The 60,948-nt window shown below is 43.5% G+C and overlaps 1 protein-coding gene across 1 annotated transcript; it reads left to right on the forward strand.

Moving 5' to 3' along the window:
• Positions 1 to 10,201: 10,201 nt before the first annotated feature.
• On the forward strand, positions 10,202 to 60,672 carry LOC309561334 (mitogen-activated protein kinase 12-like). Its single transcript, XM_082265199.1, has 12 exons — positions 10,202 to 10,482; positions 19,199 to 19,328; positions 21,122 to 21,180; positions 23,406 to 23,517; positions 39,545 to 39,574; positions 41,211 to 41,258; positions 44,770 to 44,884; positions 46,927 to 46,998; positions 48,850 to 48,929; positions 50,938 to 51,016; positions 55,462 to 55,635; positions 60,325 to 60,672. The coding sequence occupies exons 1-12, from the start codon at positions 10,364 to 10,366 to the stop codon at positions 60,384 to 60,386; spliced, it is 1,080 nt and encodes a 359-aa protein (XP_082121325.1). The 5' UTR covers positions 10,202 to 10,363; the 3' UTR covers positions 60,387 to 60,672.
• The last annotated feature ends 276 nt before the right edge of the window (positions 60,673 to 60,948 follow it).

Raw genomic sequence — 60,948 nt, forward strand, 5'->3', positions numbered from 1 at the left:
AACCTGCAGATATTCGTTACCGACCTTTGGTTTGCTCCTTGTCTATGCTTCCACTCAATCCCAACCTGCAGCCATTCATTATTAACCTTTGGCTTGTTCCTCTCCTATGCTTCTGCTTGATCCCAACCTCCAACCATTGGTTACTGACCTTTGACTTGTTACTCGACTTTGCTTCTGCTTGATCACTACCTGCAACTGGACGATCCTGAGGATGGCAACCTGGTACAAACATGCAGCAAAACTCATCTCCGCCATCAGGAGCTCTGGTGAACACTGGTTAGTGCCTAAACTCAGCACCTCGGATGAGCCCCCATCATCTGCCAGGGTGACCTGCTTGTATACTTATCCAGCTGGTCAGTGTGTACAGAGTACAGGCTATATAAGTACAGTGCACAGGCTATACAAGTACAGTACATGGGCTTTATAAGTGCAGTGCACAGACTATATTAGCACAGAGTACAGGCTATATGAATACAGTACACAGGCTATATGAGTACAGTACACAGGTTATACAAGTACAGTGCATAGGCTCCAAAAGTACAGTGCACAGATTATACGAGTACAGAACATGGGCTATATGAGTACAGTGCACAGACTATACGAGTACAGAACATGGGCTATAAAAGTACAGTGCAGAGACTTCATGAGTACAGTACATGGGCTATATAAGTACAGTGCACAGACTATACGAGTACAGTACATGGGCTTTATAAGTGCAGTGCACAGACTATATGAGCACAGAGTACAGGCTATATGAATACAGTACACAGGCTATATGAGTACAGTACACGGGTTATACAAGTACAGTGCATAGGCTCTATAAGTACAGTGCACAGATTATACGAGTACAGAACATGGGCTATATGAGTACAGTGCACAGACTATACGAGTACAGTACATGGGCTATATAAGTACAGAGCACAGACTATACGAGTACAGAACATGGGTTATATAAATACATTGCACAGATTATATGAGTACAGTACATGGGCTATATGAGTACAGTGCACAGACTATACGAGTACAGAACATGGGCTATATAAGTACAGTGCAGAGACTTCATGAGTACAGTACATGGGCTATATAAGTACAGTGCACAGAATATATGAGTACAGAACATGGGCTATATAAGTACAGTGCACAGACTATACGAGTACAGTACATGGGCTATATAAGTACAGTGCACAGACTATACGAGTACAGTACATGGGCTATATGAGTACAGTGCACAGATTATATGAGTACAGTACATGGGCTATATGAGTACAGTGCACAGACTATACGAGTACAGAACATGGGCTATATAAATACATTGCACAGATTATATGAGTACAGTACATGGGTTATATGAGTACAGTGCACAGATTATATGAGTACAGAACATGGGTTATATGAGTACAGTGCACAGATTATACGAGTACAGAACATGGGCTATATAAATACATTGCACAGATTATACGAGTACAGTACATGGGCTATATGATTACAGTGCACAGATTATATGAGTACAGAACATGGGCTTTATAAGTACAGTGCACAGACTATACGAGTACAGTACATGGGCTATATGAGTACAGTGCACAGATTATATGAGTACAGAACATGGGTTATATGAGTACAGTGCACAGATTATATGAGTACAGTACATGGGTTATATGAGTACAGTGCACAGATTATATGAGTACAGTACATGGGTTATATGAGTACAGTGCACAGATTATATGAGTACAGTACATGGGTTATATGAGTACAGTGCACAGACTATACGAGTACAGTACATGGGTTATATGAGTACAGTGCACAGATTATATGAGTACAGAACATGGGCTTTATAAGTACAGTGCACATATTATACGAGTACAGAACATGGGCTTTATAAGTACAGTGCACATATTATACGAGTACAGTACATGGGCTAATTACACCTCAAACACAGGGCACAGACGCAGTGCGTTTGCCTGCACTGGATTGCATGGTACAGTAGTATCATGCGATCTGGTTGCTGTGCATTTTGTAAAGTAAAAGTAATGCATGTACTTTTGGTGCAGTCCAGGACCATTGCAGATTCAGGCAGATTCAAATGAATTGGCTGAAATCACACTGTACCCAGATCTCTTGCTAATCACACAGAACACACAGCGTATTCCTGTGCAATTCATGCTGTGAACTGGCCCTCAGTGCAGCTTAATCCCAAGACATATAAATGTTGTTAGGGCTCATTCATATAGACGACCAGGGGTGATAGAAGCAGGTGGCTGAGCCATGGTTTTACCGCTTCCCATCAACCACCTACCTAAACAAGGACATGCAGCCATTCAGGGCTGTACAAATCCCACAGCAATGAAGCTTTGCTTCCTTGCCACGGCAGAAACAAAACCCCCTGTCTTGTTCGGCAGTTAGGACCATGGCAGAACACAACCCATTCAAGATAATAGCTGTGCACACAGTTGCTGTGCAGTGGTTTTTACCTTTTGAGAGTTAAAACAGGCAGTGAGAAGGCATTATTTCTCTGTACGTAGGTGCTGGTGCCTTAGGCAGGTGCCTGATTGGCCTGTTTGGTAAGCACAGCTGTGCATACATAAGATCAGGAAATATATTCCATAATATGAAGTCATACACTGTAACACTACTGTGTTGCGGAGTTTATGGATATGGATTAATGTAACACACCATAAAATCTGTCAATAGAGGCCATAAAAAAAGACTTCCGGTGTTTGCCTGAACGTCCTTGACCCGCTTTGCACTAAACACGGCAAGAATATGAACTCAGTCTAAAAGGATCCTGAAAGAAAAAGTGTCTGTGCTGCCTGTGTCAACCAATCAAATCTTTCCTTTCTTTTTTTTTAACCAACCTCTATGTCTGTTGTATTTCTCATTTTTATTTTCACCACTTTTTGCTGTTTTCTGTTCCAAAATCGAACATGAATCAAGGGGGAAATCTTCCTAAAGTCAGCATATATGCCATCAGAACAGATGTCTCCATTGAAAGGTTTCCCTCATCTCTGGTGACAACTTCCCATCATTTTTTGTGTCCTTTGACCGTGGTCACGAGGACAAAGAGAAAAAGGGGGTATGTCCCCAACAGAGACACAGTTCTAATTATTTCCTACTTTATCCAGAACTAAAATAAAAAAAATGTTGGCCTTACATAAACCATGACAGAACTCTAGCTAAAAAATAAATAGCCCATTAAAAGGTACTAAAAAAAAAAAAAAAGCATTTGCTGCATTATTCAGCTTCCATTCAGAATTCCCCACATGGTCATTTCTTCTCCTATATGTCCTTATTCTGATTGTGAACATCATTTCAGTCCACTTAATCTGAGCCCAAGTTGTCCTGAACCCCCCTCCAGCCTGTGACTGGATGAATGGACAGTGAAAGGAGAAGCAGCGCAGTGATGAGCTCATCTTTCTGTCACTCTGCTCTCTCTGATTGGCTGTTTCTTACTTATACACTCCATCCCTGCTGTAGAGGGACTGCAAGAGGCCGGTACCAGGTAAAGTTCAGGTACCTAAAATAATACTAAAGCCCAGCGGCGGCCAGTCCATAAGGGATGAAGCCCTCCTAATCTCTGTTCGCCGGCCCCTAATCTCCATGCCGGGCGCCAGACGTATAGATTTCTATGAGTTTTTTTAAGCATATAATTGACTTAAAAAAGGTTGGGTTCAGGGCACAGAGTACTGAACTCCAAGACCACCCATTTGTGACATTAGCAAATCAACATTCGCTATCGCCTTCCTGCTTCTCCTCCGTGGGAGTGGCTGGGAGGAGAAGTCAGGGAAGCTACCAGCGATCTGAATGGGGTAAGTGCAGATCTGGGGGGGGAGGGGGGGGGTTCTTTGCCGCCCCCCCCAAAAAAAATGGAGCATCAGCTGCCACTGTTAAAGCCTCAAATTTATGGCAAACAGATGTAGCACCCTCCTAGGTAGATAGATGCTAGGTAAATACATCTAATGCTCCTTCTGCTTATCAGAGGAGCCTGATCTGTTAGGTTGCATGTTGCATGTCTCCAGGTGTGATTCACTGGGCCTGAGGGAGTGTCCCCACTGCATCCAATGAGGGAGCTTGTTGGACAGTGGTGAAACCCAGCCAGTGACACATTAGGATTTATGGCAGTCCCAGTGGGAAGGCACTACCGCAGTGCATCCTGGGATTAACCATAAATACGGAGGGGACATGTGACAGGGCGTCTTTGGCGGGTTGCAGAGTCCCAAGAGGAGGCTGATGGCTGTCTCTCCTCCTGCAGGTGTGAGGAAGGTGGTTCAGGCAGTCAGCCTAGGAACCAGGGGTTGAGCTGTGTTGCAGAGGATCCAGTGGAGCTGACGGTGAAGCTGCTGGCAGAGTTTCTCTGGAAAAACAGTGTCCGTGAGTACTAAGGGACTTGCCAAAGGGTCGGCCCAGGACGGGGGACCACTCCAGTGAAGTCAGGGGATCAAGGAGCTAGCTCACACAGAATAAAGTAAAGGGGGTGCCGTGTAGAGAACCCTGAAGAATAGGGACAAAGGGGGTGCCAGGAAGGGCCCTGAAGAGTGTTCTGCAGTACAGTACAGCTTATCTAATACAGTTCATTAATGTCTTCTTCTCTGCCAGTGACAAGGTGAAGCAGCGGCCTTGCCGCACTCATCTATATCTAATCGTCTCAGCAACTTGTGCGTAGTTTATTCAAGTTGGAGTATCCCACTCATTCCCTTCTCCTATCCAAGTTCTTAATAAAACCACAAAAAAAAAAAAAAAACTCCTAGACTGTTTCCTGACCTTTGAATATGTATGCTGTATTGTCAAGTTGTTGCTATGGGTAACCCAGGGGAATCCCTAACCAGCACCTCCTATGGGAGTAGTGCTACACATACCATACTTACCTGCTCTGTGCAGTAGTTTTGTACAGAACAGCCCCGATCCTCTTCTTCTCAGGTCCCCTGCTGTTACTCTCGCCTCCGCCCCACTGCCGAGTGCCCCCACAGCAAGCTACTAGCTATGGGGGCACTCGTGCATGCTTGCTCCCGATCCGGCTTTCTAAGTGAATTCATAGAAACTGGGGGTCAGGAAAAATCATATTGCGTGTTATCTAGCAGTATTACATTATATGTTCTTTTTCTGAGTTTCAGTTTCTAAGAATTTACTTGGATTGTGTGACTGGTTGGAATCAACAGAATATTAACATCCTACAGTATAGAGTTTATGCGTTTATGCTGCACTTAAGTGAGCAGCCTGTTTTTCCGGAGAGTGTGCGATACAGCCATACTAGAGCACGGAAGAATTTTTACTTAGATATTCATTTGATGAACTTTATTGGATTATCTAATTATTTATCATTATCAACTCACTGACCTGATGAACTTGATGTTCAGCAGATGTATACATAATGATATATTTATATACAGTAGGTCTTCAAAAAGTTTTCACACTTTTTATATTTAATAGAGTTAGAAAAAGTGCGGAAACTTTATGAAGAACTCTTGTACAAAAATAAATAAATATATATATATATATACTGTGTATATATATATATATATATATATATATATATATATATATATATATATATATATACTGTATATATATATATATATATATATATATATATATATATATAGTGCATCCAGAAAATATTCACAGCGCTTCACTTTTTCCACATTTTGTTATGTTACAGCCTTATTCCAAAATTTATTAAATTAATTATTTTCCTCAATTTCTACAAACAATACCCCATAATGACAACATGAAAGAATTTTGTTTGACATCTTTGCAAATGTATAAAAGAAGAAAAAATTCCATGTACATATGTATTTGCAGCCTTTGCCATGACACTCAAAATTGAGCTCAGGTGCATCCTGGGTCCACTGATCATCCTTGAGATGTTTCTACAACTTTATTGGAGTCCACCTGTGGTAAATTCAGCTGATTGGACATGATTTAGAAAGGCACACACCTGTCTATACAAGGTCACCAACACCCCCCCCCCCCCGCCTTACTGGTTTGTGCTCAGCCAAAAAATAAATCCATCCACAACTCTGCTTTAAGCAATATCATCAACCTCCACCCCAAATTTCACCCAAACCATCTTCTTCGTTCCTCCTAAAGCCTAGTAGTGGAAAGCTGCCTACATTCAGCTCATGTGTACTGCAGCCGGTCTGACAGCTTCTGTTGAACAAGCATGACAGAAGGGCTGAGAGCTCTGACCTGGCTGTCCTGGCGGGAGGCCGGGGGGGCCGCCCCTCTGTCACAACACAATAGTACAGCAGAGGAGATTGCTGTACTGACATCAGATTGTTAGTACAGTGGCTCCTCCTGAACTATCAGTTTTTTTTTTCAATCAGCCCACTGGTAGTAGTGTGTACGAGGCTTTAGACTCCTGCTCTCAAGTTCCCCCATTAAATCCTACCATACATGCCTCCAGGACTTATCCAGAGCCTCTCCCTTCCTCTGGAACTCCTTACTGCAATCTGTCCAACAACTGTGTATTCGATTCTGTCCACCTTCAGGAAAACATATCTCTTTAGGGAAACCTATCCCACTTCTACCTAACAACTGAACATTATTTTCTCCATCATCTCACACAGTTACTACCCTTTGTATCAGTTGACCTTCCCTCTAGATCAGCCATTCTTAACCAGGGTTCAGCGGAACTTTATGGTTCTCCAGAGCTTGTTAGGGATCCTTGAGCTGTGGCTAATTGATCTCTCATATTATGGTGCTCCTACTAGCAGGGTCTTCCTGAACCCTTACCTTGAATTGTATTATAACTGTACTGTCTCCCATTATTCTGTAAGGCAAGCCATAGACGATTCGATTTTTCTTTCCTTTCACTACAGGTGTGTAGCCAGGTGTTCGCTATTTCAAGCGTGTCATCGTGGTACATTTTATAACATAAGTTTCAGTGAGCCTGCTTTCCCTAGCACTCAGCCTGGACACCTTGTCATCATTTCCCTAAAGCAGAGCAAGCAGAGACCCCACATGAGAGTGGAGGATCTTGGGACATGTAGTCCGAGGAACCAGGATTTGCACAAGAGCCGGTGTTCCGTGAGAATTACCTACCCGTGAGAAAAACCTACCCCTCGTCACTTCCGGTACTCGGCACTGAATGTAATGCAGCGGGTACATTAAAACAGCTGGGCTGCAATACAAATCATCTCCGCTCCTGTCCCGGTCACTTCCCTGCTCTCGGATAGTAAATATAAAAAAGCGTCAGCGGCTGTATGAAAAGATAAATCACGGAGCCGAAAGCCGCTTTTATATTTACTTGCCGAGAGCAGGGAAGTGACCGGGACAGGAGCGGAGATGATTTGTATTGCCGCACAGTTGTTTTATGTAAGCGCCGCGTCGGTAGGTTTTTCTCACGGTACACCGTGATCGTTTTATACTAGTTCGCATGCGCAATAGTAAGCTCCTCTGTTCTTGCATCACGTATCCGGGGCTCTGAGCATGCGCAGTGCTGCGCTGCTCAGCTCTTTCTGGCCGGAAGTGACGAGGGGTAGGTAATTCTCACGGGGTAGGTAATTCTCACGGAACACCGGGCCATTGCAGACTGCAAGTTCAAGCCGGCTGGGAGGAGGAGCAGAATGCTGGGAGAGGAGATATATAGCCTGGTCTGGGGAGGAGTTGCTCTTTGACGTCAAATTTCGATTTAGTTTTGTCATTGTCGTATTTTAGTCATCTGAATTGTTTTACTTTTAGTCAACTAAAATAGTGTTCATTTCATAGACGAAAATACTTCATTGATGAAATTAACACTGTTCTTGGTTTTGTAGCATGTGAGTAAATATATGGGGGTCTGATAAATGTGTTCTGTATATACACACATATATATATATATATATATATATATACTGTTACTTTTGTTTTTCACTCTTATTTTATTTTAAGATCTAATGTACACTTTTCTGTTAACTGTAGGAAACAAAGTTTGAGCCTGTGATGACACTTACCGCCTGATGAAAACCAACCACCTATCTTCCTGTTTGATAAAAGAATAGACATTTGTGGTCAGAACCAGTTTCAACCAACAACTGTCATGGCGGACTGCTGCTAGTTCTCTTTTTGTGTCAGTCACATGATGTTAACGTCCATTTAACCATTAGCTTGCTATTCAGAAGATATGGACACTGATTGGGTTGACTATACGATCACACCTAGATTACAGTTTATAGTAATATTCATGACACATGTAGTATAGATACCGGACAGCATTACCCAGCCTGCTAGACCATCCCCTCCAAACCCCACTTAAAGTGGAGTTCCAGCCTTTTCACTCACCTGTCCCACGGTCCAGCGATGCGGCCGCCCGAAGCCTTGATCCTCTTCCCTCTGGTCTCGGCGGTGCCGGCATCACTGGTGTGGGCACCCGGCTGTGACAGTTTGCGGCTTCACAGCCGGGTACGCACTGCGCATGCTCGAGTTGCGCTGCACGTCTTGATTGGCCGGCAATCTTCTGGGACCTCTGACGTGTCCCAGAAGATTGCAGGGAGGGGGGGGGGAGAGGAGAACTTCTGTTCAGGGCGCTGCGGCGCTCCGAGCGGAAGTGGGAGCGGGTACCTGTCAAAACTAGGTACCCGCTCCCCCCCCAAAAAAATGACATGCCAAATGTGGCATGTCAGGGGGTTATTACTACCTAAAACGGAAGTTCCACTTTTGGGTGGAACCCCGCTTTAACCATAAAAGACACAACAACATTTTGGAGTAAAATGGCCATCGCAGCCTTTTATTACAAAACAGCAATATCAAATAAATAACATAACATTCCTTATGAGTGCCGGTTCACACTGATCCGACTCAAAGTTGCCCCGACTTCGGGCGACTAATGAAGTCGCCCGTGCATCGTGACTTCGGCGCGGCTTGCAACGACTTCACATTCTGGAGGTCAATGCAAGTCGCTCCGACTTTGCAAAAAAATAGTGCAGGAACCTTTTTCTAATTCGGAGCGACTTGAGTCGCTCTGATTAAAACGGTTCCATTGCACAGCATGGAGCGCTACTTGTCAGGCGACCAAGTCGGATCAGTGTGAACCGGCACTAACAGAAACTGAGAAATGAAGCTTGGTGGTCTTTGAGGGCAACAACATAGAAACTATTCACTGTGAAAACCTTTGCTTCCACTTCGGCCCCCAGCCGCAACACACCGGCTCGGAGACAAACCTCATTCACAGTGACCTCCATTTTACATATTCCGAGTTAAACCCCTCGTTAACCGGAATGTACCCGAGAACCCCATACCACCAATGGGTCCCGACCATTCTTATTATCAAGAATTCTCTCCTCCTCCGAAGACCCACCACTGCCTGGCTGCCATGACATCCACAATAACCATAACTACAGGGCGGGCAGGTGGGAAGCTTCTCCCCTCGTGCCTGCTCCCGACTGGCCCCTTTACCCCACCTACCTTGTCCTGACATCGACTGTACTGACCATAGGTGTGCGCAGCCTAATGCATTAGGGTGTGCACACCAAAGCTCAAACACACACTACCGATCCCTCATGATGTTCATTCAGAAAGGGAGGGGGCCGGCAAATTATATATTTACCGACCCCTTTACCCACTCATCCTAAAACATCCCCACAGCAACAACGGGCTGGAGAGGAGAAGAGGGAAGCCTGAAGAACTGTGGGGGTAAAGGGGAGGGGAACCAGGGCAGTAGGGGGAATCTGTGCTGCACAGGGTGATTAGGGTGTGCCTGGGCACACCTGGCACACCCTGTGCGCACACCTATGGTACTGACCAAAAACGTAACCCTTCCCTGTCTGCCTAATACCAACCTGTCATGCCCATCCCTCCACTTATTTTTTATTTATTTTTTTTGCTCTGGGACTCCCTTTACTATAAATTGGTTAGCCCAATGCTTGTTAGCTAGACGATATACTCCTTTTTTTGCTCAGCTCACATGAATTGAGCCTCTGTGTATTGTATCTCTCCACTGCAGTGAATAAATGCATCTTTTCTTTCATGAATTTGGACTCACTATCTCATCTTAAAGGTCTTGTTTAAAGACTCCCTAACCAGAAGCAACACATGGAAGGAATGCATTAAATTCATGGAAGGAATCCATTAAATTCATGTGGGATTTTGTAATGCTCAACAAGAGCAAAAGTCCGTAGAGTGAGTGAGACCGTGGCAGGTTTTAGTTTCATTTTCAGGCCTTTATCAATTCTTGGATGTGTCATGACAAGTCTTTCATAGCTCTACCTGTAATGGCCCCTACAGTCCCTGCAGCAGTAAATTCCATCTGTTCGACCTTTCATATACAAACCGGAGGAAGTGCGGCTGTTTACATGGCATACCTGAAGTGGGCGGGGTCCCTTTCCCTGGGGATAAGATAAGATTCACCTTCCTAGAGCTGCTGAGATAAAACCTCAGTGAGAATATACACATCATGGAATCAGCACACAGGAAAGGATTCTACACTCAGGAGATCAATAAAACAAAATGGGATGTCCCTACGCACTACAAAGAGCTGAGAGCCGTCGGTTCTGGAGCCTATGGGACCGTCTGGTAAGTCCTCAGTACCGATGATTTGGGTCAGCTCATACATTTTTCAGATCTTTAAGGAAATGTGTATTGGGAGAAATACAGAGGGTACCATTGTTGGCTTCCGCCTCTGACCTGTTACGAGCTATAGCTGATAAAGGCAGAACTCTTGACTTGCATACTCGCAGGTCAGTGGCTTGGGAAGCATTGAAGCTTTTTGATTTGCAATTTCAGAAGGAGGTCAACAATGGTAATCCATTTGTATGTCTTATGAAACCTTTCCTTCAGAAGACCAGTCAAACTTGTAATAATGTTAGACTGGGACTAAATCTGCCATAGATGAATAGAATTTCAATTGAAAATTCTTAGAAAAAGTCTTAGGAAAATTTGTACAAACATTTTCAAAACATTCCCAGAACATGTTTGTCGTTCAAAATGTTTAATTTGCTTTTAACATTTGATTTTGAAATGAATTTACTTTATGGAACAAAAACCACATACGGTGTTAGAAATGGCATTTTCCATCTTGCTGCTTCGAATTTTTCCATCACTAGAGTAAAAACAAGTGAAAACAAGTAAACCATTGTTTGACTTGCATACTGTTTATATAGCTGTATGTCTTTTTCTCTTGACTATTCAATAAAACCTTTTTTTGGAAAAAAAAACAAAAAGAAGTACTGTATTTTCTGGCGTATAAGACTACTTTTGAACCTCAAAAAAAATCCCCCAAAAATGGGGGGTCATCTTATACGCCGAGTATAGTATCTCCAAGGTAACCTAAGTATAAGTATTACTGGTAGATGAAAATTAGGGGGGTCGTCTACTCGTCTTATACGCCGGAAAATACGGTAAAAACAAACTTCGATTTGACCCCACTAATAATTAGAAAAATAAGCAAACTTTCTTAGAACCTCCTTTTCCTTTCGTTTGAAATTCTCCCCATCTATGGCCAGCTTTAAAAGTATACCTGACTCAGAGCTACCCACCCAAAGTTACCTTTTTAATAGACAACTACCTAAAAATGATTAAATAGTAACCTTTATTTGCAGATTGCCCTAACAGCACTATTTACATTGTCAGTGATGTCTTCCATTAATACATTTATTATGTATATTCTGTGCTCTGTACCTGGTATGTGTGATGGAAGTAATGTCCACGTGGTTATTATTAGGTCCCGTTCACACCAAGACACATTGTGCTGGGCAGCCTTGACAACTCAGCCCACTGAATAAACTATTATTATTATTATTATTATTATACAGGATTTATATAGCACCAACAGTTTACACAGTACTTTACAATATCAAAGGGAAACAGAACAGTTACAATATAATAAAATACAAGAGGGTTAAAAGGACCATTCTCATAGGAGCTTACAATCTAATAGGGTGGGGCAAGTGGTACAACAGGTTGTAACTGTGGGGGATGAGCTGATGGAAGTAATAAAACATTAGTTGGAGGCCTGATAGGCTTCCCTGAAGTAATGAGTTTTCTTGGATAGCCTAAAGGCAGCCAGAGTAGGAGATAGCCGAAAAGATTGAGGTAGAAAGTTCCAGAGGAGGAGAAGTCCTGGAGATAAACATCAGAGGAGAAGACAAGAACATTTGGGAGCAGGGGATCTTGGGAGGAGCAGAGAGGATGGTTTGGGTGATATTTGGAGAGAAGATTGGTGATGTAGTTCAGGGCAGAGTTCTGAATAGCTTTTTTTATGTTGTTAGTATTTTGAATTTAATTCTCTGGGCGATCGGAAGCCAGTCTAGGGATTGGCGGAGAGGGATGGCAGACACTGAGAGGTTGGTAAGGTAGATGAGTCTTGCTGCAACATTCATGATAGACTGAAGAGGGGATAGCCTATGGAGAGGCAGACCTATGAGAAGGGAGTTGCAATAGTCAAGGTGAGAGATAACAAGGGAGTGAATGAGGAGCTTGGTGGTTTCATTAGTTAAAAAGGGGCGAATTTTACAGATGTTAGGAAGGTGAAGTCCACAAGCTTTTGGCAACAATTGGATTTTGGGCTGAAATTACAGGTCAGAGTCTAGAATTACACCTAGTACCCTGGCATGAGGAGAGGGATTGATGGTTGCATTATTGATCTTGATGGAAATGTCATGGAGAGGGGGCACGGACGGACGGACAGACGGGGGGGGGGGGGATATTATCAAATTGGTTTTAGAGAGATTCATTTTAAGGAACTGGTGCGACATCCATGCTACTATGTCAGTTAATAAGTTAGTAATGCGAGAGGAGGCTGAAGGAGTGAGGTAAGGAGTAGAGAGATAGATTTGGGTGTCATTGGCGTAGAGATGGTATTGGAAGCCTTGAGAGGTTATCAAGTGACCAAGGGAAGAAGTGTAAATAGAGAAGAGAAGGGGTCCCAAGAACAGAGCCTTGGGGGACCCCTACAAAAACAGGAAAAGGAGAGGAGGAGGCAGAGTTGTAGGTAACACTGAAGAAGCAATGTGATAGGTAGGAGGAGAACCAGGATAGTGCAGAATCTTAGAGGCTAAGGGAGTGGAGTTTGAGAAGGAGTGGGTGGTCAACAGTATCAAAGCCTTGTGTCTTGTGTATTCAATTCACACCATGGCATTGGGGTGATGTGCGCTGAAAAAAAGGACATACGCTCCTTTTTTTTTCTTCAACTTACTGCAGTGTTGCAACACACTACCCTGTTGCAATGCGTAAAGGTGAAATAAATGTTGTAATGACATTTCAATAAAGTTATAAAAAAAAAAAGTAAACAGTGTGATGCCATGTACTTTGTGTACAGTTCCCGCAGGGTATGCAAAGTGCAAAATACACCCTGAATGCTTCCGTAAGATGCCTGGAATGGAGTTGGGTGCCAGGACCATATAACAGACCAGTGCGTACATGTAGGAGTTACACCATCTGAAGCTGCCCAATTGTTTTTTGTTTTTGTTTTTTCAACCAGCAGATGTGCGCAAAAACAAAATACCTACAGTAAGTGTACAAAAAAAGTGCATGTGAAAAACACACACAAAAAAAGTGCAAAAAAGGTTGTGTCTCTAGTCTACTGCCCAGGGAAATAGGACTCTACCTTGACCCCCTGGGGTGCAAGACTCCTGACAGGGACAGGACTCAACATGGTCCACCCTGCCAAAATGCCTGACAGACCCCTCTCCTCATAGTCAGCCGAAGCCGACTAACAAGTTCTAGGTGGGGGCTCCCCCGAAGAGAGACAGGGGAGGAAGGAGCAAGATGGCTGCTGTACTCAGAAGATGACTGTGAGAAGATGGCAGGGAAGGGGCAACGAGGGGGAATGCGGATGTCATTCTGCTCATGGCGGATGCAGTAAAATGTAAGTATGTGATAATGTGCAGGTATGTTAACCTAACTGGTCCCAAAAGCTTGCATATTTATTAACCTAAATTTTACCCTAAGTGTATAAACCCTAACAATTAGCTTCACATATTTGGTCCCTTTTGATCTATTAAATATACCGTTGTACCATTCTCAGGATTTACAGAATAAGTTGGTGTGCATTCTGCACATGCATAGCAGGCACTGTATAAAAAAATAAAAAAAAATGGCTAAGAGGAAGACGCTCTACCATCCAGAAGGTTTTTGTTTTGTTTTTTTAATATTTTATCTGAGTTAAAAAAAAAATAGTCCTTCCATGTAAGTTTATTCATGTGCAAATAGTAGGAGTAAACACAGGCAGATACCACCAATCTTGGGGAACATCATTGTTAGTGGCCAAAAATATCCCAACATAGTTAGTTGCCAGGGGGTCGGGTGCCGCCTGTGGGACTGATAGAAATAAGGATTATCTTGCCAAAACTACAACTACTTAGAGTATTATGATTTTAAGTGATAGAATTTCCTACATCTAGTTGAACAATAAAATAATTGGTGCAAGATGAGTTCGCTGTTTTAATAGTCAAACAGGGGGTGAAAGGGGTAGTAGTTAAAAGTAAATAATCCTGGCAATTGGCTGAACTTGCTGTCCACTGTTGAAGAGTTAAGTTACTCTGGACATCTAGTTGAGCCTTTAGTCTCTTGTTACCCCATTGAATCAGAACTTTTTTCTTGCTTCCGGGTTGATGAGTAAATAAGTTTGTCATAAATAACCCCCCTCAGTCTCTAAAAGAAAAGAGATTTTTGCAATTGTTTTTTTTTTGCCACAAAATATTACTAAAGCGCAAACTCTGAATTTTTCTCACCAAGGTGAAAATTTGAAAATTGCTAGAATTTTTTTTGTGTATTAAGGAGGTGCTTTTTTTGCATCTCCTCTTACCTTTACAGCTGGGCTATTTTCATAAAATATACTCACATAGTGGGCGAATCCATTGTTAATCTGTTGTGATCCGCCACTCCATGCTGCACACTGGGTCCCACACCGCCATCTTGGCTTTTTACATCATCAGGAGCCTGCTGTCTCTTTCTGGTTCACCCTTAAATGGCCGCTGTAATAAAGCTGATGCCTCCTGAGATATGTAATGTGTTATCCCACAGGGCTTTAGGAGCAGAGGGGATATCATTCTTGCTCAGACAGGAACTTTAGAGAGGTGGGTTGGAACTTGGAAAAATTAAACCAAATCAAAATGGCAAGTTTAGATTGTGGGGGGTTCCAGTAAAATAAAATTTTGGGTTTTATTCGATGCTCTTTGTATTTGTAAACTGTTGCTATATTCTTTTATTATATCTTTTTTATTATCTATTTTTTCTTTCTGCTATTTTCTGGCACTAGAAAAGATCAAGGATAGTTGAAAGGATCTTCTGTAACCCCGAGGAGCCTTTAATGCCTATTGTACCTTTGTAAGCCACCTTAATTTCCAAGTGCCCAATGACTCCAATGTAGAGTATTTTATCAAAATGTTAAAATTCACCCAAATCTCCAAATTTTTGCTCAGTTTAAAACTCCCTTTCACTCATCCCTCGTCTCAGATAAACCATGATGGATTCAGCCCAGGAAACCAGAGAGCAGTCTAGTCTACAAAAGATTTATGGGTAGCTATGCTGGAAACCGTCCATTATCAGCAAACGCAGGGAAAGTAATTCCCTTTTAATGGCCCTGTTATCGTTCAGTCAGAATGATGCAGATTTGTTTCCATGAATTTGCATTTGCATTCACATAGCTCATGCTGGCAAATTGCCTCTGGGGGATTCAGACAATCAAATTGTATAGCCAATGGACTATCAGGGTGTTTTTTTCAAGACTTAAGCTAAAAATGTAATTATAGCTGCTGACAGTAATAAAATATCTAAATAACTTTATAAGTATAGGGAGCCACCAACACCCACGTATCTATTGTGGGATTCCTCAGGCTCTTCTGTATACCTTCTATATATTCTTTTGTAAATTCCTTCTGTTTTTTGTTATGGCCTTTGGTTTTATCCAAAACTTTCTTTATCTTGCCCTCCTAAATGATAAATGCACTTGTCCCATTTTGATTGGTGCAGTGGATCCAGAGTAAGCATGGTCAACAATGCGCCACTCTTCCCCCACCACTGTCTGACCACACAGCTTTGCTGGAAATGGATAACTAACTAGTGCTAATTGACAATCTTCATCTCAGGTAGCAGGTGCACAAGCACTGGGCACAGTGGGGTTAAGGGGGAGGGGGGCACCATGGATCACAACACAGGGAATGATAACAGTAATTGCTGGCTGCTAATAAATATTTCCCTGCCCTCACAGTAATAAAGGAACAGTCAGCTCTGGCGGGGCTGTGTGATTGATCTGACAACTGCTAGTAAACATCCACTGCACGGTACTTTGGAACTTTACTAGCAGCTGGCAGGTTGATCACACAGCCCCACCAGTGCTGACTGATCTATACCTATTGTGAGTGTAGGGGAATGTTTACTAGCAGCCAACTACATATGAGTAAGCGATCATCTGTATCGTGAAACGCGTCAACCTGGCATGTCCCTTGATGCACTGTCTGTATGGATTTGTTTATGAGGAATAAAAGACATCTTTGATTTCATATTTCCAACTTCTTTGGTTTGTGCTAGTTCTGGATGGCGGATCTGACCAGCACCGGTCTACTTAGCCTCACCTGAGCGGCTTTTCTCTCCCATTCATAGAGTGCTGACTGTTCCTTTACTTTTGTGAATGCAGGCTGCATTTACAATAGAGAGAGGCTGTGACTTAAGTGCTGTGCTGTAACTCTCCCATGGAAATGTCCATAAATTGGGCTTCAGCCTGGGGTGGAGCTGACAGCCGCCACAAACAGACATAAAGAGGCGTGCTTTAATGCAAAAGAAGAGCACAGATTAGAATGGGACCAACTGCTACAAGCATGTGGTCCCCTGGGGGATTTAACAAGAATATTCTAGTTGCAGCGATACCTCTTCTTTAAAGGATCAGCTCTAACCGGAGCCAGGAATATGTACACAAACTGGCCATCTGTTTACTGGTTTTAGTATTTTTTTTCTTTGCACTCTAAAAAAAATAAAATGTATCCAAACATTATTTTTCTTTTTTTTTTGCTCATTGCTAGTCACAGGTAGAAAGTGTAAAGTTGGACACAATTATGTATAGAAAATGCTTTCTAAGATGTCACAATTATTCTTTCCTATAGAAAGTTATGAAAAAATTCCTGTCCCTTAACCCTTTCCAGCACCAAGAGAATGGAAGAAACCATGAGTACTTCCGTTGCCAAACTACCGGGAGCAAGCAGCTGGCAAATCTCATACTTACACAGATAAATACATTGGGAGTAATTATAAGTGAAGCTAACGACCTGCGGTGATGACTGCTCAGTGCAGCATGAAAATAACATTACGTGGATAGGCTTTTCATGCTCGTGCAATGCCTGGCCTCTTCCATACATAGCCTGCTCAGTTATATGGAAGATGATTTGTCTGGCTCCGCCGTACAGCGTGGCCCATTAAACAAAGGCTGAATGGTGATTCTGCAGAGGCTTCCGGTAATTAGGCCGCAATTAAACAGTCATTACGTTGAAAAACTGCTGACGTTTACCGTGAATCATTAGAGGACATATATCCCTGCGCAACCGACTTTAAAACAGAATTTCCTTCCACTCAGCAGTAAATAAACTTATATAGTGCCAGGTAACCACTTGGTATTTTGTATTTAAAAACCTAACTCTAGGCAAAGAAAAAGACAAATGTTAATGTGGGTCAGTAGTTATTAATACAGCATTAAATTAGTTTTTCTTTTCAATGCAACATGTGTGTGTTTCTGGATTTGAGCTAATATCCACTTCTTGCAGTCCCTGTACTCCAGAAGAATGAAGACATACTGGGAGTGCAGGATGTCATTGACCTGCCCCCCCCCCCCCCCCCCCCATGTAGTAGAATCTCAACAACACCCTTCACTTAACCTGGCCATAGATAGATTTAAAAATCCCTGCAGAACCAGACAAATTTTTATCTATCTAAGTCTATCTAATGAAGTAACAGAACTGCTTCCACTCTCTTCCACATCCCTGTATTAAAATGCTATGAATTTGGCGGGGCTATCTTATATACTGGGGGGCGTATTCACTAATGATTGGCCTCTGGACCCCCTAGTCACTCCAATCACATTCCTAGCATTCTCCTGCCCCCTCAATTGGCTTTTACTAATGGTTCTGGTCCAATCATGGGCTTTTAAAGCCCATTTCCTGTCCCATTGCATTTTGGTCGGTTCTGGTTGCCGAATTCCAAACTTTTTCAGCACAAAGTTCTAAATTCGGCCGAACCTTGAACAGTCAATGTTTGGGTCGAACCGATGGTCGACCCGAACCATTCGATCATCCCTAATGATCACCAGTACAAATAGAGAAGGCGCATGCTCTTAAACATTGTTCAAACTTCTAACCATTCTGCTAAAATGTGTTTTCATCAGTTTCCCTTCTTTTCCATCACAGGCAGTAAGGGTAAGTCTCCTAGATAGGGGTATTTACAGACAGGGCCGAGACAAGAGGGAGCAGAGGGGCAGCCGCCCTTGGTACAGTGCCATCATATGTAGGAAGCCGCACACCCAGCGCCTTACCAAATGCATTGTCCAGATCAGTGGTATGCAACCTGTGGACCACGGCCTCCCTTTTGCTCTCTGTCTGCTCTGAGAGCTATTGCTGTCACATCATGCTTCAACATGCCCATGCTCCACCAGCCTCACCCCAACTACCCACAGGAAAAACACACTGCTGATGTGAACCACCCACCCCCAAGCTGCTACACAGCAAGTGAATGGCCATTCATGTACACTGCAACCTCCATGCCAACTATGGGCAGTCGAAGCATGGGGGGGAGGGGGAGAACAGTATGCCCATCTAAGTCATGCTCTAGCAGTTGGGGAGTGGGTTGTAGTTCCTTATCTTATCCTGGTAGCTGGAGAAGCCTGTCCTGGTACTGCCGACAAAGTCCATAATTGTTCCTTGATTCATTCAAAACAAAATAAAAAGTTTTGCCTGCACTTGTTAATTTATTTTGAAGGTTTATTTTTACAAAAAGGAAAGTTTTTTTGTAATGTTTTTTTTTTTGACAAATTTTAAATTATCACCGGGAGCACCAATGACAAGAAAGCCCTTGCCTCTACATACTCAAATCTAGAGGGGTCCTGTCTCTGCTAGAGGAGAGGGAGTAGAATGTCTCCTTCTTTTGTGTCATTCAGTCTGCTGTTCAGGTCCATACACAACAGAGGCTATTCAAGCTGCTTACAGTTTAGCAGTAAATCAGGCTTCAGAAAAACTGGAGTTATAGCCTTGATCCAATCCCCTGCTGGTTGCAAGTGGTAAATATAATAACATGCAGTATCTTCCTACAGCTCAGCTATGGACTCCGTGTCCGAGGAACGTGTTGCCATTAAGAAATTGCTGCGCCCATTCCAGTCTCTGATTCACGCCAAGAGAGCTTACCGGGAGCTACGCCTTCTAAAACATATGAACCATGAAAATGTAAGTCCACATACCTAGACCAGACATAACGTGAGTAATGGAGGCCTTGCTGAGAACAGCCAATCAAATTTCAACTATTATGTTTCTGGTGTACAATTTAAGATGAAAATGAACAATGATTAAAGTTTTCTATGCACACCAACCTTGCCAAAATGTCTTATCATTTAGGTATAAGGCTCATTCATACCTTAGAACTGGAAGACTGCTTGGGGTGTTGGAGCTGGAGAGAGTCCAGAGAAGGGAAACAAAGCTAATAAACGGATTGGGGGACTTCAGCTATGAGGAAAGACTACAAGCATTGAACTTATTCTCTCTGGAGAGGAAACGCTTGAGAGAGGAAATTATATCAATGTACAAATACCAAACTGGTGACTCTAGCATAGGGAACAAACTTTTCAGGGAAAAGGAATTTAAAAGACATGCGGCCATTCACTAAAATTAGAAGAGAAGCAGTTTAACCTTAAACTGCGTAAAGGGTTCTTTACCGTCAGAGCAGTAAGGATGTGGAATTCTCTTCCACATGCAGTGGCAGGGAACATCAATAGTTGCAAAAAAACTATTAGATGGGCACCTTAACAATCACAACATACAGGGGTATACAATGTGCTATTAACCGCAAATGCAAAAACATACTCATCATAGGTTGAACTGGATGGACTGGTGTCTTTTTTCAACCTCACTAACTATGTAACTATGTGTTGCATGTTCTTCATGTGTTAGTACACATATCTTGGGGTGATAGATTGTTCTTGTTGCCCGATGCTGGTAGATTTAAGAATGTGGCACAAATAAAGTCTCTTTAAAAAAAAAAAATATTTCCTACACTAAAACACCCTCTAGCACTTAAAATGTATCTAAAGACAAAAGATTTTATTCTAGGGTTGGAAACAGCAGGGAAGGTTTAGACCGTATAGGTCGAACATAAGGCTGCAGGCCAAATGCAGCCCGCTAGGCCTTATAATGTGGCCCTTGCACTCAGTTTTGCCACGGGAACATGGAGGAACTCCATTCCACCACCTCCGGCTCTCTCTCCTTGCTGTCACTTGTTAGCACAGGGTTGGAGTTGCATGCTGTGCATAGTGCACATTTAAACCTTGCACTCTGTACACAGCACTCCCCTGAACCTTGCACTCTGTACGTAGCATACTCCTGAACTCTGCACTTTGTATGTAGTGTACTCCTGAACACTGCACTCTGTACATAACGCACTTCTGAACTCTGCTCTCTGTACATAATGCACTCCTGAACTCTACATTCCGTACGTAACGCATTCCTGAACTCTCCACTCTGTATATAAATCACTCCTAAACCCTGCACTGTACATAACATTTTCCTGGACTCTGCACTCTGTACATAACACTTTCCTGGACTCTGCACTCTGTATGTAACGCATTCCTGAACTATGCACTCTGTACATTGTAAACCCCTAAATCTTGCAGTCTGTGTATAGGGCACCCCTAGGACTGCACTATGTACATAGCAAACCCATAAAACTCTGAACTCTGTACATAACACACTCCTGAACCTTGCAGTCTGTACGTAGCGTACTCTAGATACAACCGGACCACCATTTTGCTGATGTGGCCATGCTGAAATTGAATTTGACACGCCTTGTTTAGACCTTCTGCTAGGTTTACATTGTTCCTGTTATGGTGACAGTTCTCATGTTTTCGTTTTCCCTTTAATGCATTTGGTCAACCTAGTTTTGGCTAGAGTTCTTCTTTAAATTAGCCTAAAAATGCCCATTTTGACCTAATGCAAATGATAGCTGAGCTCTCAGTGCTCTCTTACAGGTTATCTCTCTGTTAAATGTCTTCAGCGCTGATGACTCCTTGGAATCTTTTCAGACATTGTAAGTATGTAGGCAGGTGCCTATTATGATATTTCATGGGCTTATGGGTTAATGTACTGTAGTGAGTTGGCCCTTTTATATATATATATATATATATATATATATATATATATATATATATATATATATAGCGATGGAGGGTGGGTGAGCAAGGGGTTATTGAAATGAGTCTGTAGCCATATTGTTTTTTGTTTGCTAATACACAGCATTGCTTATTGAACCATTGGAGAACTGTGAGGTGGAAATACAATGGAATCATTGATTTACCGGTAATATCCTTTTATTCAAGTGTAGTACCCTCCAGGTAGGTGCTAGAGAGATAGTTTTGAATCCTTTCTGCTTACCAGAGGGATTGCAGGTAAATCTATATTGTTCTCTGCCTACCAGAGAGCAGGATCTGGTCAATGTGCTCAGGTGCAACTCAGTCTGTCTGCAAGGTGTTTCACACTGGTCCAAGAGGGAGGCATATTTGGACAGGGGGAGGAAACCTGACAAATGAGTACACAGGTGTTTGGTACAGCCCTGGTGATTTGGCAGAGGAAAGTGCCTCGGTGCATGCTGGGATACTGTATAAATGTCAGGAGCACATGTGCTCGGGGTTTTTCAGCTGTAGAGCGGAGTCCTGGGGGGAGGTGGCGGCTGCCTCCTCTGTAGAGGTGCCATGTGGCCTCAGGTAGTCGACCTGTGGGCCTAAAGACCTAGAGAAGAATTGAACCCGGAGGTCCTGTAAAGCTGACTAGGAGGGGAGACACTGAAGGATCTGATTCTGCAGTAGATTGAGTACAGATCTGTGTCAAGGGGCCTGACCTTAGAGGGGCCATCCATACAGCTAGAAGAGTCAGTGGACGGGTTTCAGTAAAGGGGATTCTAAAGAGTATCCTAAAGATAATGTAGATCACCAAGTCTATTGCTGGAGAAAGAGCAAGGAGACTTAACTCTTTCCATACATGTGGCAGTATGGTTTAATCAGTGAGACTGCTTCCACAAGCAACCTGGTGAGGCCAAGTGAGAGTTGTCCTTATCCAATGTATATAGTTCCAGTCGGAGTATTTCACTATTCCCTTCTCCCATCCAAGTTCCACAATAAATGCTAAAAACCAACAACCCTGGACAAAAGTGAGTACACCCTTAACTGGAAATGTCCAAAATGTGCCCAAAGTGTCAATATTTTGTTTGGCCACCATTATTTTCCAGCACTACCTTAACCCTCTTGGGCATGGAGTTCACCAGAGCTTCACAAGTTGCCATTGGAGTCCTCTTCCAGAGCTGGTGAATGTTAGAGACTTTGCGTTCCTCCACCTTTCATTTGAGGATGCCCCACAGATGCTCAATATGGTTTAGATCTGGAGACATGCTTGACCAGTCCATCACCTTTACCCTCAGCTTCTTTAGCAAGGCAGTGGTCGTCTTGGAGGTGTGTTTGGGGTCCTTATCAAGTGGCCCCAGTGCAAGGAGAGGAGAGAACTGAACCGGACATGCGCCGGTTTGTTGACAACTGATTGCTCCATCATTGGATGAGCGCAGATTTTATCCACCAGCTCTTTTATACATATTCCACATTACAGAACACTGTACTTTCTTCAACCTGAAGGTAGGAAGGTAAGCTGCTGTATACTACACAAGGCTGGCACACTGTGGTCCAGGCCCGGTCCCTAGTAGAGTTCTGTTACCCAAAGGGTCCTAACATAGGGACCCTGCCACTTACAAGGGTAAACCAGAAAGCCCATAGTCCACCTTGCCAACAGAGTCTCCATCACCGACCACCACTGCCTCTTCTTCTGAGATGGCTGCTCCTCTTTCCTTTTACTTTTTAATCCCTATTACATAGAAGGTTAACAAGAAGGTTACAATTCATTCCCCGCACCCATTCACTGTAGGAGCACACTCTCACTCTTCATAAAAGCCAGACATTGTTACTAACTCAGAACTTTCTTTACTTGTGTAGCACTGTCCCTGTAGGGCTTGCTGTATGATGACTTGTTGGGCCTCCTCTGATAACCAGCAAACAGTCACTTAGGGTACAGTTCACACATTCATCCTTACTCCCAATGGCTCATTTCTCAATTACCAGTCCAGGGAGGTAATGTCACTACTGGCAGCTCAGCATAGGGGCAGGGAAGGGAAAGAAGGGTAACTCTATGTTGCTGGGGAGATCTTCATTAGAGGGGACCTGTTGCTTGCGCAGCATGGCCTGAATATAATATATTTGTGTGCTTCTCTCCTAGTTACCTTGTCATGCCATTTATTCCGCTGGACCTGGGACGGGTCATGAAGATACAAAAACTAAACCACAGCATGATTGTGTATCTCCTCTACCAGATCCTCCGAGGACTACAGGTGAGGCATAGTGCCGGTGTAATGATTGCCTAATGATATTCACAGTAAGAGGGGAATCTTTACCAAGTGAGGGGAAATCTTCTCAAAGAGCTAATTTACCCTGATGCTGCCCTCTGAAGAGCAATCTGTGGTGAATCGCTTTTTAGCTTTTTAAAGGGTGTTTGACAAGGGGTAAGGAGGTATTATGCTGCCTAAACTTTAACCCTAAAAACTAGCACCACTGCACCACAACCATGTACAGGGTGGTTCCTTTAAATGGGTCACCTTCAGCAGGAGACACTGCTTGACAGGGGGAATTATTTTTGCTGTGCCGCTAAACAAAGCATCACAGCCGTTACATTTTCATACCCCCATCCACTGTCTTTGCAGCTTAAAGTGGAGCTCTGGGCTCCTGCAGAAAAAAAATTAAAAGTCAGCAGCTACAAATACTGTAGCTGCTGACTTTAAATAAGGACATTTGCCTGTCCAGGAATCCAGCAGTGTCTTCACCCCAGCTGATTTTTTTAATAGGCTATTTAATCATTATTATGTTTATATTAATAACTATTAGTAATAATATATTATGTAGCACTACTCCCTTGGGAGCTGCTTAAATCGGGTTCACCTGGGTTACATATTGCAACGACTTGTATTACTGTTTTATATATTGTCCAATGTGTGTGTTTCTGTAATCTAATACCTTCAGTACAGCGACGCTCGGCGCTCAGCTGATCTCCCGTTCTGCTCCTCCTTCTCTTCTCTCCCAGCTGGGGGTCACGGAAGCACCGAGCGGGCGCTGTACCGAAGGTATTTTACACAATTATAATAAAATGCTCGGCGCTTCTGTGACCCGCTCTGAACACTGCAGAGGGGAATGGCTGAGATCCCCTGCTGACAGCTATGAGAAGAGAAGGACAGCAGCGGGGGATCAGTTGAGCGCCGAGTGGCCCTGTACTGAAGGTATTTCACACTATTAGATTCCAGAAACACACACTGGACATTATATAAAACAGTGATAGAGTGGATTCGAGGATTTTACAAACACTAAATGAGGGCTTATTTTCGGGGTAGGTCTTATTTTCGGGGAAACACGGTATATTTGCTTATAGGCGTCCCCCCTATCTCAAAAAGTTGGGAGGTATGAAGACGTCTGTATAACTGTGCAAAAATAAAGGGAAGGCCAGAGATTAGCTTTAGGGGATTCTCACAGAAAACACACAATTATCCAATAAACAGATGTTGATCTTAGTATATTGGGGTCATGCTTTCGTATGGGAACATAACTTAGATATTGTCAGGGGACAATGGAGGAGAAAAAAACATCCCAGAACTGGGGGGGCTGGCAGCGATTACAGGGGAAGGTCTGTTCTTTGCCCCCCCCCCCCTCTTTAATTAATGTCACCCTGCTCTTGTCAACCCATCCGTCTTATCAGCAACTCCAGACAATAAAATACTCTGCAGCAACTCCAGACAATGAAATACTCTGCAAACATTCCACCTACGTGTTCAGACACCTCGCCATCCGCTAGGATTGCCACATCATCCCTTTAAACCAGGACGCATGAATTACACAGATTCTGAGGCTGATATAATGCACATAAGGCACTAAGTGAGTTTAACCACTTCTGGACTGAAAGGATTCCTCTCCTTAACGATCAGGCCATTTTTTGCGATTCGCAACTGCGTTACTTTAACGGACAATTGCGTGGTCGTACGACGCTGTACCAAAATAAAATGTCCTTTTTTTCCCACAAATAGAGCTTTCTTTTGGTGGTTTTAGATCACCTCTGCGGTTTTTATTTATTGCGCTATAAACAGGTATGTTGCTAGGTGGGAGAAAAAAGACCAGGGGCTTCAGCCTGAAGGTAAATTTGATAACCCCTTCCACATTTTAAAATAAGTTCAGCCCACGCTCCACCAGTGCACCCCCTCACCCCTGCCCAATGCCCCACTATGCACAATGCCCAGTGCCCCTCAATGCAGCCTCACCAATGCCCATCAGCGCTCATCAGTGCAGCCTCATATCAGTGCCCCTCAATGCAGCCTCATCAGTGCCCATCAGCTCAGCCTCACCAATGCCCATAAATGCAGCCTCACCAGTGCCATCAATTCAGCCTCACCAATGCCCATCAATGCAGCCTCGGCAGTGCCCATCAATGCAGCCTCGCCAGTGCCCATCAATGAAGCTTCACCAGTGCCCATCAGCTCAGCCTCACCAATGCCCATCAATGCAGCCTCACCAGTGCCATCAATTTAGCCTCACCAATGCCCATCAATGCAGCCTCGCCAGTGCCCATCAGCGCAGCCTCATATCAGTGCCCCTCATTGCAGCCTCATCAGTGCCCATCAATGCAGCCTCATTAGTGCCCATCAGCTCAGTCTCACCAATGCCCATAAATGCAGCCTCACCAGTGCCATCAATTCAGCCTCACCAATGCCCATCAATGCAGCCTCGCCAGTGCCCCTTAATGCAGCCTCATCAGTGCCCATCAATGCAGCCTCATCAGTGCCCATCAGCTCAGCCTCACCAATGCCCATAAATGCAGCCTCATCAGTGCCATCAATTCAGCCTCACCAATGCCCATCAATGCAGCCTCGCCAGTGCCCATCAATGAAGCTTCACCAGTGCCCATCAATGCAGCCTCACCAGTGCCCATCAGCTCAGCCTTACCTGTGCCCATCAATGCAGCCTTACCTGTGCCCATCAATACAGCCTCATCATTGCCAATCAGTGCAGCCTCACCTGTGCCCATTGATCAGGCTGCATTATTGGGCACAGGTCCACCAGCTTAGCCTCGCCAGTGTCCATCAATGCATCCACACCAGTGCCCATCAATGCAGCCTCATCAGTTCCCATCAATGCAGCCTCATCAGTACCCATCAGCTTAGCCTCACCAGTGCCCATCAATGCAGCGTCATCAGTGCCCATCAGCTCAGCCTCACCAATGCCCATCAATGCAGCCTCATCAATGCCCATCAATACAGCCAGATCAGTGCCCATCAGCTCATCCTTGCCAGTGCCAATCAATGCAGCCTTGCCAGTGCCCATCAACAAAGCCTTGCCAGGGCCCATCAATGCAGCCTGGTCAGACAGTGCCTATCAGCGCAGCCTTGCCAGTGCCTATCAGCACAGCCTTGCCAGTGCATGGGGAGGAGAGCAGCCAGTTTACACTGAGCAGGGATCTTCCGCTTACCCAGCGCCATCTGGCCATTGCCACACTAAGTCCCGCCTCCTTGATCGGCTCCTATGATGGACATTACATGTCCTGGCATTGGACCAGTGAGACAGGATCTACAAAGTGACAGCACCAGGCTGAGAGCCATGGATTGGACCACAAGAGTCCTTCAGCTATACCAGTAGTCATCCAGACAAGGCTCTGAAGAAGAGGGTAACCTCGAAACGTGTTAGCCAATGTGTCTACGAGCATCGTGAATCTATATATATGGACTTAAGGAGATGACGTTCTGTCTAAGCTATGATGCCAGCATTGGTTTGTGAGTACTTTCACCTCTATTTTATACCATTTAATAAAACATGTTTTGAGGATATTGTGATAGGCCTACACCCCTTCTTTGTTCCTTATATTCATGGGCGTCCGCAGAACCTTTTTCAGGGGGGGGGGGGGCATAATTTCAAGGTCACCCATGCTCGGACCCTTTTCCCTCTCATAAATCCCCCTTTAAAGCAGGCCAGGGTCCCCCATAGATCCCCTTTAGAGCAAGGTCCCCATAGATTCCCCTTTAGAGCAGGTCAGGGTCCCCCATAGATCCCCTTTATAGCAGGGTCCCCATAGATCCCCCTTTAGAGCAGGCCAGGCCGGGGTCTGCCATAAATCCAACCTTTAGAGCAGGCCAGGGTTCCCATAGATCCCTCTTTAGTCTTACCTTTTCACCTATATTCCCTGTGCTACCAGGTTTTCCTGCACCACCAGGTACTCCAGGCTCTCCCTGCAAAGAATATATATAGATCCCAGGACTCTTTCATACCTCCCAACCTTTTGAGATGGGAACGAGGGACACCTATTAGCAAGAGTATGTAGGCATAGGACACACCCCCTGCCACGCCCCCATAAAGCAGAATTATGCAAAAAAAAAATGAATGAATAGTCCACAAGTGCTTTTTTTTACCACTACTATTCCTTTATATTGACTTTTGAAATGTACAAATGCAGCCATTTAGAAATTGGATGAAAGCTTTAGCACTGGGATATACTTTTTGAAAGATGCAAAATGTATTTTATATACAACTATATAGATCAGACCAAAATGAGGGACAAATGAGGAGGGAAGAGGGACAGAGGGACTTTGTTCCAAATCAGGGACAGTCCCTCGAAATCAGGGATAGTTGGGAGCTATGCTCTTTATATGGTTACTGATGTCTGCGTTCCAGCTGTTTCCAGTAGATAGTTGACATCGGAGGACTGCGGCGGTATGACTGCATTGGCATACAAACCTACTACAATAAAAAAATGGCGGCCTATGGCTCAGGGTTGTCACTAGTATGAAGAAATATGTTTAATTCCCTCATTTATGAGATGACCATTTTAAACAAGTCATTGCCCCATAGCAGAGTTCTCAGGAGTAAACTTTTCCTTCTTGCGGAGCTCAGTCGGTCCTATGCGGAGAGGAAGAATTATGGCCGAGCTTCATCGATTTGTTCCCACACAGTAAATTTATGAACACCCCTGCACGGCAAGGCTGCTAAAAATCAATGGGAAGAAGCTGTGTAATAATAATAAAGGAAGCCGAATCTCAAAGGATTATTTTGGAGTATTTCCTATGAGAAATGATTAATAGCACAGTGTTCACTCAGGAAGTTTCATGGTGGCCCCGTAACTTGCTGTTATCAAGATCAGTGTCAGAACAAGCTTATAAGCTATAAATTGCGTAATTCCCTTCCTGACCTTCTGTTATCCACTATATTGTCAAAAGTATTGGGACACCTGCCTTTACATGTACTTTACCAGCATCCCAGTCTTAGTCCGTAGGGTTCAATATTGATTGGCCCACCTTTGCAGCTATAACAGCTTCAGCTCTTCTGGGAAGGCTGTCCATAAGGTTTAGGAGTGTGTCTATAGGAATGTCTGGTGTCACTCCCGTCCACTACTGCTTATTTAACTGTGGCCAGGGCATTCCTTGCCTAGCAGCTCCATATACAAAGGGATGGCACATGGCCATCATGGCCATATTAAGTCAGTGATGCCACAAGCATTCCTGCCTTTATGTATGCATGGAGAATGACCTAGCTACAGTTGATTGGGCTGTTGTGGGTGGGAGTGACAACTTTCTTCTGGGTTTTGTGCAAACCCAAGTTTGGACCAAACCCAAGCTTAAGCCTATTTAGAAGGAACCCCAGGGTTCCAGGGCACAGTTGATTAGACTGCAGTGGGCAGGAGTGACAGCTTCCTTTCAGATATTGTACAAACCCAAAGTTTGGACCAAACCCAAGCTCAACCCTTCTCAGGAGGAACCCCAGGGTTCCAGGGCACAGTTGATTAGGCTGCAGCGGGCAGGAGTGACAGCTTCCTTCCAGATATTGTGCAAACCCATAATTTGAACCAAACTCAACCCTACTCAGGAGGAACCCCAGGGTTCCAGGTAACAGTTGATTAGGCTGCAGTGGGCAGGAGTGATACCTTCATTCGAGATATTGTAAAAACCCAAAGTTTGGGCTAAACCCAAGTTCAACCCTATTCAGGTGGAACCCCAGGATTCCAGGGCACAGTTGATTAGTTGGCAGCGGGCAGGAGTGACAGCTTCCTTCTAGATATTGTGCAAACCAAAATTTGAACCAAACCCAAACTCAATCCTATTCAGAAGGAACCCCAGAGTTCCAGGGCACAGTTGGTCAGATTGCAGTGTGCAGGAGTGATAGCTTCCTTACAGATATTGTGCAAACCAAAATTTGAAACAAGTTCAACCCTACTCAGGAGGAACCCCAGGGTTCCAGGGCACAGTTGATTAGGCTGCAGTGGGCAGGAGTGACAGCTTCCTTACAAATATTGTACAAACCAAAAGTTCGGACCAAACCCAAGCTCAACCCTGTTTAGGAGGAAGCCTAGGGTTCCACAGAACCTTGGTTTAGAAGGGCTCCTCTAGGTGGATTAATCTTTGCTCCAGGTGTGAGCTTCTGAATATATAGATATCGAACGTCCTCTGGCTGTCCAAATGTCAAAGGTTTTACAATGCTCAGTCTGAGTTGAATTTTACAGAACGTTTGCTTGGCTTTATTCCCATATCAGTACTTTACTAATTCGTGACCATTGATCTATAGCAAGTTTTATTATTTTCTTTGATATCTTGTTGCTGCTTTTTGTGTTCATCATGCAGTGAAGAATTATATTAGTTGGATATTGCCTGCTATGAGTTTGTAGACTACAATCGTGATATACAATCAGCTTAATATCAGTTTGACTTATGGGCTGTTACAGAGTGCAGGACTGTGGTTCTGCCATTATCCTTATGTTCTCATTACTCACCTGCAGTGGTTAATCATACAATAGGGACATTTGTCTGACATTGGATATAGCCTGTTCCACTGTATATTCAAATAGGTTCAGGACGAAATGCATTATTTACATAGAGTGCTGGTTTGTGAAACGGCAAACATTTAACGCCAGATTGAATTTTATAGGATAATGCTTCAAATTACCCTGTTTTAAATTATTTGAAGAATATAGTTGTACTGTTGCAGAGAAGATAGATTATGGCGCACTCACATATACCAAAGCTGCTTCTTTATTTATCTATAAAACAAATACACGGAGGATGAGACTTCTAACACGTTTCATGTACATGGGTGCTGAGTCATAGAATGAGTAAGAATGGACTTCTATGACTAAGTACCTGTGTGCCTGAAACATGTTAGAGGTCTCTACTCAACTCCTGTGCATTTGATTTTGTGGATTAATAAACACCCTGCTTTGGTATATGTAGGTGTGCTGTTATCCATCTTCTCTCTGTACCACTGCCCCCGTAAGGACTGCCAGATTTCACACTTGTGGGTCCCCGTGAGTTACCAACGGCAACCTCGGCAGTTTCTCACTTTTCCTTCTTGGCTCACTCCAATAACCAGTCCAGGGGTATTTGGTTGTTTTGTGTTTTATTATAAATTGGGGATAGGAGAAGGGAATAGTGGGATACTCCAAATTAACTATGTACAATGTTGGAGGACTTCTATCTTCATGTACAGCCAGGCTGTTGATTCACCCTGCCACTAAAGGTGAATTTTAATTAAGTCTCTTTCCTTAGATGACTTGGTGAACTATTGTCTTCAGGACGCTCTCCTCAGCATCCTCTCTCTCTCTCTCTTTCTCTCTCTCTTTACTGCTGACACCCATCCTCTGACTATCCTACACGTGGAGTGGCCCCCCTCAGGTCAGGCCCCTTGACACGAGTCCCAGTACTCACGATACTGTTTTTCCAGTGTCTTCAGTGTCTCCCCTTCAGTCAGCTCTCCTAGACCTCTGGATTCAGCTCCTCTCATCCATTCCTTCGGCCCTCAGGACGACCTCCTGTGATCACCTGCCACTGCTACAGAGGAGGAGGCGCCTGCCCCCTCCCTCCAGGACATTGCTCTCCAGCCAAAGACCCCACAGCACATGTGCTCCTGGCTTTTATACAGTATCCCAGAATGCACTGAGGCAACCTACCCTCTGCCAATCACCAGGACTGTATCAAAGTCTATGCATTCATTCCTTAGGTTTCCTCCCACTGTGAATGAATCCCATACTGGGCACAATGAGCAGACTTCACTAACCGATCCTGCTCTCTGATAAGCAAAGAGCAATATATATTTACCTGCAGCTCCTCTGATAGGCAGACAGAGCCAAAAACTATACTCTCTCACTAGCACTTACCTAGGAGGGTACTGCATCTCTAACAGAGGTTGCCAGTGACCAGCCGATCTGAAGCGACACCATGGTTTATTGATATAGATTGTAGCATCACAGCAAGTAAAATTACTGATCATTTTAACTTTATTTGGACATCCATATTATGTAGACATTTAAGCTAGCAAACAATTTGTACATTATAATCTGCATATATGCACATGGGTCATGCATGAGAACATTTAGGGGCTCAAGCACAAGGCTACCTTATATTATAAAGTGGCTGTAAACCTCAGACATGAAATATGAACAAAGCATATCCCTCTATAGTGTGTAGTTGTCTCAATCCTAAGTGTCATTTCTGTCTGCTGCTTTATTCCTCTGCTATCAGTATAAGTTTCTTCTAGGCAAATTTTTGTGACACCAAGAGAAAAAAGGTGACAGGGGAGAGAGCTCCAGCACACAGCCTGTGATTGACAACCTCAGCTCTGTTCCTGTGTGAAAGGGGGCGGGGGGGGGGGGGGGCATCCCTTTCCCTGCAATCAGTTCTCAGCCCCCTCTGCAGAGTGTGATTTCAGCTCTCTGCCCCCTTTTTTCTGACAGCTCAGGCAGCTTTATAAATCTAGATTTTGAACAAATTTAGAGAAGAGAAGACTGCAGACAAACAGGTATAACTTATGTAGGAGGATTTGTTTCATTTCTGTGTATCACCTGAGGTCAGTCACTTCACTGGGTATATGGAAGGGTTTACAACCACTTTAAATTTCTTACTACATGGTAGGCCAGTTTGGGTATTGTCCAAAAAAATGTGCATAACAATTAAGATTCACTATTTCTAGTCCTATTTTCTAGTTCTATTTTCTAGTTCATTTTTTTTTTCTACATTGTTGTAAGCACTCTCTGTGTAAAGAATGATATACATATAATATTTTTTTTAAAGCAAAGCCCCTTCGTTTGCTCTCAGCCCCCTCTCACATTCTCCAAATTCCTTTTTTTTTGCTACTGTGATCTGACTTTCTATTAGAGGGTGGCTAAGTTTGTTCTCAATGGTCCCACTGTATGTAGGAACGCCCTGTCTTGCTTGCTCCTGAGAAAGACTATGGACCATGGGAAGTGTAGTGTGCATAGAGCAATGCACATGTGAGAGTAAAAAGGAGAGTTTCGGGAGCTCACAGAGGATGTTACAAGAAAGCTGAAAAACACAGTAAGGTCACGGGGCCTTTTTTTACCCCCCCCCCCCATTTTCTTTTAAACTCCTACACACCTGGTGGTGAGTTCTGCACATTTCAGATACTCACCCACCCAGGGGATCCAGCGATGTCAAATTGTCCCCTTCTCTTCTGGCGGCACTTGGTCCCCTGCCGCCATGTTTTGGTGTGATGCCATAGAGAGGCTGCTGCCAGTTTCGGGTTCGGGGTCAGAATGAAAAGCTTTACCTATGGTAAGCGTGCAAAATGGTGCTCTTTTTTTTTTCTACTAAATTGCCTGGCCCCGTCCACCCTTGCACATCATTCGCCTAGGTTGAATGATGTGCACTGCGCTCCCTTTGCCTCCTGGGATATGCATGTCACATATCTCAGGAGGCAAAGGGAGGGCAGTGCAAATCATTCACCTAGGTGACTGATGTGCAAGGGTGGGCAGGGCCAGGCAATTTAGTAGAAAAAAAAAAAAAGAGTACCATTCGTGCAGAGGACCGGAGGAGGGGTGGGGAGAAGGGATAATATATTTGAGGATGAAGATCCGTGTTGAGTAGTGGGTGTGTATGGCTGATTTCTGGAGAATAGGGAAATTGTTAAAGGAGAAATGCACCCAAAGCTCATTTGGCAGTACTTTGCCTATGGATCAAAGAAGTGCAGTTTGTTCTGTCTCCTGTGACCTATTTTCAGCAGACAGCAGGCCGAAGCCCGCTGTCAGCTGATGTCATAGAGCCAGTGCAAGATCATGACAATGAAGTTGGGATCCGCCACACATGTCTGGACCGGCAGCTGGCTCAGACTCTCAGTGAGCTGCAGAGAGCCTGACCCGGCCACTCGTGCCTCCTCCTCAGCCCAGTGCTCCAGTGAGCGCTGGGGGGCAGAGCAAACAGCCAGTAACTGACAGTCACAATCTGTATACTCAGGAAGCCCTGTTCTCAGTCTTAGAGGGGGACAGATGCAGCATGGGACTGATGCTGCATCTAGCTAGGTAAGTATTGTAGCACTGTCCCCGTAGGGCTGACTTGTTGGGCCTCCTCTGATTACCAGCACACAGTCACTTAGAGACAGTTCACACATCTCTCCCTGTTCCCTATGGCTCGTCACTCAATAACTAGCCCAGGGGTGTTGGTTTTTAGTGTTTATTTTGGAACTTGGATGGGAGAAGGGAATAGTGGGATACTCCAACTTTAACTATTCACAATGGTTAAGGAAAACTCTCACTTGGCCTCACCAGGTTGCTCGTGGTAGCTGCTGCACTGCTTAATCCATACTCCCACTTGCATGAGAAGGGTTGAGTCTCCTTGCTCTTTCTCTCCAGCAATAGATCTGGTGAACTATATTCTCTTCGGGACATTCACTAGCATCCCCTTTACTGACACCCGCCCACTGACTCTTCTAGCTGCAGGGATTGTCCCCCTCAGGTCAGGCCCCTTGACACAGATCTGTACTCACTGTACTGCAGAATTAGACCCTCCAGTGTCTCCCCTTTCAGTCATCTTTACAGGACCCCTGGGTTCAGTTCCTCACTAGCACTCTCTAGGCCATGGGTGTCCAACCTTTTGGCTTCTCTGGGCCACATTGAGTGTAGAGAAATTTTCTCGGGCCGCATATAAAATATATACTATAGTTAAGGTATACAAGTAATAAATCTCAGCCGTGCCCCCCCCCCCCCCGCACTAATTTAACACAACTAGAGGATGATCAAATGAAATGGAATCAGTATACAGAGCTTTACTTCTTCTGAGAGATAATAAAGGAACACTCTAACCACCATGACCACTTCAGTGGTTTGAAGTGGTCATGGTGGTAGGAGTCAGAAACACTGCACATGCTCCCCTCCCCTCTGAGGCAGCCTCTGCCTATCATTAGTTGGAAGCTGCTGTGGCCGTGCCCCCGACCTGACTTCCTTCCTCCCCAGCAAAAAAAAAAAGTTGTCAGGGGGCAGTGGGCCGCATTGCCTGTGGTCCTGGGCCGCATGCGGCCCTAGGGCCGCAGGTTGGACATGCCTGCTCTAGGCTCTCAGGTCGACCACCTGAGGCCGCATGGCAGCTTCTACAGAGGAGGGGATAGCCACCCCCTCCCCCTGGGACTCCGCTATCCAGTCGAAAGACCCCTGAGCACATGTGCTCCTGGCTTTTATACAGTATACCAGCATGCACCAAGGCACTTTTCCTCTGCTAAATCACCAGGACTGTATCAAACACCTGTGCACTCATTTGTCAGGGCTCCTCCCACTGTCCAACATGCCTCCTCATTGAACCAATGTGAAACACTCTGCAGACAGAATGAGTTGCACCTGAGCACATTGAGCAGACCTCACTAACAGATCCTGCTCTCTGCTAGGCAGAGAACAATGTAGATTTCCCTGCAATCCCTCTTTGAGACCCCATATCCCTCCATAAAGAGTACCTGTCACTGCCTATTACTGTCACAAGGGATGTTTACATTCCTTGTGACAGCAATAAAAGTAATAAACAAAATCGTTTTAAATTGATATTGTAAAAATCGCAGAAGTGAACGCATACGCAAGTCGTGCCCGCATATATAAATGATATTCAAACCACACTTGTCAGGTATCACCACGATCATTAGAGTGAGAGCCATAATTCTAGCACAAGACCCCCTCTGTACCTCTAAACAGGTAACCGTTAACATTTTGTAAAACGTCGCCTGTGGAGATTTTTAAGTCCTGAAGTTTGTTGCCACTCCACGAGTGTGCGCAATTTTAAATCATGACATGTTAGGTATCTATTTACTTAGAGTAGCATCATCTTTCACAGTATACAAAAAAATTGGGCTAACTTTACTGTTTGTTTGTTTTTTTTTAATTCATGAAAGCATATTTCTTCCCCAAAAATTGCATTTGAAAGACCGCTGCGCAAATACCGTGTGACATAAAATATCACAACAATCGCTATTTTATTCTCTAGGGTCTCTGATAAAAAAAAAAAAAAAATATATATATATATATATATATATATATATATAATGTTTGGGGGGTTCAAAGTAATTTTCTAGCAAAAAATACTGATTTTAAGCAAGATATGTCAGAAGGCTAAGGCTCCAAGGGGTTAACATTTTAGCAATTCTATATTTTTGCATTTTCATGCCGCAGTAGGTGATCCTGTTTTGTCCAGTAAGGAAATCAATAAATGTGTTTATCATAAGGTCTAACACCTCTGTGCCAGTAGGAAGCACATTCCTCGGAGATATTTATTGCTTGGAGGGAGCAGAGACAGAAATAATATCAATCTTGCTCCTGTATGTTTACAGTTGCCTCCTACTCGATAAATGGGCCGTATCAGAGAGGAATGCCGGGATCACTGTACATTCCACCCCAATCTAGCTGTGCTTATCTGATCCTCCAATGCCGGGGACATTCATCACCGCTGTCAGCAGGCCTCGCAAAGTGCTCCTGTAACCAGTCAGACCCTCTCTTATATATTTTATATTTCTCATGTTTATATAGCCCTGATAGCCAAGTATGTACAGTAGAACTGTGCTCCAAATGCATTTACAATCTAATACAGTAAAACCTTGGATTGAGAGTAACTTGGTTAGAGAGCCTTTTGCAAAACAAGCAACATTTTTTTTTATAAACCTTGACTTGATAAACAAGCGATGTCTTGATATACAGTACAAGTAGAGTCATGTCCCAACTGAGTATAAAAAAGAAGAAAGGCGCCTCTAAGTGTAGCAATATGGTTACATTTAATGAAGGTTCAACATTTAGCAACTCACATGGTTAATGATTAAAAGAGGCACACCTAATGGCGCTTTTCCACTGCATGTTACGGCTCGGTTTGGCGCTTTTCCACTGCATGGTACCGCATGGTACGTGTTTGAACGGTTCGGTACGGTTTGGTACAGCGGCGTTTTTCCACTACATGGTACGGCTCGGTTTTGCGCCGCATGGTACGTGTTAGAACGGTTCGGTACGGTTTGGTACATCGGCGCTTTTCCACTACATGGTACGGCTCATTTCGGCTAGCTTAAACAGTACCACCTCGGTTGGGGTTCCAAGCGGGCCGTACCTATACCATATCCCACAATCCTTTGCATGCAGCCTTGATTGTTTGTCACTACTAGCCACTGATTGGTCAGAGAATCGTTGTAATCCCACCCACTTACTACTTTAGTGGAAAATCAAGCCGAGCTGAGTAGAGCCTATACAGTGCTGAAATGTGCCGACTCGTACATCGCAGTGGAAAAGCAAACTGAGCTGAGCTGGGCCAAACAGTGCCGAGTGGAGCCGAGCCGGTACTTGCAGTGGAAAAGTGCCATAAGTATGCAGGGATCCGGGGTAAAGCTGTCCACATATGAACAATGGTTCTCAACTCCAGTCCTCGGGACCCGCCAACAGGCCAGGTTTGCAATAGGGATCGACCAATATCGTTTTTTCATTGCCGATACCAATACCGATATTTTGGTCATCGCGTATCGGTATCGGCCGATATGGACCGATGTTTTCGTACATTTAAAAAAAAATTATTTTTTATTTTTTTTACTTAACAGGTACTCTTGTGGAGGGATCTGGGGGTCTAAAAGACCCCAACCCCCTCCTCTGCACTTAAAAGCATTCAAAATGCCAAGTTTGGCTGTTTTGAATGCTGTCTCATTTTTTGGAATCTGGCGCCAGTACCTGGAAAGTGATGTCATGACATCACTTCTGGGTTTTTACATGGAGACCCGATCAGAGCCGAATGTGGCTTTGATCGGGTCTTTTGCGGCCAAGCAGGCTGGTTGCCCGGGTCTCCAGGTGGGACGGGAGACCCGGGCGAGCCACGGAAGGCGGCGGGAGGGGGGGGAGACATCCCTTCCCGCTCCTTGTAATGACAGCCGAGCTGTGGAAGGCGGCAGGAGGGGGGGGGGGACATCCCCTCCCGCTCCTTGTAATGACAGCCGAACAGCTTCTCAGCCGCATCGGTTGTCATTACAAGACATCCGACCGTCGGCTATGGAAGCCGGTACCAGGGTGATGCCTCTAGCTGCAGGCATCACTCCCGTACAGCACTTTCCGAAATATCGGCAATATCGGTAACCTTGGTGGCCAATTCGGATATATCGGGGAAAGTGCATATCGGCCCTCGATATATTGGCTTTGCCGATAATCGGTCGATCACCGATTAAAAGAGGAAAATCTAGGTATGCAGGCATCCGGGGTAAAGCTGTCCACATAGACTGTCCTCCGCACCACCATCAACGTAATCTCTTCCACACTGCGCTCCACAAGAGCTTCAAGCCTCGCTTTCAGATTGCCCTACTGCAGGGCAGTCTTCCCGGTCACGACTGCAGACTACCGGCGGTGAGGAGGATGGTCTATGTGGACAGCTTTACCCCGGATGCCTGCATTCTTAGATGTGCCTCTTTTAATCATCAACCATGTGAGTTGCTAAATGTTGAACCTTCATTAAATGTAACCATATTGCTACACTTAGAGACGCCTCTCTTCTCTTTTATACTACAGGCATACCCCGCTTTAAGTACACTCGCGAGTAAGGACACAGCTTATTCAGCTTGGCATGACACTACTCCCGATTTTTAACATTGGCGTCTATAGGAAATCTTGGTCAGCTTGACATGGCACATACAAAACTTAGGGAGCACCGAGAGGGGACCCAGGACTACAACATATCCTGTTTGTGGCTGGCCAGCTTGCCTAGGTAATCTACCATGTCATAGTCCTTGATCCCCTTAACATGCTCCCCAAGCTTGGTGTCCTTGTCACATGGTTTGGGAGCAATGCCATGTCAAGCTGACCAAGATTTCCTATGGAGCTAGTGTATTTACATGCATTGAGAAATGAAAAAAGGTATTGCTTCACTTTAAGTACATTTTCGTTTTACATACATGCTCTGGTCCCATTGTGTACTTAAAAGTGGGGTATGCCTGTATGCAAAAATTCAACAGTGCACACCAATGCAGCATGTTGATATGAACTGAAGCAATAGGACCTAAAGGGTAACTCCACTTTCATGGGGGGAAAAAAATTTGAAATTAAAGAAAAAATAATATAGCGTATACAATTGTGACACAAATCATATTGTAATTGAATGTTATTAAAAATGACCTTTCCTTTCCAATCTACAGCCACTGTAGTTTTCTGAAAATGCAATATGGCTACCTGGAGGTGTTCTGTACACAGAATGTATACTGACCACACCCCAGAAACATTTCCTGCTTGTATGATTCGCTCACCAATTTTCCCAGAAGTCTGTCTAAGATACAAGTCAGGTTTCTGGCATCCCCTGCAGCAAGAATGCAATTTTTGGTGAGATATTCCCAATAGGAACACGTCTAAAGGGATGCAGGCCCAGCAGATTTCCTCATTAGTGTTCTACAGCTGCCAATTATGAAACCACTCCCATTTGACCCACTCAGCACAGAGAAACAAACAATGAATTCTTCAAAATAACAAAATGTAGGAATCTGCAACAAAGTTTGTTAAAATCCTTGCAATGTACATAGATCACCCAGAGGGGAATGCTTTTTTCTCGACAGAAGGGGAGTTACACTTTAAGGTGGTTGTAAAGTCTAAACATTTTTTGCCTTAATGCATTTCTTGCATTAAGTTAAAAAATGTTTAGGTGTGAGCGTTTTCTTACTTGAGCCCTCAATCGATCCACCGCCGTGCTCATGTGCTGCTCTTCTATCCCTCACTTTTGGGTCTTGCTAAATTTTACCATCTACTTTCTAATAGATTGATTCCTGTATCATCCGCTCCATCTAGTGGACAAAAAGCAGTATACAGTATTTTCCCACTGAGGTATTTCAGAAAATTTTACTGCATTTTGGCCACTAGATGGAGCAGATGATACAAGAATTAATCTATCAGAGAATATACAGGAAAATTTTGTTCAACATACACAAATGATTCTGACATGCATGCAAAAAAAATGTTTTATAAATAGATCCCTTATTGTCATATTATGCTTGAAATGAGGTGACCTAAAATGCAAAGTGCCATCAGACACATTTTATTGAAAACATCCTAATTAGTTATTTATGTTTTTTTTCCAGTATATTCATTCTACGGGTGTCGTGCACAGGGTAAGTTCCTTAAAAATCCATTTACAATCTAACTCTCCCACAAACTGAATTTTTAGCATTGTCTTGGCAACATGTATTTAAGCTAGAGGAGTGGACAGCCCTTGACTGAAAGTTCTCAAACAAATCAAGAAATCTGATTGGTGCAATGTGTGGTGTATGCCCATTGCACATAGGAAATTGGATACTCTAATATCCTGTCTTATTAGCTGCTGCAGTCTCCTGATGTCCCATTCGGATCAAGTGAGACATGTATCTCCCATACGATGCACAGAAGTAAGCCGGCACAATGGATACAGCAGCAGAGTGTGTAGTTTATTTACACATACAAAATAATACAGCCATAAAAGTGTCAACGCGTTTCTGCTGCTCAGACCTGAGTAAAGCCTGAGCAGCAGAAACACGTTGACCATAAGCAGTTTACGTGTTGCAGAAGACCCGAGCAGGAAAGAAGGTGTATTCTATTGCAGAAGGGACATTGCATGTATCTTTTGTGATGAATAGCCTACCTGCCTGCTCACAATTTGTTGTAAAATGCCTTCAGTTCCAATTTAATGAGTTAGGATTTTTTTTTTTTTTTTTTCTGCCCAAAGTTGGGCTTTTTTTTTATAACTCTTTTTATTAATTTTATAACCAACAAACATACAAAAAAAAGAAAAATAACGATCACATATCAAAATCTATACTCTATAATAGAAAAGAAAAGAAGAAAAAGAGCCAAACTAAACCCTCCTATCCTTTGCAGCCAATGAAGCTGCCTCTGTTTGATCTGCAACTGCCATGGTTCTGCACATGTGATTAGTTATGATACCAACCATTTGATAGTTCGATGGTTAGGTTGAAAGCACAAGCAAATGGGGCAGTTAGCATTCCCGGCACACGAAAGATCCGATCAGATCCGCCTGACAGTTTTTCAGGCGGACCTGATCGGATGCTCCATGCACCCCCATGGGGCAGCGGGTGTCAGCGGAGACCTCTCCGCTGACACCCGCTGCTATTCGCTTCCGCTCCTATCCGTGAAATCCGGACGGATAGAAACCCTATTTTCCATCCGTCTGGCAGATCAGATGGGATCGGATGAGAACGGACAGGTGGTCCATTCTCATCCGATCTCCCCATAGAGGAGAGCAGGAATCTGATAGCTCCATCTCCGCACACAGAGCGGAGACGGAGCTGTCATACGCCTGCTCAGCGGGGATCAGCGGATCGATTCCCGCTAAGCAGAACGGACTCCGTCGGCGGATGCGGACCGTGTGAAAGGACCCTACCTGTGCTTTGAAACTGTTAAAGCGGAACTAAACCCTCCTATCCTTTTTCAGCCAAGGAAGCTGCCATCTTAGCCTCTGTTTGATCTGTAACTGCCATATGATTAGTTATGACACCAGCCATTTGATGGTTTGACATTTGGTTGAGGGTACAAGCAAAGGTGATAGCATTCCCAGTATGCTGAGAATGTAACTGTTTTTTGAAATGATTAAATCAGTGGCTTTAGTTCCACTTTTTAACTTAAATAAAATATTTTTGAAAAACACATTTTTGGACCGTGAAATAAGGTCATGACAAATTGATTGTATATTGCTTAGTTATTTTGTGCCCTCGTTAAGAATAGTGTATCATATGCTTGTTTTCTGTATTTTAGGACTTAAAACCAAGCAATCTGGGGGTGAATGAAAACTATGAGATTAAGGTAAACCAGTGTTTCTCAACCTTTTTTGAGTCAAGGCACCCTGTAAAATTATGGACAGTCTGGAGGCATCCCATTCTAAAATGTAAAAAGCTTTTCTAATAGTTTTACACAATGCAGTAACATTCACACGTAGGACTCACAAAGTTAGAGGTGATTTATGCTTCCAAGTCAAATACACTTTTGCACACTGGTACTGACTAGTATTCCAGTGTTTCTCTTCTTCCTCAGTTTTTCTCCATCACTCAGCTAATGTGACCCCAGCGCTGATGAAGAGGGGCAGGGGAGAATCAAATGAGGATGCTGTGCAGACAACCGATATATTCCTTATCAACCGATAATGTCATTGGTTGTTAGGATGCCAGCGGTTAGAATGTCGTAATGTTGCACAATGAAACCCAGTGGCTTTACGTAACTAAAAGGCAGGCTTCATCCACCTGCTGGCTTGTATACAATTTTTGGGGAACTTTTAGTCATTTTGTCAAGGCACCCTTGAAGAAACCTCAAGGCACCCCTGGGTGCCTGGGGACACTGGTTGAAAAAGGCTGAGGTAAACAACTAAGGGCTCTTTCACACGGGCGATCCGATCAGATCCACCTGTCAGTTTTTTAGGCGGATCTGATCGGATCCTCCATGCAGCTCTATGGGGCAGCGGATGTCAGCGGAGACATTTCCACTGACACCCGCTGCCATCTGTATCCAATCCTGTCCGTGAAATCTGGACGGATGGAAACCCTATTTTTCCATCCGTTCAGGGATTGGATCGGATGAGAGTGGACAGGTGGTCCGCTCTCATCCGATCCCCCATAGAGAGCAGCGGGGGCTGTGACACCTCCCTCTCCGCACTGCAAGCGGAGACAGAGCTGTCATCCGCCGGCTCAGCGGGGATCGGCGGATCGATCCCCGCTGAGCAGCACGGATCCGCCTACGGAGGCGGACCGTGTAAAAGAGCCCTAACTCACTTCAACACTTGCAATACTGATCAGCCTGGGGATTGGCATTGTTCTTTTCCACTTAGCCCCGGTTCACACTGAGGCGACCTGTGAGGCGACCAGGTCGCCTCACAGGTCGCCGTAGGTCGCCTCCCATAGGGAAGCTGCGGACCCGTTCTAATAGGAGCGACACAAGTCGCTCCGACTTAGAAAAAGGGTCTGGAGCTTCTTTGGGGCGACCAGGAGGCGACGGCCATAGACTTCAATGTTATGAAGTCCGTGGCGGCCACTCCGAGGTCGCGGCGCGCTGCTCGCACCGCGACCTCGGAGGTCGCGGTGCGAAGTAGCGTCGCCCCGATGTGAGCGGGGCCTTAAAGCATACAGATAATAGTTTTTGTTTTTTGTACACTTTGTAACAAAGGGTTTGCCAGTCTATAAACTGAAGTTTTATTTCCTTATTATGGCAGTGATATCACAAGTATCCTCACCCCATAATTTCCTGGACCCTCCACCAGTGAAAAGAAATGGGATCCCATTGGCGTCCTGTCATTACAACTCCTTTGTGAAGAATTCTCCATTCTGTAAATGGTGACATGTTGGTGACCTTCACAGTGATTGCTCCATTGGCCATGTTTACATCTAGAGTGGAGGCAATTCTTTCCCCCAAAAAAAGGCTGGCAGGAAACCCGAGGAACCTAAATGGGTCCCACTAGGGAGGTCCAACTAAAGTGAGACCTTTTGATCCACAACACAGATAGAAAGTGTTCTCTATCCAGCCAGTGGCCAATGTTGGGTTAGCCTGTATATCCATGAGATATAGTGCTTTCCTCAAATCAGAGTGTGCATTAATACCGGCCATGTTTGGGTTCATATAAATGTCTTGGAAATCGGTAACCCCTTGTTTTACCTGGGATGACAACTGACTAAATAATTATCATAGTTTGTAAAATTTGAGGCTCGGTGCTGCCCCTCTACTCTGTCCAGGCTCCAGCCCACAAATGTCATTTGGGTAAAGATAACCTTGGTTTACACTGCTGAACCATGATAATTCTGACCGTATATATCTGTAAAGAAGAATTGCACTTTTAAACTAAGTGCTCTTATCCTTTTTGTCTCCTTTCCCTAACCTAACCGAACAAACCCATCACAGGTATATACTTACCTTGATGTGATGAATGCGGCTTTTCTGTTTGTTCAACATCTAGAGCTGCAGGTCTTTAGGCTCCATTCACACTTGTACCACTCCAAAGTTGCGCCAACTTTTGACTGCAACTTTGGTGCAACCTTGAAGCAACTTTGTATAGGGGCAACTTGGATACGACTGTGGCTTTGACCAGTGATAATGGACAACTGTTGCACAGAAGTTTCATGGTATAACATTCAGGTACAACTTTCATGCAACTTATGAGGGTTAACATTGAAGTCTATGGCCCCTAAGTTGCATGAAAGTCGGACCAAAGTAGTGCACGAACTCCTTTGAAGTTGCTGCAACTGTCAGTTGCGCATATTTGAATGGTTATCATTGGAAAACATGGGGAATTAACTTGCCATGCTACTTTGATGTCCAAAAATGCATGACACTAAAAATTTTTTCTTAGTTTCTGTTATAACATTTTGCAAATAAGATTTTTTTCCCCACTGATGTGCACTGGTGGGGCAGTACTGATGAGGCAGCAAGATGGACACTGATAAGGCAGCAAGATGGGCACTGATGAGGCTGCACTGATGGGCACTGATGAGGCAGCACTGATGGGCACTAATAAGCTGCACTGATGGGAAGGGGGTGTTAGATGTACTAGTAGATTTAAAGACACTAACAGGTTGAAGCCATACTCCAACTAATACTTTATAATCAGTCACAGCAAAATTTTTTATTACCTTTGGGATAAAGGTTTTACATAAATAAAATCTGATCAGTGTACGCAACCCTTTCAGTGTTAAATGGTTTGTCTCATCCCTGTAACTGCAAGAAAGCATGTTCTGTTGAAAAAGAGACTTATTGGCTGGATCACCAGATGAAAATAGAAGAAAGAAAGCCTAAAAAAAAATTAACGAATGCAGCCATCTAAGAATTGGTAAGCTGCAATACAATAAATGTTTGCTTTTGGGTTTATGATTTTAATTAAATTTGGTAAGAAAACAAATAATCCAAGAGAATTGGTTAGCTTATAAAACCATCAAAGACACACAATGCCGGGGTTTTACAGCACTTATTCAGCAAAGCAAAGAGCTCTCCATAAAATGGAGAGAGCCATAATACCCATTTAGCAATCACCTATCACTAATATAACTAAACAATTTTGGGATAGAGAACTGCATATTATTGCTGCTCTTTGCGGTGAGTTATAGAATAAACCAAGAACGGTCCAATAAATGTCTGCATTTCAAAAAAATGAGACATGGAGACATTGGTTCATTAACCACATTATTCTAATGTATTTATTTCTTTGCATTGAATTGTACATTATATGGAAATCCCAACAGTAGCCTAGGGGCAGGCTTGTAGACCAGAATAATTATAATCTAATTATGTCTAATGAAGCTTTTTTTTGTATAGCAATGAGATTAATTGCTGTCTTTAGATTTTAGATTTCGGGCTGGCTCGCCAAATGGAGAGTGAAATGACTGGATACGTGGTGACACGCTGGTACAGAGCGCCAGAAATCATTTTAAATTGGATGCACTACAACCAAACAGGTAACTGAGACTTCATTAGGGTTTTCAAAAATGCCATGCATAGAAAAATGGAGGTAAAAGTGTAACTTGGCAGAGTAACCAACTGGAAAATACCAGTAAGGCCAAGGTATAGGGCCACATTAAAGATAGCAATGACCCATTTACACCACTTCTTACTATTAAATGAGCTTAAACTCTGTTGTCTCTACTGTAAATATGCTCTAGTTTCAATCAGGGCAAAAGCTGATTGACCTGCAAATTACAGGGAGTGCAGAATTATTAGGCAAATTAGTATTTTTGAGGATTAATTTTATTATTGAACAACAACCATGTTCTCAATGAACCCAAAAAACTCAATATCAAAGCTGACTATTTTTGGAAGTAGTTTTTAGTTTGTTTTTAGTTTTAGCTATTTTAGGGGGATATCTGTGTGTGCAGGTGACTATTACTGTGCATAATTATTAGGCAACTTAACAAAAATCAAATATACAGTATACACATTTCAATTATTTATTTTTACCAGTGAAACCAATATAACATCTCAACATTCACAAATATACATTTCTGACATTCAAAAACAAAACAAAAACAAATCAGTGACCAATATAGCCACCTTTCTTTGCAAGGACACTCAAAAGCCTGCCATCCATGGATTCTGTCAGTGTTTTGATCTGTTCACCATCAACATTGCGTGCAGCAGCAACCACAGCCTCCCAGACACTGTTCAGAGAGGTGTACTGTTTTCCCTCCTTGTAAATCTCATATTTGATGATGGACCACAGGTTCTCAATGGGGTTCAGATCAGGTGAACAAGGAGGCCATGTCATTAGCTTTTCTTCTTTTATACCCTTTCTTGCCAGCCACGCTGTGGAGTACTTGGACGTGTGTGATGGAGCATTGTCCTGCATGAAAATCATGTTTTTCTTGAAGGATGCAGACTTCTTCCTGTACCACTGCTTGAAGAAGGTGTCTTCCAGAAACTGGCAGTAGGACTGGGAGTTGAGCTTGACTCCATCCTCAACCCGAAAAGGCCCCACAAGCTCATCTTTGATGATACCAGTCGAAACCAGTACTCCACCTCCACCTTGCTGGCGTCTGAGTCGGACTGGAGCTCTCTGCCCTTTACCAATCCAGCCAAGGGCCCATCCATCTGGCCCATCAAGACTCACTCTCATTTCATCAGTCCATAAAACCTTTGAAAAATCAGTCTTGAGATATTTCTTGGCCCAGTCTTGACGTTTCAGCTTGTGTGTCTTGTTCAGTGGTGGTCGTCTTTCAGCCTTTCTTACCTTGGCCATGTCTCTGAGTATTGCACACCTTGTGCTTTTGGGCACTCCAGCGATGTTGCAGCTCTGAAATATGGCCAAACTGGTGGCAAGTGGCATCTTGGCAGCTGCACGGTTGACTTTTCTCAGTTCATGGGCTGTTATTTTGCGCCTTGGTTTTTCCACACGCTTCTTGCGACCCTGTTGACTATTTTGAATGAAATACTTGATTGTTCGATGATCACGCTTCAGAAGCTTTGCAATTTTAAGAGTGCTGCATCCCTCTGCAAGATATCTCACTATTTTTGACTTTTCTGAGCCTGTCAAGTCCTTCTTTTGACCCATTTTGCCCAAGGAAAGGAAGTTGCCTAATAATTATGCACACCTGATATAGGGTGTTGATGTCATTAGACCACACCCCTTCTCATTACAGAGATGCACATCACCTAATATGCTTAATTGGTAGTAGGCTTTCGAGCCTATACAGCTTGGAGTAAGACAACATGCATAAAGAGGATGATGTGGTCAAAATACTAATTTGCCTAATAATTCTGCACTCCCTGTATTTTATGGGTTATGTGTGTAAAATGGTGCACCTCAAGGAAATCCATGCCAATATGGGAAGAAAGTACAAGCACTGTATAGCAGTATACAGGATGACTTCATGTGCAGGCAGCTTCCAAACAGAGCTATGTCAGTAGACTGGAAAAAAGAATGGAGCCTGATTGATTGCTATGGGCCACCACTTCCTGTACAAGACCCTTAGGCATACTAACCCAACTCTTGCTCTCTTTACAGTGGACATTTGGTCTGTTGGATGCATCTTGGCTGAAATGATCACTGGCCGTGTTCTTTTTCCTGGAGGAGACTGTATCCTTTATATGAATTTTGTGTAGATATCAGAAGGGTCAGTTTTGGAGATAGCTGTCATGTACTTGGTAGCAGAACCTGAAATTATGTGGATAGCCTCTCCTACACTTCCCTCCCTCCCAGGACTCTTGGTAAAGTGACAGGTGGTGCAAGGGCATGGAGTAGCATGAGTGTCTCATAGTTCTTGCCAGCAGTTGGTATGGGTTGATAAGCTGAAAGTCAGCAGAGTCAGGCTGGGCAACATGCAGAAGATCAGAGAAGACTGGCTGGGCAGCAGATGGATGATCATCAGAGACTGGCTGGGCAACAGATAGGTGATCAGTAGAGACTGGTTAGTCAGCAGGCAGATGATCAAGAGAGACTGGCTAGGCAACAGACAGTTGATTATTAGAGACTGGCTGGGTAAAGGGTGGATGACCAGTAATGATTATCTATTATTGGATGACCAGTAATGACTGACTGGTCAGTAGATGGTTACCAGAGTAAGGCAAGTGGGGTTGGTAATTACAGTGGCGGAGCCAGAGGGTTAGCTGGGGTGGCAATTACTGTAATTGGTGATCAGATTGAGTGTAATCACGTGGAATTCAGTCCGGAGTCTGAACAGGTAAGGACAAGGTAAAAGTGTGGTCCAATTGCAAGCCAGGGTCTGTACTGGCAGATATTTGAAGTAGTCAAGACAGGCCAGGTCAAAAACAAGTTCCATAGGAATGCTGCAGACAAGACTGGTCATGTGCAGCAGATCAGTTGAAATAGCCCGCATGGTGCCAGAATCAGGGACAAGCTGGGCACATATTCTTGTACAGGCATACTCACATATATGCGATTATGTGTCAGCCTGCACAAACATTATTCCAATGTACCATTCTGTATACTGGTATGCCCTTCCTGACAATATCATTGCAAGCTCCCCTTTTTATAACCTGACACAATACTTGGCAAGAATTTAATTTGCCAAGTATCTAGGGCAAGGTGGCAATGTCTCTGGAAAGGACATTCCTAATATCCTCCTACTCACCTTACCTCACAGCTTCTTGGTACTCTGCAGTTAGTGCTGCAATTGGCTGTGTCCTCAACTCAGGGAATGGTGATTTTACTCAAACTGGTCATGTGACAGTGCTTGGGCCTGGTGGTTGGCTGCTAAGCCCCAGCTCCATCACAAGGGAAGCAGGTCAGATGTTCTTCATACCAAGGTGAAGTATGCAAGGTACCAAGTAAGGTGTGAATATGAAGTCATGGAAGCCTTTTCCAGAGACACCTTGCCCTAAATGCTTGGTTAATTAAATTCTTGCTGTGCCAGGCTATGAGAATTGGAGCTGCATGGTCAAGTTAACAATATCTCTTTAAACAAACCAGCTTAAAAAAGTGGTACTAAAGTGAAAATTCCTCTCTCATGTGGCCTGCACCACCAAAAACCTTCCCATTGAAGAGAAATTCTCTACTAAAGTCTCTTCTCAAATAGTCACTTCCAGGAGTGCCGATCTCCTAGGGCAGTGGTCCTCAACCCTGGCCTACAGGGCCCACTAACAGGCCAGATTTGCAAGATAACTGAAATACCTCCCAGGTGATATCATTTGCTGCTCAGTGATTGCAGTACTCTAGTCTGCATCTCCCCAAGGTAATACCTAAAATCTGGCCTGTTAGTGGGCCCTGAGGACCGGAGTTGAGGACCACTGTCCTAGGGGCCCCGGCTGAACTCTGTGGTACATCTTTCCAACTAACCCGTAAGTCACTACAAGACACAATAGTGTCAACTCATGACCCAAAACCATTATAGTTTTCCTTTAATATGAAGGGAAAGAGGATTTTCTGTCCATGTGCTGTGGCATATTTTTTTACTTAATGTACATTCAGATTTTGATGAACTGAACAAAATTATTGAGGTAATAGGAAGTCCCCAACCATCATTAATCAACAAGATGGAAAGCAAACACGTAAGTACCTACTGTATATATGTTCTACATATCCGCATTGGCTAGGTATGTAGGCTGCCCCTATTTGGCCATATCTTTGCATCTAGTCTTAAAATGGAAGTGTTTGGACCTAATGATCGGCTGCTGGAGGTGCAAGCTCTGTAACCTGGAGAGAGATCACATACTCCCCCAATACCCAGAAGAAGCAGGTATATGCAGAGTTGTATAAAGTACTCGAAACCCATACTTGAGTAAAAGTACAAGTGCTCGATCAAAAATGTGACTTGCGTAGAAGTGGAAGTGCTCAATCAAAAAGTGACTTGAGTAGAAGTACTAAAGTATTCAACATTTTTTGTACTTAAGTACTGCAAGTAGTTTTTTTTTTAATTTTGCTACTCAAGTACCAGTAGTTTTGAAAATAAAATTGCTACTCAAGTACTGAAAGTAAAAGTACAAGTACTGTGTTATGTAGTTATTAAAGAAAGAAGTCAAAAGTTTGAACATAATATTGTTTTTTATTATTGCACCTTTTATTTATACATACAGTAGCATTTATTTTCGTATGCGCTGATAATACATATGTTTTGAGCTTCATGAAACCTGCCATCTACTGTTCTGGCAGTGGTAATTTTTATAATTGTAACGAGTAACTATGCAGCACAAAAAAAAATATCGGAGTAGAAGTATTGAAATCATCAAAAAAATGTAGTGAAGTAAAAGTGGAAGTAGGAGAAAAAAATTCTACTCTAGGAAATTACAGATACCGCCTTTCGGTACTTAAGTACAGTAGTGAAGTAGTTCTACTTAGTTACTATACATCTCTGGGTATATGTCATGTTCTATAAAGATAAAAAAAAAGTGCAGCGCATATAAACTAGACAGTGACCATAAATAATATGTAAATTGTAACAATACTTAAAAGTGAATCAATTAAATTGAACGTAGCAAAAACAATAAAGTAAAAAAACTGTGACATTTGCACTTTAGATAGTGTCTATAAATGTCTAAAATCACAAACTGTGAGAACACTGATGTAAACCACCAGAGAAATTAAAAAATGTGAACACTGATAAAATAAAAATGAGAAAAAGAGTTCCACACTCCATGATGAAGATTGAAAATTGCTCCTAGGATAGCCGAGGTGACACCAAACACCCTTACCGAAATGCCAGTGACCCCCTAGTTATAAAGTGGTCAATGTGTGCTCATTTGAACAGCAGGAACAAGCTCCATGGCAAAGGATGGAATGGCGTTACAGGCACCGCTCACTTTGCTAGTACACAGGCACTCCTCCAGTACCTGGCTTAACCCAAAAAGCTTGAGGTGGATTATAGAGTATATAAAAATAAAAAGGCTTCACATAATGTAATACTGTAAAGTGATCCGCAGTTAATAGGAGAAAGAATGCCCTTACAATTTAGCAGGTAATAAAAGACATGTCATAAAACCGCCATGGAAGGGAACAGCGACTTCCTCCAGTAAATTAAATGGCTGACATCGGTTGTGCACGCGTGGTAACATGTGTATGTGGCTCCGCCCTACGCGTTTCATCATATATGACGTCATCAGGGGCTTTTGTCATGTTCTGATAGAGTGGTAGGGGAGAGTGGTGAAGGTTTGTATTAGTGGGTTGTTATTTTCTTACAAATAAACTTAACACTTTGCCCTGAAAGTGACAGATTTTCTTAAACTTAAAGAATCCTGAAAGCTGGTCTCTGGCTTTAATATTTTATAAGTTACTGACTTGGAACAGGATCACAAATCAGGAAAGTTAGAGCAAAGGCATATTACTTGTCCTTTTCTACATACTCGTTACTGGTCTCAAAGTGTAGGGGACAGTATGACTGCTGGGCAAGTCACATTCATATAAGAAGAAATTAGCAATGGCAGCTTCCATTTTTCACATTAGAGGTTTCTTTTCACATTTTTTAAGCTGTTGGTTCATACACAGTATTTGTTTTTTTTTCCAAACATCTTTTAGTACTTGCCCATTTGACTATCATTTGCAGCCCTTTATTTCTCTTTACAGGCTCAAGACTATTTAAAAATGCTACCATACAAGCAAAAGAAGAATTTTAAAGAGGTTTTCCCAACAATGAACGCACTAGGTATGAAAACCATCCAATGAGACAACCCATTATCCACCCATAATAGTAGGAATGAGTAGGTCATCTGTGAATTGGGTGTCTTGATGTTTTCTAAATTCACCTTACTATAATATTTGGGTATTTGCATAGCTCCTCCCACTTTTCTTTTATATTGCGTCACAGGTCCACCCAGGATCCATCTTTAGCATTAATCCCACGGTCTATTACGTTAGCAAGATGTGCACATTTAAAGTGTGTGTATAGGCCAAGCTTTTCTTTTAGTTTTGGATTGGGTATTGATTCGTTAAAATCTGTGCAAGTTCATTCTTTGCTATATTCATCCTGTTAGGGAGGTTTGCCTTCACTTCCTGTCCTATGGACCAAACAGGAAGTTAGAGGAAAAATCCTTTCTTAGACAGCTGTCATCAGAACAGATGTCCCCATTGGACGATTTATCCTCACCTCTCTTTATAGTGACAACTGTAAATATTTGATGAAAAATTCCAGGATAATGGTCACCAGGACAAATATAGAGGATGAATCTACCCGGTACAGAAAAAACGAAATCCATCAGGGGTTCTGATCAGTCCCTACTCTATCCAAAACTGAAAGAGAAGTTGTGGCTTTAAATTAAATGATAAATGAAAAAAAGAAGGGCGTAAACGCCTAGTGCATTACCTAAGGCACCTTGGAAATGTATTAAAATAGCCAAAAGCATACTCACAGACATAAAAAGATAAAACGCATGTATTATCGCCGAGGCAGGCATCCATGAAGTGTGGTAACACAAGGGGAGCCATTGACATCCATATGCCCTGGGACCCAATAACACCGGCACCTACCACCTGCCCTGTCAGGCTGAATATGCGAACTGGGGTGTGGTATAATTAAGATCAGTCACACACACAAGCCTTATATTCGGGTGAAAGGACTCTCTTCCCCTGTGGATATTGTACCCTTTGGCATTAGGAAGAGCCCTGGTTACCCTATATAGCAACCCATTATCCGGATAGTCGTGTTCTCTGGCTTTTCGGTGGTTGTATGGTGATCCATTTTTTACCCTATATATATCTCTGATGGTGACCACCCCTGCTTTACATAGTCCCAGCGCCTGCCCAGAGACATGATATGCTTTGCCCCTGACTTCATGGGAACAACGGTCTTTAAGGTCTCTTTGGCCCTGAGGAAGCCTTGGTGCGAAACACGTTGGATTATTGGGGACCTATAGACTGTGCTCAACAGAGACCACTGTTACCTATTTGGTACATTGTATCAGCGTTCCCACAGGGAGCATGTTCTTACATATTTTTTATATATGTTCACATGTAAATTTTCTTTTATTTTTGTGATTTAATGAATATGTTTTTAATATGAAAATACTTTGGCTCTACTTGTGACCATCCCTCCCATATTGTCCCTTAAAAGTCCCACTGCTCTTTAGGATTGTGTTTTGATAAAACGCATGTTATATACAACTCCAGTAACGAGGATGACACATCTCTGTGATTGGAAAACTGACGCATTTCGGGAGGCAAGCTCCCTTCCTCAGAGCTGATCCAACCTACTGAGGGCACCATTTTTATATACTATTCATAAGTGTAGATCCCTCCCCTCCACAGTCAGCACTGGGTGGGACTAAACAACGGTGAGGTCATAGGAAGACACGTGTCCATGTCTTTATGGATCTTGCTTTGTGCACTGGTGCACAGTCATGTTGGAATAGGAAGGGGCCATCCCCAAACTGTTCCCACGAAGTTGGGAGCATGAAATTGTCCAAAATGTCTTTGTATGCTGATGCCTTACGAGTTCCCTTCACTGGAACTAAGGGGCCAAACCCAACCCCTGAAAAACCACCCCACACCATAATCCCCCCTCCACCAAATGATTTGGACTAGTGCACAAAGCAAGGTCCATAAAGACATGGATGAGCGAGTTTGGGGTGGAAGAACTTGACCGGCCTGCACAGAGTCCTGACCCAATAGAACACCTTTGGGATGAATTAGAGCAAAGACTGTGAGCCAGGTTTTCTCGTCCAACATCTGACCTCACAAATGCGCTTCTGGAATTATGGTCAAAGATTCCCATAGAAACACTCCTAAACCTTGTGGACAGCCTTCCCAGAAGAGTTGAAGCTGTTGTAGCTGCAAAGGGTGGGCTGACTCAATATTGAACCCTACGGACTAAGACTGGGATGCCATTAAAGTTCATGTGTGTGTGTAAAGGCAGGCGTCCCAATACTTTTGGTAATATATAAAATAATGTTGACTTAAAAAATAATAATACCAAGCCAACATAGGATAATAACTCAAAATGATAATAATCATAATAATAATGATAACAAATATATAATTGATGAGGACAGAAAAATAATAGAAAATGGGGAAAGGGAAGCACAGAAAAGAACCCACAGTAGTAACTATTCCTAGTGTTGCCACGGCTGCAGGGGGGCTTTCAATTGTATTTACACCCATGATATCTTCACCCACTTTATTATATGAATTCATGGTTTTTGCATTGGGTATTTTAAGCTTTTAGAGTTCGACAGTGCATCTGTGGCCACCAAAAAAAACTTTGGCTAGAGGCTTTAAAGATTTAGGTGAGCCACAGCCATCTAATTCAAGTAAGTATACATGGGGCAGGGTTGGGACAAGCGGTGGGCGAGAGGGACGCCTGCCCTGGGTGCAATGATTTACTGCAGGGATTGCGGCCGCAGTTTTGCCATCTTTGCCCTGGGCGCTGGATGACCTTGTCCCAGCACTGCATGGGGGTGGTGAGGGGGTATTTAGTTTAGGGGTTAGGCGTCTCCAACAGTACAGTTATCTTTAAAAGCAAATCTGTGATGAGAGAGCCATGAAAGCTGTCATTACAGCCCCCTGCTTATGAAAGTGCTAGTTACCTGGCTTTCATGGCGTCATCTTGTTTCAGTTATTGAATCTAGAGTCACCATTACAGAACAAGTATGGAAATCAGGTCTTCTGACTTTTCTAATCCTCATACTTGTTTCAGGTCAGTGAACTTGTGGGTTAGTCCACATATTTCTCTCATGTTATACTAGGGAGGAAATGGAGGTGACTGGTCACATGGTTTACAGATCACAAATGAAAAAACAAAAAAACCTGAAATCTACAGTATATGTGGTTTATAAAAAAACAAAAACGAAGACAGAATCCCAGGGGAAGTTTTTTTTAAGGCAAAAGTAAATAAATCTCTTAGCGAAAGAAGAAGAATACCCTAGATTAAGAAAAACAATTGTTGAAGTGAACCTGTACTGCAGAGGCGTAACTAGAACCTTCAGGGCCCCGGTGCAAGAAACCACGACCCTGGCCGGGGCCCTTCCCTTCAAGCCTGGGGCTCTTCCCACTGATCCTGGGGCCCTTTACTCTCATTTCGGGGGCCCTTTTTTTACGGTCCCACAGCGGGACCCTTTCCTACCATCTTGGGGCCCCCCCACGGTGTTGGAATGCCAGGGCCCTGTCGCATGTGAGACCTTTGTGATCCTGGAAGTTCACCCACTGGTGTCAGTAGTTTTTATTTTTTGGTATTTTAATTTTATTATTTTTTATAAGTTTACTTTATTTTTTTACACTGTCACTGACTATGACTCTGTCCATTCAGAAAAGGAAGGCGATGGTAAATTACATATTTACCGACCCCTTCCTGATTATTGTCTATTGTGACACATCCCCTGCAGCAGTCGGCAGGAGAGGGGAGGGAGGAAGCCAGAAGCACAGTGTGTGTGTGTGTGTGTGGGGGGGGGGGAACCAGGGGAGCACACAGTGGCCCAGAGACAGCAGAACACAAGTGAACTGGATAGGAGGAGTGGCGCGGGCAGCATACAGAGGAACCAATCTCCTCCATTTTCCTCCTGCAGCTACAGGAGGAAAAAGGAGGACAGTGATTTCTCTACATGCTGCCCCCGCCGCCCCTCCTATCCAGGTGTCGCACAGGCCCCCTGGAGCATGGGGCCCAGTTGCAATTGCAACCCCTGCAACCCCTGTAGTTACGCCCTGCTGTACGGAAATAACTGTACTGTTGGAATGGGAGTTTTTGCTCCTGCACAACATTGGGCATGATAATCTGACAATGGGGAATTGGAAATCCCATCTGAAATGGATGAAAATAGTGACATCCGTTGAAAAATATTCTCTGTATATTGAAAACAATAAACTTAACTCACAAAACTGGCACACCAATATAAGGATATTTAATTAAAAAAAAAAAAAATGATAATTATTTTGAGTGGAGTTCAATGAGATTTGAAAATCGCATTCACATAAAGATCCTTATCCTTGTGTAAAGCTTCCTGAATTGAGGCAAAAGTGTCCTAAAACGGAAATACGTGACCACACCATGCAGCTGTGCATAGGATCACCCTTCAACTCAACATGGGTCACCTGCCGTAAATATTTGAATTGGCATTTACAATCTAGACAGGTAGTTAACGGATTTCCTTCCTGTCCCACCAGAGATTGATTTGCTGGAGAAAATGCTGGAACTGGACCCAGAAAAAAGATTATCTGCTGCAGAATGTCTGGCACATCCGTACCTAGAAGAATACCAGGACTCGGACCCTGACCCGCCTGGAGAGAAATACGATGACTCCTTTGAAAACCTGAACCTTAGTATCGCGGAGTGGAAAAGTAATGTACTCATGTTTTATTATTAATCTAAACACAGTCAGGATCACACAATAAAAACCAATGGGATGGATACATAAAATAAGGCAGAAGTTCAGGGTCAAAGAATGCAGATTAAAGAGGAAGCTCTAGGGGATTGCAAAATCCTATAAATATTTAAATACCTAAAATAAATGGAAAGTGAGGTGGAAAAGGCAGAAAGGAAAAACAAAGATAGCTAAGTGAGGAAATGAACAAAAAGAGGGAAGAGGAAACAAAGGATTTTAGAATATATAGAAAAATATAAAATAGAATATAGAATATATTATTATAGAGAACAGAATAAAAAATAGAATAGAATATAGAACATAACAAAGAATAGAATAAAGAACATAACAGAAAATAGAATGGAATATAGAATAGTATAAAACATAACAGAATAAAATATAGTATGAAATATAGAAAATAATAGATTAAAGAATAAAATAAAATAAAGAATATCATATAGAATAGAAGATAGAGTAGAGTAAAATACATACTAGAATATAAAATAGAATATAGAGTAGAATGAAAAATAGAATAGAAGAAAATAAAGTGTAGAAAAAGAATATAAAATAGAAATAAAATATAGAACAACATATACAGTAGAGTAGAATTGATATATTCTAAAACTATAAAACATAACTAATTAAAAAAAATAGTAAAAATCAAATTTCTTCATAAATTTAGGCCAACATGTATTCTGCTACATATTTTTGATAACAAAAAAAATCCCAGTAAGAGTATATTGATTGGTTTGCCTGAAAGTTATAGCGTCTACAAACTATACTGGAATTTTTATTTATTTATTTGTTTAAATACTAGTAATGACAGCAATCAGCGACTTCTAGTGGGACTGCAATAGTATGGCGGACAACCTGACACTAACTGACACTTTGTGAGAACCAGTGACACTAATACAGTGATCAGTACTAAAAATATACACTGTCACTGTACTAATGACACTGGCTGAGAAGGGGTTAAACATCTAGGACGATCAAAGGGGGGTAGATATGTGCCTAACCAGTGTTTATATGTGTACTATGTGGTGCTTTCACTAAGGCCGGGTTCACATATATGCAAATTGGATGCCGGTTTTCCCGCATCCAACTCGCATGACAGGCAAGTGTAACCTGCTACAATGGAGCAGGTTTACCCAGGTCAAGGACAGCTGCGTTCCGGACTGCAGAAGGATCCTGTGTGTCTTTGGGTCCAGTTCACGTGCAAATTCAGGCAAAAATTCAGACCCTTATTGCACCTGAACCGGCAAACAGACACGCACCGGACCTCAGGCACGAACCAGCGGCACATGTGTGAACCTGGCCTAAGGGATGTGCCGGTTTTTATTCCATGCTTTGCAGGGAAACAAAAACCAGCACATCCCTGCTGCTCATCCATTGGCTGACTAATCACACACAGCTGACACGCCGGCGGCACGCGTGCGAGCCCCCTGCCCAGCAAACAGAATGACATATATATATATACATACAGGAATCTCATAAAAGTGAGTACACCCCTCACATTTTTGTAAATATTTTATTAGACCTTTTCATGTGACAACACTGAAGAAATGACACTTTGCTACAATGTAAAGTAGTGATTGTACAGCTTGTATAACAGTGAATATTTGCTGTCCCCTCAAAATAACTCAACACACAGCCATTAATGTCTAAACCGCTGGCAACAAAAGTGAGTACACCCCAAAGTGAAAATGTCCAAATTGGGCCCAATTAGCCATTTTCCCTCCCCGGTGTCATGTGACTCGTTAGTGTTACAAGGTCTCTGGTGTGAATAGGGAACAGGTGTGTTACATTTGGTGTTATTGCTCTCACTCTCTCATACTGGTCACTGGAAGTTCTACATGGCACCTCATGGCAAAGAACTCTCTGAGGATCTGAAAAAAAGAATTGTTGCTCTACATAAAGATGGCCTAGGCTATAAGAAGATTGCCAAGAGCCTGAAACTGAGCTGCAGCCTGGTGGCCAAGACCATACAGCGGTTTAACAGAACAGGTTCCACTCAGAACAGGCCTTGCCATGGTCGACCAAAGAAGTTGAGTGAACGTGGTCAGCGTCATATCCAGAGGTTATTTTTGGGAAATAGATGTATGAGTGTTGCCAGCATTGCTGCAGAGGTTGATGGGGTGGGGGGTCAGCCTGTCAGTGCTCGGACCATACACCACACACTGCATCAAATTGGTCTGCATGGTTGTCGTCCCAGAAGGAAGCCTCTTCTAAAGATGATGAACAAGAAAGCCCGCAAACAGTTTGCTGAAGACAAGCAGACTAAGGACATGGATTACTGGAACCATGTCCTGTGGTCTGATGAGACCAAGATAAACTTATTTGGTTCAGATGGTGTTAAGCGTGTGTGGCGGCAACCAGGTGAGGAGTACAAAGACAAGTGTGTCTCGCCTACAATCAGGCATGGTGTTGGGAGTGTCATGGTCTGCGGGCACTGGGGAGCTACAGTTCATTGAGGGAACCATGAATACCAACATGTACTGTGACATACTGAAGCAGAGCATGATCCCCTCCCTTCAGAGACTGGGCCGCAGGGAAGTGGTCCAACATGATAACGACCCCAAACACTCCTCCAAGATGACCACTGCCTTGCTAAAGAAGCTGAAGGTAAAGGTGATGGACTGGCCAAGCATGTCTCCACACCTAAATCCTAATGAGAATCTGTGGGGAATTCTCAAATGGAAGGTGGAGGAGTGCAAGGTCTCTAACATCCACCAGCTCCGTGATATCTTCCTGGAGGAGTGGAAGAGGACTCCAGTGGCAACCTGTAAAGGTCTGGTGAACTTCATGCCCAAGAGGGTTAAGGCGTTGCTGGAAAATAATGGTGGCCACACAAAGTATTAACACTTTGGGCCCAATTTTTACATTTTCACTTAGGGGTGTACCCACTTTTGTTGCCAGCGGTTTAGACATTAATGGCTGTGTGTTGAGTTATTTTGAGGGGACAGCAAATTTACACTGTTATACAAGCTGTACACTCACTACATTACATTGTAGCAAAGTGTCATTTCTTCAGTGTTGTCACATGAAAAGATATAATAAAATATTTACAAAAATGTGAGGGGTGTACTCACTTTTGTGAGATACTGTATGTGATTCTGCGCTGCCAGCCCGCACTTTAGTTTTACTGTGGTCAGCAAGTGGTTAAAGAGCTGGGAGGCGGTTGGCAGGAAGTGTTAAAGAGGAAGTAAAACTTCCATCTTTAGATTTTACCTATAGGTAAGCCAATATTAGGGCTTACCTATAGGTAGTGTAAATATCTCCTAAACATGCACCGTTTAGGAGATATTTACTGACCTAGCAGCCAGTTATGTCACTGGCGCTCGCAGTGTAAAGGAATGGTCGCCCGCAGTGTGCGAATGCGCAGGAGTTACGTCATCGCGGCTCCGGCCAGTCACAGAGCCCGAGCCCCGAAACCCAGAAGGAAGACCATTTATAGATGGACGCTGCCTCCAGCGATGGCATCACATCACTGGAATGTTTCGTTTTCAGCATATGCAATGCATACTAGCACATTATGCCTTTGCCTTGCAGGTAAGTAAAAAAAAAAAAAGTGCGGGAGGACCCGCTTCCTGATTGGCCAGGAGGAGGATCCGTGTGAAAATAGCGAATTTTCATTCGCTATTGTCACACAATGGGTGGGCTCGGGGTGCACTGCTCTGTGCGCCCCGGCCGCCACTGCTGAAGTTCCTCGGGCAGCCCGGTACCGTTTGATCCACGGTACTGGTCCGGGCCCGGGGGTTGGGGAACACTGCTCGCTCCGCGGGCCGGATTAAAAGGTCCACCGGGCCGTAGTTTGCCCATTCCTGCTCTAGCTGATCCCCGCTGAGCTGGCGGATGTGCAGAGATGGACCTGTCAGAGTCCCGTTCTCCTCTATGGGGAGATCAGATGAAAACAGACCGCCTGTTCATTTTCATCTGATCCCACCTGCTGGATGGATGGCAAACATATCGCCATATGTCTGTTTTCAGCAGATCTTGTTGGATCGGATGACAGATGGGTGCCAGCGAAAACATGCCCGCTGACACCCACCTCCCCATAGAGGAGAATGGGCAGACACGATCGGTCCGATCATGTGAAAGGGGCCATAGATTGAGAGGGAGCAACAGCAAAAGGAACTAATCAGTTGTGGAGCAGTTCAAGGAGCATGCTGATAGGAGGAGTGAGCAGAGAGATAAGCTTATCAGTCTGATGCTTCTCCTTTGAATGTCCAGTCAAAGTTTAGGGAAGGGACAAGACCTGTATTACTGAACTGTAGTAGAGGAACATCTGGTCTTGCAGACAGGGCTTTGCTTTGTAAATACCAAAACTGGTTGAACAGAAATAGAAACCCTTTGGTAGGTAAAAGAGCTCCCATATTCAGCATGTATTTCATATTTTAGCCGTTTGCCTGGAGTTCAGCTTTAGGTTCTGCCAAAGAATGAGGCTTGTTATTGTTGTTACAGAAATCACTTCTCAAACATTTTTTTTACAAATTCACCAATCCAAGCATTTTAATTCAAATACTGAAAATAATTTTAGCTGTGCCAGTGAGACTAAATATCTGGCAATGTATTTACTTTGTGGAGGGGGGCGAGTTAATCAGATTATTTTGTGAGCAGATATTTCTGGACGTTTGCAAAATTCCATGTCTCATTTGTGTTTACACAGGTTTAAGTCACATGGAAGTCATGACATTCGATCCGAAAAACCCGAGCCAACGCGCTACTTAACCACACTGGTGCAGTTCCTTGTGTGCTAGGCAGCCGCATCATGGAACTTTGAAGAAGCTCCAGAACAGAATCAGAGCAAAGAACAGTCTGTTCATCAACCATGGATTCAACTTGCAAATGGAAAGACCTCATTTTTCGTTACAGACCAAATAGGACTATGAACATAGAAATTAATTGCGTATATTTCTAACATGAATGTGTGTTTTACAACCCGTGGAGCTCCAGTTCTATTGGACTTACAAGTCTCAGCAAGCAAACTTTTATTTCTGTTTTGGATGGTTGTTGACAGACTAAAGCTGGATACACACTATCCAACTTTTGTGGTTAGATTTCCTTCAGATTTACCTTTTCTATGTAGTGCAAGGGCCTGCCAGATTGCATACAAATTGAAAGTGTTTAGGTCTGACCTCATATTATATGGTTTTGGTAAATCTATAGGAAAAAGTCTTCAGAAAATCTTATAGTGTGTATGGCCCATAAGACACTTAAAGGGATTGTTAACGATCGCCTTGTAAAACAACCCATTCAGTTAAATAATGAAATGAAAAGCAAAACATTTGTG

This window comes from Pelophylax lessonae, assembly GCF_965119305.1.
Source record: "Pelophylax lessonae genome assembly, chromosome: 8".
In the NCBI taxonomy this organism is placed as follows: domain Eukaryota; kingdom Metazoa; phylum Chordata; class Amphibia; order Anura; family Ranidae; genus Pelophylax; species Pelophylax lessonae.

Coding starts and splice junctions, on each gene's coding strand:
- LOC309561334 (XM_082265199.1), top strand. CDS start 10,364: ATGGAATCAGCACACAGGAAAGGATTCTACACTCAGGAGATCAATAAA. Junction 21,181..23,405: donor TTGGAATCTTTTCAGACATT/GTAAGTATGTAG, acceptor CTTCTCTCCTAG/TTACCTTGTCATGCCATTTA. Junction 51,017..55,461: donor CCCAACAATGAACGCACTAG/GTATGAAAACCA, acceptor CTGTCCCACCAG/AGATTGATTTGCTGGAGAAA.